At 38.6% G+C, this 72,089-nt stretch overlaps 1 protein-coding gene across 3 annotated transcripts; it reads left to right on the top strand.

Moving 5' to 3' along the window:
• Positions 1–26,104: 26,104 nt before the first annotated feature.
• On the top strand, positions 26,105–58,902 carry EIF3E (eukaryotic translation initiation factor 3 subunit E). Of its 3 annotated transcripts, XR_013956227.1 has the most exons (15): positions 26,105–26,251; positions 27,717–27,831; positions 30,036–30,086; positions 30,982–31,099; positions 34,924–34,966; positions 35,427–35,531; positions 37,246–37,371; positions 38,809–38,933; positions 40,024–40,150; positions 42,608–42,709; positions 43,698–43,807; positions 46,528–46,630; positions 46,875–47,009; positions 48,090–48,203; positions 58,817–58,902. XR_013956227.1 is itself a non-coding variant. In XM_080610402.1 (14 exons), the coding sequence occupies exons 1-14, from the start codon at positions 26,162–26,164 to the stop codon at positions 48,126–48,128; spliced, it is 1,389 nt and encodes a 462-aa protein (XP_080466528.1). In that variant the 5' UTR covers positions 26,105–26,161; the 3' UTR covers positions 48,129–52,740. The 3 variants fall into 3 exon arrangements, 2 of the variants coding, with proteins under 2 accessions (XP_080466528.1, XP_080466529.1); XM_080610402.1 differs by lacking the exon at positions 58,817–58,902 and having other exon boundaries at positions 48,090–52,740; XM_080610403.1 differs by lacking the exons at positions 30,036–30,086; positions 58,817–58,902 and having other exon boundaries at positions 48,090–52,740.
• Positions 58,903–72,089: the final 13,187 nt, after the last annotated feature.

The raw sequence follows: 72,089 nt of genomic DNA, 5'->3' as shown, positions 1-72,089 counted from the left end.
GCAGAAGCACAGCCCTGAGCTAGTCCCATGGCACTGGAAATGCTTCTCCCAAGAGAGGATGTGAGCATGGCTGGCACATAGTGGAGACTGGTCCATGAAGCAGTGGGAAGATTTAGACCCGAGACAGAATTCCTCCTTAAACTAGTAAGCCCTGTCCTCATCACACTCGATATATCTGGACATAAATCCTTCAGCCATCTTTCAGAAAACTGGAAAATGACTTTTCAGAGCAACTGCATTTCAGATATTAACTTTAGAGTCTGGCTTTTCTGTTTTATTCTTCTCTAGTCAACTAAACAAAGAGATGCAGAAGAACCAACGAGAGAAATATGAGAAGCTGAAAAAGACAAGTGCTGTTATGATTGTACAATGGGCTGCTGCTACTTACAAAAATTTGTGTATTCAGATTCAATATTTTCCATACAAAGATCATCACTTCATATTAATGCTGAAGCTGTATGGAGGATAGGGCCCCTCTTCCAATAAAGAATTTGCAGATACAAGGGCAAGTACAATCCCTGCCCTGAGGAGCTTGGAAATAATATCCTGCTTGTATAAGTTGAAATAGAAATGTGTTTATTTTTACTACAGTCAGTGCTTGACATGCAATAACTAAACCAAAACTATTATTTCAAAACGATTTAGAATAATATTTTAATTATCCCAATGTTTATATTATTGAAAAAGCAGGAACATTTAGCTATTAATAATGACAGTCTCAAATACTTCTATTTTTTATTTGGAAGATCCAGAGACTGGTATAATGATACACATTTGAAAGCAGTTGGGCAGAGGAGCTCTTCCATTACAGGATTTGGCCTAAAAGAGTGTAAACAAATAGCATCTCTTCAGAGCAATTTATACCTATCAGCCTCCAGAAATCTATATTGTTGAGGAGGATCTTTGGGAGTTTTATGAGGCCAAGTCAGAAAAAAATAGAAGTTATTTACAATACCAGAACAGAAACAGTAACCACATTAAAGAGCATGTCATACTTTATTCACGTTATGCAGTAATACAGAATATAAAAACTAGAATCATAGAATCGTAGAATTACAGAATCATAGCATGGTTTGGGTTGGAAAAGACCTTAAGATCATCAAGTTCCAACCCCCCTGACATGAGCAGGGACACCTCACGCTAGACCATGTCACTTAAGGCTCTGTCCAACCTGGCCTTGAACACTGCCAGGGATGGAGCATTCACAACTTCTTTGGGCAGCCTGTCCACTGAGGCCTTTACAGGATCACCCATTCCATGGCGGAGCTCCATCACAGTTTGAAAGAGCAAAAATAAAAAGAGGAAAAGATCCAGAAGAGAAAGGAGTACAGAAAGGAGAAGAAAACACTGCTTTAATCTGCACCACATGTACAACACAACTGAACTACAAGCTCCAGGGAGTCATAATTCTGAATGTCCTGACTTTTGTGTGTTTAAAATCTCAACTGTAGCATTACAACATGGTGGGTTGTTTTTTTTTACATTTAATTTAATTTTTTTCTTTGGGGAAAAAGAAAGTATGCTTTAGCATACAGTCAAAGAGACGGACAGTCAAATAAATATCATCCACACATTTATTTGCATGATTAAGCCATCAGCCAGTCAAGTAAATGGAATGGAGTTCATTTATTTGAATAACTTCCAAGGTATTTTGGGGCACATAAATAAAATGGGGACAGCAAGCAATGGCCCTTTATTTTCTCATTGTTTATAACAGTGCAACTCTAGAGTAATTCCTCTGAAATAAACATAAAATCAATACAAGAACAAACTGATACACATCTGAAAACCTCTCTGCTTTCCCCATCCTCATCCATACACATAAAAGCTGATGATTTTAATTCTTTGTGAAAGGCAACATACATTACAAGTATTTGTCCAGACAAAGTTCAGTGCTGTAGTGGCTAACCAGGTATCTAACACAAGACAGTATAGTGCCTGCACGGCCTTGCAGGCATCAGGAAGCTAAACAATTTCTGAAGAGATAAAGGAGAAAGGTGGACAAGCGGTTGTACTGTTCTTACAACTTCAAGATAATTATATTCTTCAAGAGCATGTAACATCTGCATTGTGTGCTGTGGTTTCTACATCAACTAACAATCAAGAGGACAGAATTGGTAAAGCAGAACATTGGTGTGTAAGACCTGACATGCATAGTAAGCACATTTTAAGGCTTTTTTTTGCTTTTATCTTGGTGGTTTTAGAGACTTCTGAACTAACTCTATGCTGGTCACATAGACTAAATGCCCTGCCTTGGGAGCAGTGCATTAAGTGTGCTTTGGGAGCCGATATTCCAATCTAGTTTCATCCAAAGGAATCTAGCCGTATGCTCCAAAACTACCCCAGACTGAGAAGCAAAGCACAGTCAGTAGGGACAATCAGGAGTTTTGTTTCCAAGTGCACTCCTTATTTGCACTAAAATGTTAACACAGACATGCACTGTGAAGGAGAAGAAAGATGACTTAAGTTGATGAACTATGACTGCTACATATTTCTCAAAAGTAAAAGAATAAACCTTAGAAAAAGCACCCAGTTTTCACTTCTTCCACGGTGTGGACAGATTAATGCACCTACAACTGGGAAAGCTCCAGGACAGAATTGTGGAACTGCTTCCAAAGAAGTGCATATGAATTCAGACAGTACTTATAGTCCTTTATGACTCAGTGGTACGATGCTTCATCATGAGTCCTGTGCTTAGGGAGTGATGACAGAAAATGTTTTAGTATCCAGAAGCATCCAAATACCAAATGGATCTTATTTTTACCATCTGAAACAATAGTTTCATTCAACAATGAAAAATGGAGTTTTGTCTTAAATCAATAGTGAAGTACAATATTACAAATCACAAAAGTGGAAAAAGTGTGAAAATAACCCAAAGTGATGAAGCGATGCAAAGCAATGTTGTAAAAAAGGTTATATCAAGCTAAGGAAAATGTTAACTTTCTTGTGCTGTCTTAGGCCATGCAGTGTTTTCCTTATGGGTAGGCTCACAATCAAGGCCATGAAAACAGCAAAGGTTGTAACTTCCAGATCTGGTGAAGTCTGGTGATTTATAGTGGAAACACTACTCCACATGACTGCCCCAGGAGCTGGGTATTCTGCTTCATATCATCCAATACCCCAGTATGACATCATACCTTCCAGCAGATGAACTACATCGTATGGGGACCTCATGCACATGTCTACACTGTGCTTAGCTCCTTGGAACTCTGAGATAGTAGTCACCTGGCTACCTTATTCTGCAGCTTTCCTTTGGAGAAAAATCAGCTGGAGCCCTTCAAATCAAAACATGAGGGCAGCTCTGTGGATAGTTGATTAGCAACTGTTCCCAAAAGACAGGATGGGCTAATCTGCACTCTGGGTCCTGCTTAGTGTAGTCCTACAACACCACTGCAAATAACCACACATTCCTTTCTGTCGTACCCCAGAGCCTGGAGCACATACCTTAAGATTCATGTAATGAAACCACTACTCAAGCAGACTGAAGTACAACCCAGACATTATCGGAAAAATACATAAAAAATAACAACTTGCAGGGCCACCATGTGAGGCTCACAAAAGTTGAATGCTATGGATGTGACCAGTCTGTTTCAGAGTACAGTATCCCTGAAAAACATGGATGTGACCATCACTCACCAGATGGTCCCCGAGCCAGGCATCGTGGTGGACAGCAGACACATTTCACAGCATAAATGTACTAAAAGCATCTTAGTTTCTTTACAGGAAAATCCTTGATACAAGAGAAGTTATGTGACAGAGCTAGGTGGATTAAGCTTGGATCAGAAGTCTCAGTGAAGGAAAGTGAAGGCTATCTAATGGTTACGTCAATAGGCACAGCAGTGCAAAGGAGACAGAAGAGCCACTTCCAGATAAGCTAGCCAGCTTCCTAGAGAACCAATATATGCCTGTCAATGGACTGCTTAGGTAGGCCTTGAATCCAAGCTACTGTAGAGAGAACTCCTGCAGTGGTCTCATATATAGAGGTCTCCTGTGTAGAGGAACATCAGCCATACAATCATGTGCCAAGGTCTAGTAAGCTAAGCTACATATCACGGCAATGATTCTGGTGCCAGGTAGCTATAAATTGTCATCTGTAGCACCATGATACCAGCCTGGAAGCCTGTGAATACAGGGTAAAGAATACTGAGGGTACAATTCTGGAAGCCTGTGAATACAGGGTGAAGAATACCCCTTCCCACAGTAGATGGAAAGTGTGCATCCATCAGGTTTACTGACACCTTTTGGCTGACAGTGTGTTAGATGTTTCAACTACAACAGAACAAATGGTTTAATAAAGAGATTTATTCAAATATTCATGTCTGTATTCCCACTGAGGACTGAGATTAAACCCATTATCAAGTTTAATCCTGAATTGAGTGGGACATCTGCCTGAGTAATGATGGACTCCAAGCTACATTACCATGCACTTTCACAGATAACAACAGCAGCTGCTGTGAAAACAAGACCATTATTTGGCAAGAAATGAAATTAAACCACATTGAAAATATTTAAAGCAACATATATTACCGTAATAACAAACCTTAATCACTCTATTGTGGTATCAGGAGGGATTTTGTTAACTCCCTCTGTAACAAATTTTATCAGTCCTACAATAAAAATTTTAATGATCTAAAATGAAAATTAACCAAACCATAACTTCTCCAGATTATTCACAGCTACTCACCAAATATGATCTGCTATTTACCCCTGAACATATAGAGCTTAACATATAGATTGCTACTTTGAAAGTGTCTGAAATTCAGCATACATCTATTCTAGTGCAGCTTTAAAAACCCCTTTGTACCTTCTTCATTCTTCAGTTGCCAAGAAGAGGCAAGGGAGGAACAAATGCAAAGAGAACAAGAAAACTGTTTTTGCAGAAACTTTAAAAAACAACATTGTTGTTCACTACAAAATCAAGGCTTGAGCTAGCCAGTACTTACACTTGTTTAACTTCACTAGTGTGAACTTGCAATCAGTTATGCAGATTCCCTGTGGCAAGCTGTGACTGAGCTTTACTCAGCAGACACTGATGCGAGTCTCTCTTTTAGTATCAATTTTCATGAAATCTGTAAGACCTTAATAGTTCTGAGACCTCTAATCCTCACTGAAATTTGGTTGAAATTGGCTACTAGGTTCAGAAATTACTAGAGGACTGTCAGACAAGCAGATGGATGGATGGATGAACAGAAGAGCAGTATAATCAAGTAATTTGTCTTTCCTTATAAGAATGGCTTAAAAGAAAAAGAGATTGAAAGTAGGCTGTGAATCAAGGAAAAAGTTCCTACTGATGTTCCTGATTACCAAGTCTTCCAAAGAAAGTGGTGGAAATGTCATCCCTTAAAACCTTTCAAACCTCACTTGACAAAGCATCTGTGAATATATAATAAATTACCCTGCAGGCAAGGCATTTTGTAGTGAATAATTAGGTATTTTCAGGAGAATTGGTAGATGATATACAGAGATGGTTCCTTGTTATCTCTTCATGGGAGCAAATATGCATACTTAATCAACAGAAGTTTATAAAGATATAAAACAGTTTCTAAATTAAAATCTCTTTCATTAAGTCTTCTTAAGATATGAAAAAAATGTGTCCTGGTTTCAGCTGGGATAGAGCTATTTTTCTCCCTAGTAGCTGCTGCAGTGCTGTGTTTTGGCTTTAGTCTGAGAACAATGCTGATAACACACTGATGCTTCGGTCATTGCTCAGTAGCACTCACCTCAATCAAGGACTTCTCAGTGTCTCCTGCTCTGCCAGTGAGGAAGGGCAAAAGAAGCTGGGCAGGAGCAGAGACAGGACACCCAACCCAAACTAACCAAAGAGGTATTCCATGCCACAACACGTCATGCCCAGTATATAAATTGGGGAGGAGTCACCCTGAAGGGACTGATTGCTGCTCAGGTTGGGCTGGGTATTGGTTAGCAGGTGGTGAGCAACTGTATTGTGTATCACTGGTGTTTTCTGAGCTTTCATTTCTTTTTGTGTTGTTTCCTATTATTATCAGTATTGTTATCCTTGGTATTATTTCTATTATCATTATATTTTACTTAATTTCAATTATTAAACTGTTCTTAATCTAAACCTGTGGGCTTTACATTCTTTCGATTCTCCTCTCCATCCTGCTTGGGGAGGGGGAAAAAGGGAATTAGTGAGCAGCTGCGTGGTACTGAGTTACCAGCTAGGTTTAAACCATCACAAAATATCAAAATGAAAACCCTTAAGGTTCAAAGAGGATACCGTAGGTGTTAGACCAAAAATTTGTCACTGCTGGGCTCTATATCAAACTATCATTTCAGAGAAGTACAATGAAAATAATTGAGTTTACTTAACATTTGTATCCAAATCACTCATCCTCAAAGTCAACCTGAGTGCCTGTTTGTATGTCCTTTGTCACCAATCATTCTAAAGAAAACCAGTCTTACCTATCTCCTCAAAGCTCATATGGCCAGTTTTATTGAAAAGAATGGACACTGGCAGTTAACAAAAATCTCTTTACCTGTACAGCTATCTGCCAGTGTTCATCATGTCTACATTTACAAAAATATACCCTTTCCTCAGTCTCTCTGTCAGCACTGAGCAAACAAATTTCCTTATGAAGAACCAAGTTCCAATCAGTTCCCCCTCAGCATCTTTATTGTTAAGCAACACCTTTGTAGAAATTCTTCATCTAACATTTGGAGTTGTGTTTCATTTCATTTCACAGAGCTAACTACAGCAGTCTTCAACTGCTCCGAGCCCCACAGCATGCACGGACATATGGTGATGAGATTTGGTAATGTAAATGCAACATTCATTACAGGGTCACTGGCTGGGAGGTGGTGTTAAGATTCTGGGATCACAAAAGCCAGAAATATGACCACATAGTTTATTGCAAAAAGACTCAGAAACATTCACTGGTATGTAAGCCCACAGAGCCGTAATACATACGGGTTATATTATACAAATATTACTTTTCTTTTATAAAAATGGCAAAAAATTCTTGAATGCCATATCCATACATCAGTTCTGATTTTCACTGGTTTATTTTTATATTCAGCTTTTTATTACCAGCAAGGTCAAAGAGAGAAAGCAGGGAATAATACAGCACACACAAAAGGAAATCCCAGCTGACAGCTCACTGGTAAGCAAGAGAGAACATTCTCACTTTTAGGAAACTGTTAGATGGCTGTACAATGCTGTGGGGTTTCTGTGTGCTCACCTTAGCAGTAAGGACAGCTACTACTGCTTTCTGTAAGCTAATGGAGTAGCTGAAAGATCAAGTTTAAAATTGTAAAATTGCTCTTAAATTCTTATCTAAGTTAGCAGATTAAAAAAGTTTATAATTTTTAATGTGAACATCCAATCAAGGTCCTACAGAGGTCACTGAGCACTGCACATTTTCAGCATCTTTAAAAGGAATTGGAAACTTGTAAGTCACGTATATGCCCACAAGCATAAGTCCAATCCTTCTCAAGTCAATGGTAACCTGCCTTCAAACCTTGCCATTCATTGCTCACAGTCAAGATTTTACCAGCAGATTTTAAAACAGGCTTCACAGGTTACTGGAACCATATTCTCCTGGGTTGAGTGAGCCCTCAACTCCAAAAGTTGGTTCAATTTCAAAGCTTGACAGAAAGCTGCATGAAAACACAGACCTGTCATTGGGAAGAGGACAGAAGAGCTCTACACAAGCAACTCCATCCCCCCATACAGGCATACTTCTCCCATGTCTGTTTGCATGGGCCAGGCATCAGGGCCAATGTGCTTTTGCACAGACTGCAAGTAATTTCCTTCTCTCCTGGCAGCACCTCGTAAGAGCCAGCAACTGATGAGTGGACGACAGAAGGAATCCTGCTTGTGAACCATGCCAGACTTCTGACAGTGTTTAACTACCCATGTAAAGAAAAGTTTAGGGGATATGGAGACTTAGTTACAGTAAATTGTAATGAATCTTCCCATCCACGTTGCCTACGGGGCCTTTAAGAAAAACTTGCTTTTCAGTGCAGCTGATAAGAATTCACCACTTTCCAGTTTCATTATGTACATTTGGCAAACTGTTTAATGGGACTTGCAGCCTAAGGCCCCAGAGAACCACAAGGTTTTGCCAACTTTTCTCTTAGGGACAACTTGGAGCATCACCACAGATTTTTCTCTTTCTGATCACAGTATTGCACAGATGTACTGACACCAGGAACTTTCAAAATAATAATTATCTGCAGCCTAAAGCCACGGGGGACACGGGGATGGCAGCAGAATAACTGGAAAGATTAATGATGCCTCTCTGGAAAAATACAATGAAAAATGAATTGTAGATTAAAACAAAAGAGAAAATGAGGTGATTTTACTTGCAAAGTGAATTGAAAGCTGCCATTTCCTATCCTTCATTTCACCTATCCTTCATGTTCTCTTTTAGTTACCCAGTAATAGTTAAAACAATTCTTACCTGCATTCTCTGCACTTCAGTGAATTAAATCCCTCAACTTAATATTTATTTACAGAAGTTCTACCATTCTGTGTCATGAATAATTCTAAATCTAAGCTGCTAAGAACTAGTTCCTTCAGGCAAAATTCTTACTGCTGTCCAGAAAGATCTGAAGGACTAGTGAATGGGGACAAGAAGTCATTTGACTTTCTGTCCTACTGAAACAATTACCAGATTTTTCTACTCCAGGCTCAATGGTAACATTAGAAAAAGCATGTCCAAAAATCTCTCTTTTGAGAGAAGTTAGACTTAAGGTCAAACGCAGGATGTTGTAGCACATTAAAGTGGGTTTCATAGCCAGCTACTAATTCTCAAGTTCAGGTCCAAGGCCTTGTTGGAACTCAGTCATTCACCCTGGAGAAAACTCAGGGAAGACTACAGCAACCTTCCAGTACCTAAAGGGGGCCTACAAGAAATCTGAAGAAGGACTTTCTATAACAGCAAATAGTGATAGGACAAGGGAGAACGTCTTTAAACTGAAAGAAGGTAGATTTAGATCATATATTAGGAAGAAATACTTCATTGTGAGGGTGGTGAGACACTGGAACAGGTTGCCCAGAGAAGACGTGGATGCCCCATCCCTGGAAGTGTTCAAGGACAGGTTGAAAGGGGCTTGGAGCAACCTGCTCTAGTGGAAGATGTCCTTTCCCGTGGCAGGGGGTTGGAAGCAGATGATCTTTAAGGTCCTTCCAAACATAAACCATTCTATGATTCTATGATTTGGTGTACTTTCACTAGTAAAAGCCACCATGGTGATAGTGCCAACAACCTTGATAATGGTTAAGGTGATTAGAGCATTTAAACTCATAAAGGATGGACAAGATGTAGTGATACATTTACTGTAGTGATAGGAAAAGGGGTAATGGGTTAAAACTTCAGCAGGGGAAGTTTAGATTGGATATTGGATATTCCAACCCTAACTATTCTATGATTCTGTAAGGAAGAAGTTCTTTACTGTAAGGGTGGTGAGGCACTGGAATGGGTTGCCCAAAGAAGTTGTGAATGCTCCATCCCTGGCAGTGTTCAAGGCCCGGTTGGACAGAGCCTTGGGTGGCAATGTTTAGTGTGAGGTGTCCCTGCCCATGGCAGGGGGGTTGGAACTGGGTGATCTTAAGGTCCTTTCCAACCCTGACTATTCTATGATTCTATGATTCTAAGATGCTCAAACACTGCAATGCTTGACAGAGTGTTAGATTACTGCTTTACCTCAGAGTTCTGAAAGGCTTTCTGAAATACTGGTAAGTGCTCCCTATATAAATATTTCTGCTTTTCTACAAGCAGCGCCAATCAAATACAATATGAAAAATTCTTGCAAAAGTATAGCACAGAATTATACACCTGGCACTATCAGAGCTGCTTACAGATATATGCAGTTGGCACAAAAAATATGAGTAAAAGCATATTTCACGTATGATTTTGTGTGTGTGTGCTTTCTTCTCTCAACCTATGACACAATTCCCTTTTTAACATGACTTGAAATACATCAGGAACATTTCAATCCTTAATTAGCATACCCTGAAGTTAGTTACTCCCCATTTGCAACACTGTTACAAAGATCTGCAGGAACAGGGGGACTTCTCTTCGTATAATTTTCTTTGTCAATTTGTCAAACTATCACATTTAATTGATGGATTTAATTGTGCATTAATCAGTCGTGTTCACACTTGTTCAGTGAATAGTTTTATTAAAATTTATGAACCAGCTAATGTTTCAGTTATATCCTGATCCAGAGCCTATAACTGTCTCTCTTTCAAGCTAAGTGTAACTAATGTAAATAAGAAAATATACCATGCTATGAGCAGGGAAATCTGAAATAGAAACACATCGAATTATATTCCAAGCTAATTTGAAGTCTATGATTAAAATCTGGAAAAGTGAATTTTATTTTAGTGAACTATGTTATCGATTATAAGGCAGCATACTGAATCATCCTTTACATCCAAGCCTTCAGTTTTAGGAGTTCCCCAAGCAGTATATAATCACACTTCTCTTAGCAAAGCTTTAAAGTACACTGAATTATGAAGGGTCAGGATACCTAGTAATATGCATGCAAATATGAAGACACTTTGTAAGATAGCCTATTGGTGTTTTGTAGTTTGCAAAATAAGGTGTATTGTAAACTCTGGAACCCTACTATCTGCAAAATGTTCTGCTTTGGGCTGTTTCATACCAGCTTCTGTTATCAACAGGCAGCCAGTCACCTTATTGGGTTTTCTATGGAAAACAGACAGTCCTTCCATTTATGTCAACATTGCACAAATGAGCTTGAACATTTTCACTGAGGGATATCATTAAATTTTGTACCTATATATACAGTTGAATGTTTCAAAAATCTACCTCCTGTTATCCTCAGGCAAGGTAGAGCAACACACAGATAAAAAGAAAACTTCTAAAAACAGCAATAGCTAGAGACAGCTTTTATTTGAGCTCTGAGTACACAGCTATTGAAGATATTCTCAGTATTTGCAGTAACAGCTGTGATTCCTATACATATTTTGCCAATGGGAGGACAAGCATTTTCCTTCAAGTAACTACTCGTGCTTCCAAGGGGCTGCATACAGCAACATACATATCCTTTTAAGGGAGCAGAAAACACCATCTCTGCTACAATTTTGACCTAAACCCAAAAGAGCAAGGCCCTTAGGATTGTGATTGCAAGCAACACTACTCACACCTTTCCCCTCAGTTGTGCACTAGATCTTTATTTCATCACTATGGGAAAAGAAGTATGAACAAGTTCACTTTTGCTTTTGTATTTCTCATGATTTCAACAGTTCCTGAAGTCTGATACATAGAAAGGTCTTGTTACAGACTGATTATAGGCTGGTTGCCAGAAAGATCAAATAAGGTATTTTAAGCTTCATCAACCATATGGATGTGCCTTGTCTTTTTAGAGGGCGTATTTTTCCCCTGAGGATTTCCAGCATTTTAAAGTTCTACTATATTAAGCAGAATTTCTAATAATTTCAGATAAATTTAGGATGACTGTGAGACTGAGCAAGAAACTGACAGTAACTGTCCAAAACTGCCAAGTTCTTTGATGTTAGTTTTCTTTAACCTGTGTGATATCTTCAACTGTAGATACATTATTAATATGCAATTATTTTTAAAACAGTTTAAGGTTGGTTGCAGACTTACTTAGCTGCAATTGAACATTTCTTGAAGAAGCTGGTTTTGTCTTTGTGTCTCATGGCTGAAGAGTAACACCAACAGCCCCCTCCTGCCCCTCAACACACACACTGTGTTTTGCAACTCTATCTTCAAGTTTTCCATTTCTAGTTCTATTTGTTTTCTGCTGGACAAGAGATGTAACGCTCTACATCTTGCGGCTAGATACATATCTGATGGACTGGCTAACCTGAAAGTGTTGATCTACTTGGCTGTCAGGAAATCCAGATGAAAATCAAATCTCTCATCCTCTGGCAGATAACAAACAGGCTCAGGGCCCGTCTTCAGTCCCTGAAGTACTGCAGAAGATTTTCCCTTTTAGGATCTCTACTTTTAAAGTTGACAGAAATGACCTACAGGTTACAAAAGGACTAACAGAGGTACCTGTGACATGACTGCAGAAGCCTTACTTCCTCAGTGAACTGGGTCAAAAACCAATCTGCACCTCTCAAGCTACTACATGTGAAGCAATGGCTGTTGAATGCAAAGAGTAACTATTCATCTGAGCAGTTAAGCTAAGGTTTTACCAGATCATGCTTATAGGAGGCAAAAGGAGGTGGCTCTAAGTTTTTTAACAATCCACTTATCCTCATCTAACTACCTCACAAATTCCCTCTTTCAAATCCTCTGAAGCCAGTGAAGCCAACTGCACAAAGCTCCATAATGGGATGTCAGTTCAAAGCTCTGGCAAGGAATAACCTTATACACTTGAAAAATCCTCCTTCAAGGCCTCCTTATCCATATCTGAAGGAAGATTGTGATGAATAGAACAAGACGTTTATCCCCTGTTCAGTGTTACTGAAATGTATAGATCATGAATTTCTCCTAAAATAGAAAATTGTCCTGAAAATGTTCTAAATTTTAGGTAAAAAAATTTAAAGTTAAAAAATTATAATAATGCATACCACATAATGAAAAATAGCCCTTAAAATAAAGCCCCCAAAGCCTCTAGAGAAAAATATGTCATGTATGATGACATTCACCACATGTAATACTTAGAACGTGTGAGCTTAGGTATGTCAAAAAGTGGGAGCAGAAGATATTAGTGCTACAGAATTTAGACAATTATCTCCCAATAATCAGCAACAGAAAGAGCAGTTTCTTGTAAAACCAGTGCTGTGCTTGTTTGTGTGCTATGTTCAGATATGTGCACAGTAACCATGAGTGCCACAAAGAAATGTTAGCAAAAACTTGCAGTTTCTATTATTTCACAGCAACTTCAGAGCACACAAAGAGCACAGGGTCAGTCCCACTGTCTTTGTGTTCTTTAGCAACGTCATCATTAACAATATCATCAAAGGAGATGCTGGCCTACTCAACTTCCTTTCAGTCCCTGAAACATCTTTCTATGACTTCCAAAAGAGCTGGGCACAGTTTTATATGAATTATATTCCCTTTTAGACTGATTTGCATTTTATGCCCAAGTTGAATACTACCAAAACCCCTAAGAGACACAAAATTTCCTAGAACCTACCTTCTACCCTGCCTTTATTCAACAAAAACAATCCAGAGTAGTGGTGTACAAATGTAATAAACTAGTTTTTGGCAAGTTTTGCCCATCAGTTAAATGTTTATTAATCTTTTTCTAAGTAAAACAAGTATGCTCAATCAAAACTGAAGCTTGGAAGCACTGCTAGGAAGGCTAGGTACTAAAAGGTTTACTACAGAAACACCACCAAAAAAACAGAATTCCTATCAAGTGGGAGAGAGCAAATGTCCCATTAATTTCCACAGTTAATATGGACAGGTCAAAACAAACACTGTAGCATGTAAGTAATAACTGCTGATTTATTGCACATTGCAAGCTCTTCTTGGAGGAACACAGAGAACAAAATATGCAAGCCAGTTGTATTTTTACTGACATATCAGCAAGACATAGGGATAACTCACGAGGGCCTATGGAGTGTAGCCTCATCCGATGAGCAATACGTGATGCAGCACATGCACTTCAGGAATGGCTGTACATGTGCATAGCCTTCCCCATCCGCCTACTGCTGCATATGGCATCAAGACAAAACAGAGGGTGTTGGCAGAGGCAGAAGTTAGAGAGGAAACCACAGCCTCTCTAAAGAGCAGAGATAGCAACCCCTAGAAACAAGTGCATAGGCACAGGCCATCCACAGCAGCAAATCTATGGTACAGAGCACACATACATCCAGCAGATGCAAACCTCCTCCCACACAACTGCGAAACCTTCCAAATCCTTCCCACACTTGTTCTTCTGTTTTGCTTAGGGAGCTCATCCTTCTCTTAGCAGACAAAACTTAAGCCTATTGCTCTACTTACATATGATCACAAAGTAGTTTACTGTTAAGAGTAACACCTGAATGCATACACCCCTAGATTAATTACAAGATGAAAACTGAGCATCATTTGCTCTCAATTATGTAACTGCACTCCAAGTATCTTTAACCTACATGGTGACAGCTATGACAATTATATTTTATTTAAAATATATGCCATTGCCTTTAGATTTAGATGTGCTCACAGTATTTGAAATGTCATGTAAGCATATTGTTGCTGTAGTCATGCAGTGATGCCTGACCAAATTTCCTTAAAATGTGATGCATACAGTGAGAAGACTTCCCCCCTTTTCCAGGGATATATCAAATATCTTGGGAACATACTGCCCCAAGCAATAGTTCTTTTTGATATCCATATACAACCATATGTCCCAGAGTTTTCACTATCCTCTGGATTTGTTCCCGGAATAATTTCAGGAAATTTCTGGGCCTTTCTGTGTAAGTAAGCTTTCCTAAAATACTCTTTGGGGATAGACTCTAGAAGCAGATGGATCACAAACATTAGAGCCCAGCAGGAAACAGATTATTAGCAAAGTCAGTATTTACACACTTGTACTTCCTTAGGACTTTTCCTCATGTTAAAAAGTGATGAGTTATTGCTGAAAAACTAACATCATCTATTTTGGTCTTCTGAACAGTCTCTTAGTTATATCTGTGGCACCCAACTGTATTTGCCCGATATCTGCATCCTGCTTACCTTCATGATGCTACATGAATTTGTGCTAGTGATACAATGCTCTGCCTAATTTGACTAAATAAAGAATTAAATTTCACATCACGTTCTTGTCAGGTGAGAACACCCAACTGATTCTTCAAAAAACAACATTGTCTCTTGTCCTTTTTTGAAAGAACAGCCCTTAGAGATGTAGTGAGTGGGCTACTCCAGAAAATAAAGTGGCAAAAGACAGAGAAGTCATTGAAGAATCTCAAAGCCTATTAATTCCAGTTCCCTCGGGAACACGTTTTGCTTGACATTACAAAAGATAGATAGGTGTGAATTATACTCTACTAGAGGTGAATATGGAAGCATATTAAAAAGCACTACCATGTCCACTGGATTTCCCAGATCCTGGCCTCTGAATTAAGTTTTCTTCTATCTCACATGTAATGTTTATCAAAACTTTTCAACACTGAAAAGGATGAAATATAGTCACAGGAAAACAAACTGGACAATATTTGGGGAATAGGTCTTTGATTCTTAAATATTTCTAAAAGGCTGTAACAAAAAGTGATTTTTAAGAGCATTTCATATTAAAAGAAAATATTATTTTACTCAAGTGGACTTAAACTTATGCTGTAACTACCATAATTTCATGTTTACATCTGATGTAACTATGGATCAAAATTTACATGGAAACATTTGCTTGAACATAACTGCACTTGCAAGCATTCTCTCCCACTAATATTTAAACTTCTACCTCAAAGTATTCCAAGACAAACCACTGATGTATAGCTAGACAACTTGGCAGGCAGGTAAAGCAGCATTTCAACAATTCTTCAACTTATTGTTGTCTCAGCACAAAAAAGCCCATACTCACTTTATGAAAAATATTACAACATCTCTAGGGTGTATGAAACAAATTGCTTTTAATGCAGCAGCTTTGGCTCATATTAAAAGCATGTGGAGATTAATTTTTCTCTTTTTGAAGGTAAAATGAGTTAACTTTGCCAACAGAAGAAAAGTTCTGATGCTCTTAAGCACTCCACAAGAACATCCAGACCCCAAAGTTATGTGTCAATGTAGACATTTGTGTGAAACACTACACACCTAATATTTAAACTTTATGTAACAACCTTTCAGGTATAAGCAGGAATTTTAATTTCTAATTTCATTCTACATAAGTGCTTTTCATAAACGAACATTATTTTCAGGATACAATCATCCACTTTGATCTGGTATAAGAAGCAAAATGTCAATAAATAAATGCATTTTTTTACTGTTTTGCAAATGAATATTGAATAGAATACTGCCACCTTTTGGCTATGATCTGGACTTAAAAATGAGACTTCTGTAAAACTTCTATAAACATTGGATGTATAACAATTACTTTAAAGACTTTGTTATGTGAACAGGCTAATGTTATACTTATTGTGGTTGATGTAAGAATAAAACTTTTTATATTTAACTGCATAGCATTATCCTATTATTTCTTGATAATGAGCAAGCACTTATGCAAGGGCTTTTGTCTTTAGCAGAAAAGACACAGGCATAGCTTAGACAGGAAGCTAATGGAATTACTACTTTACAATCATGGCAATTCCTCTATTGCCTAGAGAAAAATAATACTGCTTTTGTGCAACTCATACATTTGACTTCATAAATATTGATTCACTAACTGATTCCCAGAACATTCTTCCTGGAGAATTGTTGAGTCTAATATTAACATATAAGCATTTTAAAACACAGGTGAAAGGCACTAAGTCTTTCAGCAACCTCTAAAAGAAGGGCTCTAAAGTCTCTTACTGTGAACAAATGATGCCACCAGAAAAAGCAGTGCAGAAGAGCACAGGGCCTGGGATTTGGGGTTAATCCCTAGCAAGTGTTTCAAGTCACTGCTAAGAGATTCTCCTAACTGTGAGCTAATCAGGTTTCAATTTAATTAATTTATGCTAAATAAATTAAAAAAGAGGGTTCAATTCATCTTTGGGGAGGAGTTTGCTGACTAAAAAGTTCAGGAAAACAAGCACTCCATTTTTTGTTTCAGTATTTGTTTTATGAATTGGAGTGACTGGCTACCGAGCTATGTGGAAGGACCATCACTTACCTAAGGGTTACTTTAAACCAGACCCTATAAACCTACAAGTTTACTATGAATTCAACTGTCTAAACTCTCCGTTTTTGCTTTTTTAGAATATAGCTAGTAACTTGTTGAAAAAGACAAAGAAAACCCTAAATCCCCTAATTTAAAAGAAGAAAGGGTCTTCAACAACTCACTGTGAAACGCTAATGCCGTAGTTAAGTGGAACATGATTTTCAATTGTAAGCATTTTCATTACAATCATACTTTAAAGAACACATTAAAAAGCAATAACCACAAACCACAGTACTGCAAAGGCAGAGTTCTTGTATCAGCCTTTTTCCTAATATTGCAAATATTTTATACAGAAATTTTATTAAGCCACATCAGAGTTAAGCAGGGAGAATTCACTAGACTGGAAGCTTAAGTTCCATTCACAAGTATAACCATTTGAAATATATACTGGCAAGAATATATTGGAATTCCAGGACATCATTCGCATTTAGAGAAGAACGAAGAGCAGGATACACAATTCATATATTTTTAGCCACCAAAACACTAGTTTCCTCTTTCAAAACAATCCTACTTAAAATACCTGCATTTTTCTGCATTTTTACATATAGACCATCCTAGTTTTCTGATTAAAACTGGGCGGGCTCAGCTTGAAACTATTTATACAGAAAAATAATCCTTCATAATTAAGGAGGTCTATATACAATTTCACTTTAGACACTTTCTTCTCCATCTATCCTATTCAAAACTATTTTTACCAGAATAATCCGAAATGGACAACTGGCCATATTTACAAACTATCTGTACTTTGGAAACAAAATTTTAAGCAGTGTTTAACTTTGACAAATAACCTTCACTAACCTTTACAAATTTGCCTGTGGGGATAAAATGACAAATGACATTCACAGTGGGGCTTATTAGACTCCTAGGATATTGCTTTAATATGGTCATTCAGGAAATACTATTTCAGATTGTATCAGCACTTCCATTTTTCAGGGTCTAATATCTCATCTTGAAAAAATAACAAACAAAAAAACCCCAAAACACCCACATACACATTCCCTATGGGATGAAACTTAACACACAACATCATGAACAAACATTGTTTCAACAACTTAAAACATATCACAGTTTCATAACATTCTGTGCCTGTATGTAGCTTATGGTGCCTGTATTTTTGGAATAACAATACTGTAAAAGATTAGCACAGGCAACTGAAATGCTTTCAGTATTTTGGGAGGGGAAAGGAAAATTGGACTTAAAATGATTTAGTATAGTAAAGAAAATGGTGTGCTGCTGCAGGGAACAACATTACCTATTACACTAATGCCCTGGTCTCGATCCTGTATCTGCCTCTGACCTTCTAAAATTCACTGAAATCAATTGATCCTTCCCACTGTCTGCAATCGGTTTGGATAAAACTTCCTAAGATTATATATTGCCACAGCAGACTTCTCTACGAGGAAATGATACCAGACATTTAGACATACTAGTCTTCTTAGGCAAGAAAGGAATAATTATTGAGATCTAAGACATTATATTCCGTTGACTGAAAACACTAATACAAATTGTGTAGATCAATATCGTATTATGCGTACACCAGTGAGAAAAGAAAGTCAGCTTTCTCTATACTTTCCTGGCTGAGGCTGCATTTAGAACAGGGATTCTGAAGCAGTTTGTACCAGAAGAGCCAATAGCAGCATCTTAGTCAGTAGCTAATCTCCCTCTATTGTCAAACAGAGAAGCCCATATGCAGAGTGAATTTGATACTTTGACAGGAGGGCCTGTCAGCATTCCTCTTTCCACTGCCATGTTCATTACAGCATCTGCTAAAAACCTTAAGTGGTGGACTCAGTAGATGGCTGTTAATAACAAGTTTGTATCTTTACTTTAGCTACTCCTTCATTCTCCTCACTGCAGGCTGCATCTTCCCTTTTTTATCCATTTAACTTCCTTGTTACAAAATCTTTCAGGATGCTCTTAAAACTAAATTTGTCAAGAGTTCAAACTGTCCAGGCCATACAGTACAACTGATTAACTGTGAGAACGGATGAGCCTGAAAACATGAGAAGAGTTGGCTCTCAGAACACTCAGCGCAGAGCTGGTAACAAATCTATAAAGGGTGTCTCAGGGAAAAAATAAATCAAACCCAAATCAGACTTTGCCTGCTCACTGCTGCCTATATCCTACACCCTTCAGGAGTGTAAAAGAGTACCTCCTACCCACGTGCTCTGCTTCGAATGCATTGAGTTCAGCTCACATTTTGTAGGGCAGCAGTCTCTCTACTGTTACAACTTCCTGCCTCTTTGGATGTGTCCAGATGGCTCTGCAAGCTCTGTGGTGTCCCTTGGGCCAAGCCTCCCAAATATCCAAACCCTGCCTGTACACCTGGATTCCATACCACAGGAAAAATGTGCTCTTTAATATGGAAAAAAGATTACAAGGTCCATAGGAGGTACAGAACTCTTCATAAACATGCAGATTATGTTTTCTTTTCTGTCCATAAGCTTCTTACTGTATTTTTTCTGCCTTACCTATTTGTAATACTTCAACACAGTCCTGTTATATGACTTGTTCCAACGTATGTTTCAGCTGTTGTTTCTCTTACCATTTTTCATCCCTATTTGGATCTGCTGTACCATCTCCCACACTGAACCCCACAAAAAATGTCCTTAGCTTATTTCTTGGAGCTGCCTTTGTGTATTTTATTATGTTCATATGATCTTTTAGTAATATTCTTGCACAACTTTATCTCATGTATCAATCACTCATTCTACATATTGTCCCACAATTATCACAATGAATGTAGGCTACTGCAGCTGTGGAAGAACAATGCCTTCAAATACAGCTCTCAAACAAAAGAAGAGAAATGAACATCTTCACCACAACCCCCACCCCCGTGAGAAATTCTGCTTTCCACTGTCTTAGACTCATTACCGACTCGAGGCCCCTACAACAATTAAGTACTGGGAGAGACCACAGTGAGGTCAGATCTTTTCCTCTTTCCATGGTCCTGCCACCAATCTATTGTGCTAGCTCTGAGTAAGTCTTTATCATCTCCCTGCTTCAATTTTCCTCCTCAACAAATGCGCCTACAATGTTATCCCTCCTGGAGAAGTTAATTTGAGATGAGTACAGGGAACACTAAGACTGGAATGTTTTTCTTGTAGTTAGCATGGTGACTCAGTCCACTTCCCATGGACAAAGCCCGAGAACAGCGATGGCTTCTTTTTGTATTTTCATGCATCTTTGGTGCACTACTGTTGTAGGGAAAAAGGAGTTCAAACACTAGCAGGCAGGTGATAACTGGGTTACACCTGTGTGAATGTCTGAAACTGAACTTTTGAACTCTCAGGAAGACTGCTGCTTCCTACAGGCAACCAGTATGGTCTAGCTATGAAGTTTGATAATACTGTGACTTGAAGAGTGGCACATCCCAAATCCTCCAATTAACTCAGGGACAGAACCCCCAATTAAGAGGCTGATCACGCATTGTGTTTCTACACATAGACTACTTGAGAAAATGGGAAGCTAGGGGCCTCAAAGAATGGTTCCCTGAAAAAATTATGTGGTTTTTGAGACAAGAAAGGGGCCTGGAAAGAAGGCAGTGAAAATCCCAGCTGAAGAAACGATCCCAGAGATCAAGGGGTCTGTATGTTAATGACTGGCAGGGGGTGCTCAGGGACCTTGGTGTGTAACGCTTGAGGCAAGCAGCAGCACACCATAATTCAGCATCCAGCATTCTGGGACCACCAGTGACCTCCCTGCTGGGAAGGGAAGCCAAGACCTACTGACCATAATTCTGCAGGGGAGCAAGTACATGTGAGATAATTTAGTAGGGTAAAAGCTCTAATCCAGTTGGTTCTCGAATAAACCCAAGTACCCAGACCCACTGTGGGCTGTTGGTTACTCTGCCTGCCCCATGAACACTACAAGGTAATCCTGCAGCCTGTAACAGTCCCATCCTTTCTGAACAAATGCCATCTGTTTGACACTGATGCACAAGGCCATGAAATGTATGAAACCAATTTGAATACAGCTTTCTTGCACAGTTTGCCATGGTGACTGTGACCACTACAATGTCCTCCTGAAGACAGGTATAATAAAGGCATTCAAAGGTGAAATATCCTGCCTATATTTATATAACTCCAGATTGCCCTTACATCTACACTAAATACCCCAGAGGGCACCCCCAGCAAAGGCATCTGGCACTACCTGCAAACATTCACCACCACCCTTTTCCAAACTATTCCGTTTGCTACATTTGCTTAAAGTTTGCAACCTTTACACTGGAGTCCTTGTGAAACAAATATCCTATTTTCTACTCATTAAAAGATTTTAAAAACATTTTAAAATACTAAAATTTGGAGGTAAACATCTTAAGGTAGAGCAGTTTCTAGCCCTGTCTCCTGAACAATGAAGAGAGGAGCAAATTTTTAAAGCCACAGCCAGAAAATACATCTGAGACAGAAAAACCCCCACCAAGACCAAAATGCCCACATAACAGGAACAAAGGTCATGAAATTCATGGCTAAAACCAGGTTTGTATCAAATTCAGATGTTTTTCAAATGATAGCTTCAAAAAGCCTGGTGATGCAAATATCTGTATCACCTTCAACTCAGATTCTCATGTACAATCATTCCACAAATATTTAATTTTCATAACTGAGCTTAAACTGATGCAGCAGTCAAGAACAGAGAAAGAATATACAATAGGAGCTGCTTGCTGTTCATCAGCACGTAGAGTTGTGTATGCAAACTTATAAAATAATATTCTCTGCAAATCATTGTACACCAATTATACTGGAACTTTTTCATAGTAACCTATTATGTTTCCCTAAATACTTCCTGGGGATATAACATTTAAAAATATTTCCCACTAGGAAAATCTTCCTTTCCCCCCCCCTCCATTTTATTTCCCTTTTTTTTTTTTTTTTTAATAAATCAAAGGAGCAACAACTTCAAGTTTCTTAGCATATGCTTTATTATATCCTTTAACACATAATGCTATTTTGAAAAATAACTTTAGAACATTATTATTTTGAAAAGCCTCATTTGTTTCTCTGATCTCCAGATCAAGTATACTTGAACTCCAACATTTTTTCTCCAAACCGTTCTCCTGCAAACAACTTGGGAGTGGAAAGCAAAGCTGGTTTCTCTCATGCTCATCCATTATCACCAATAACAGATTTGAGATTAAATTATGCCCTTCCTCACTGATTCCAATGCTTTGGGATAAAAAGATTTACTTATAATTTCCTTTACCTTGTTTTGTATATTTAAAGTATACTATGTCATACTTACAGAGCCAAATTCATTTATTCTGCAGCAATCCAACTAAGATCACTGAAGTCTTCTGTAATTCCCAGATCTAGTTCTGCCTCCTAACAGACCTTTCAAATTTCTCTTGAAAGCATAGAATTGGACAAGCTGGTAACACTGAAAATGCATTTGTTATTTTCAAATCAAATTATACTTTTTCCTAACTTGCATTGTTACCTGGACGAACAAAATCAAAATTGTACCACAGGATGGAAAGATAAAAGACTATTTGTGTGTAAAAGGCTTTCCCTCCATTCCTTTGACATGCTGTATTCTCTCTATAAAGCAAAGCAGTAGACTAGGAACAAGCTCAAACCTCAAGTCATATGGTTTTCCCTGTAATTATACTTTTAACCCTAGTATGTATCAGTATATTATGATATATCATGTATCCTTTAAGAGGATCTTAGCCAACAGACACATCTATATAAATAAGATTCAACTTTTAAGCCTTTACTCTGACAAGTACCCTACATTTGGAACCTATGAGAAAGGGAATGTTTTTCCCCACAAGTGGAATGGTCACATAATATCCCTTTTCCTTATTAAATAATTATCTCATTGCTTCCTCTGTTCTTCCATCACCTTTGTGGAAGGGGAGGAAGTATTTTATTTACTTGTTTTACAAACATCTACTTTGGTTGAAACCTTGAGAGAGAATGTATTAAAACTAACTTCTACGCAAATGTTTGCTTCTCTATTCAAGTTATTGCTGAAGCTTTCAACACAGAGTTCCATAAATTTGTTTGGGTTTTTTAATATGAGAAGTATTTCCAAAAATACAAAAAACGTCACACTGAAAGCTGAGGATAGAACCTAACACCATTTCTTAGTAAAGTGTAACCTGGTAAGCATTGCTGCTTTCAGCTTTTTAATATAGTCATCCTTTCAAGTCATGAAAACCTGCTTATACAAGTTCCACTAGTACAGATGCAGAGTAGCTCCACTAACTTAATTATCATGCTGTGAGACAAATTCTTTACTAATATCCTTGCACCAGAAAAAGGGTATCAAATAAGGTTTTAAAGTGCTACTTCCATTTTGGACCCTTACGTCTCCTCCTTTCTTTTCCTCCAAATACTTTAAATAATTTAGCACATCAACATGGCAATCTTTTATTTTATAATGATTTAGCTAAATTATGAGATACACTTCGTGTAAATTTGACTGCTACCAGAAATAGCTGACAGCAGTGAATTCTAGATGTCACATTTTTGATTTTAACAGGTGTAAAAATATTTACAGAATGCAGGAATTACATTTTTTTTCAGATATAAAAAAGCTAAAAAAAGAAAAAAAGACATGTAATTTCAGAATTATTAATACATACAAAATGAAAAAAAATAAACAAGTTTCATAAGATGTGAACTGTGTCTTCTGTGTCAAGGTTGTGGAAGAAGTTAATATGTTCCTTTTCCCTTTGATAATGTGAGACAGAAAAATATTTTAGTATGATTTCCTAGTGATAATTTAGTTCTAACAATCCAAAGAATGTTGGATCCCACTGCTGTGTTAACAGTAAGATGAATGGCAACCAATTATGTAAATCAATACTTTAGACAAAATTTCCTCCCATTTAAGAATTACAAAATCAAAAGACCAGAGCAAGAAACATTCCTGATGATTTTCTGAAGATATTTTTTTAGGTAATTCCCCCCAAATGGCTTTTATTTCATGAACCAAACTAGCAATCTTTAAGAATCTTATATACAGTGGACTGAAATTCCATAAGGGAAGCACTCGACTAGGTTGAAGCACTTCAGTTTCAAGTCCAGTCTATGTCAAAAATTTGCCTTAGAGGTTACTACGCCTTGTAATTCCCCAGTCAGGTGTTTGTGCAAGAGGTCACAATAAACTGCAATTTCCAGTTAATCAGTTAAGACTAGCTCACACTGTTTTGCCATGGAAGCTTAGATATATTTGAGTAAAATTTTTACCAAGGGAGTTATAGCTATTTCACTAAATGATACAGCTAAAGCAGTTAGACAAGCTTGTCTTTTCCCACAACAGTAGTCCTCAGAGTATATTCCACTTTGGGACAGCTCCTCTTGGTACAATGTTGTTGTAAGAGTCTTTCTGCTAAAAGGCTCTCTCCAGCTAGTTCTTTACACCTTTTCACTTATTACTGGACTTGTTTCTTGCAGATAGTCACTCACCAAACAAAACTGAGTACTGCACAGTGCCTTGAATTTTTTAGCCTTTTGTACTGCTACTGACAACTCCGTAGCCTAACTGCATAAGGGTAACAACCAACAGCAAGTCTGAACAGGCCCTGGTGAAACCCACATAGTTATTATGGGAAAAGTATTAGAGAGAGGCAGCTTTTATCATTGGAGATGATGTATACCATCTGCAATATGTAGGTATCATATAGGTACCATTAAAACAAAGTAATATCTACAGTTACTATGGAAAATGTAAGTTTGTCAAGCAGATAAAAAGATATTCTCTTCCACAGCTGATATTCTGAGAAGTGTTACTAATACAAAACTTCATACACCACAGATTCATATTAAAGAGTTAATAACTCAGGGTCACATGAAAAATTGACTTCATTCATCCTGCATACTTCCTTTTTTTTTTCCTTATGGGACACCTTCTACCATTGTAATCACTGAGCTGCTCTGAAAACTCACCTCCAAAAACCAGCCTGTCATGTCATGAATGGCTTAGTAGATGTACCATGTCCTTATTTCTCATTTCCCATTTACATTTAAAACAAACCAGCCAACTCTAAAACTAATCTGTACTAACTAACAACTATACTAACTCACTATTCAGCCTCTGCAGCTGCCATACACATAATCTATGATTCACTAAGCAAATTATTTATGCCTCTGCTTGGGGATGGAAAACTTTCCTTGTGACAAAGGCTGATGTCATGCTTTCTGTGAAGAGATGAGACTTGACTCACTAAAATCAACTGTATGTTCTGACAAAAATCAACAGAAAACTTACACAGTATAAAATCAAAAAGTACCTTTTAGATGCATCAGTGTTCTGGTGAGTTAACATCACGGTGAATCACAGAATTGTTTAGGTTTGAAAAGGCCTTTTTAAAATGATGCAGGTCGGACAGAGCCTTGAACAACCTGGTCTAGCGTCAGGTGTCTCTACTCATGGCAGGAGGATTGTAAGTAGATGATCTTAAGGTCCTTTCCAACCCAAACCATTCTAAGATTCTACTAAGTCCAACTGTTACCCTTGCACTGCCAAGGCCACCACTAAACCATGTCCCTAAGCACCACATCTACACACCTTTTAAATACCTCCACAGAGAGTGACTTCACCACTTGTGGGCAGCGTGCTCCAATGCTTCCTTACTCTGGCTACAAGAAATATTCAAGTCATCATCCATATTACTGATGCCCCTAATTCTGTTCCTAATCTCAACTTTACATTTCCACCCTTGCTTGGATTTCACTGTGTAAGTCATTGACAACTAGCTCTCCACCCTCCTTATTGCCTCTGATCTATCATGCCCTCACCACAAAGAGCTCAAAAAAACGACCAACACAAACCAAGACTTTAAATATTTCACTTGGTGCCAAAAACATTTTAGGTCCTTTTCCAGCTCCTCTGTATCAAATTAAATTAAGCCGAGTTCCCACACCAAGCACAAAGTGGTTGGACTCGCACTTCAAAGCTACTCTGTAACACTTTTGGAGAAATTCACCACTTCAGACATCGAACTCTATTCAGCTGATACCACAAGAAACAAATTACCTCTACTGAGTACTTGTTAACGCGCTGTACTAACTCCTTCACCCAGCCCGAGGCGGAAGCAAGCCCCACCCCCACCACACCGCGCACCCGGACAGGCCCTATAACCGCCTCAAGCAGAAACCAGGCCAGGACCCAGCTCAGCCGTTTCCTCCGCAAAACAAAGTCCCAGCTCCCTGCCGAAGTCCCGTCCGCACCCCTCCGCCAGCCGGGCCGGGCCGCGCCACGCTGTCAACCCCTACAGCCGCACTCAGCCCCAGTCACATCACTGCTCAGGCGCACTCCACCGCACCCCCTCCGGACTGGACCGAGGGGAGCAGAATGCGCATGCACAGGAGCCGCGCAGGCGCACAGCCCATAAGAGCCTCTGCCACCTCCCGCATCCTCGCGCGCCGCTGGGCCCCGCCTCTCCCTTTTCCTCCTGGTCGCCAAGATGGCGGAGTACGACTTGACCACCAAGATCGCGCACTTCTTGGACCGGCACCTGGTCTTCCCGCTGCTGGAGTTTCTCTCCGTCAAGGAGGTAAGTGGCTTTCCCAGACTGCGTAGAGCCGGCCCCGCAGCAAGGGGAGCGGGAAAGCGGCAGGTGCTGCCCCCAGCTGCCGGTGTGGGCCTGGGCGCTCCGCGGCCGTCTCCGTTTTCAGGCCGTGCACGGCCTGAACCCTGCCTGTGAGGCGTCTTGGAGCTGGCTGCTGAAGGGAGGAGTTCAGGGCTTCCGCATTGCGTGGGGCGAGGTGTGTGGGCCTTCTCCGTGAGGGATGAGAGGAGGCTTGAGGAGGGAAACTTCTTCCCCTTCCTCGCATTTGATGTAGCTTCTTTTCCTTCTTCATCTTCGGGGTGAGAAAAGCGAATGTTCCCTTTCACAGCCGCGGTTTGTGTTCTGCATGCTTCCCGACAGCGTGAGACAGCCCCCGTTAGCCCTGAGCCTCGCCTGCGACCCTTGTCACCGTGCTGCCTCTTAGCCGTGGAGCTGCAGGACGGTGCGCGGGGTTGCATCAGTATAGACAGTGTTGATAAGTAGTTTTGGTTCTAAACCGTTGTCATTACGAATTTGTTAAGCCAAGCGCAAGTCTCTTCTAGTGTGTCCCAACTTCATCTTTTTATATATATAATTTTAGTTATAATGCTGCAGAGGGCATGGTAATGCGGGAGATTTACACTGATGAGAGCTTAATCTAAAGTATCTGAAGTGTTTATCTGATCCATTTTAAAATGGGAATAAAATGTGTAAAATTACGTAAGCTTTGAATTTAAAGTAAGTCTAGACTTTAGAAATGAACCAATTAAGCATGTATGCATTGGGACAACTTGACTGCATGACCGTTTCCATGTGTAGTGTATGGACTTTGAATGATGTCTGTCATCTCAGGGGCATTTTTAATATTTTGGCTCCAGTTAAATAGAGTTGGTTTTACAAATCTCACGCAACATGCTGGTGAGAGCTGAACTCAACTTTTGTAGGTTCTGTATCTTAAAAATTTATGAATGTGATGTGCTGAATTATAGTACAACCTTCATGCAAATGTAATTTGGAGGTGTACTCTAGTTTAGGCCTCTGCCTACATCTTCAAGACCTAACAGCAGTTTACAGCTCATGGCTACATTATGGGGAAGGAAATTTGGAAAGCAATTTGACCAGCCAGTTAAACAAGCTAAATTAAACTTGCTCTTATGCTATAGACCTAATGACATATTTTAGATTAGTCTGTGCTATAGTTAATAGTTTGATCTTGAGTATCTCTTAAGGTTTTCACTTCAAATTATTTGTATTCGCTACTTGTACTGATATCTTGCCAACGTCAGAATTATGGAGAGGCTGTTTAGTAAGCACGCTAAATGACAGACCTGTGAGATCTTGCAAAGCTGTGAAATTTGATGTTGAGAATTATTTAATTGGAACAAAAAATAATCCATAAACTTGCCATAAGCATAATATGAACTGGAAGTTATTTAATAATATTCAAAGAAATCTGTTAATCCTATTTCAGATCTACAATGAAAAAGAGCTACTCCAAGGAAAGCTGGATCTCCTTAGTGATACCAACATGGTCGATTTTGCTATGGATGTGTACAAAAATCTTTATTCTGATGAAATTCCACATGGTAAGCTGTTCATTTAGAAGTAAAATCTGTTTTACAGCCATTCTGTCTAAAATAAATATTTAGTGGTAACTTGCTTGTTGCACTGCAAAAATGTAGTGCAATACAAAAAACCACATTTAACTTTGGCCTTAGTGAAAAGAAGTGCAATACTGAAACAAGTGGAATCCCCTAAGCCCATGTTTGGATTTGTTGGTTTAATAGGAACTTAGTATTTGAGATATGTCTGAAGTATTTGAATTTTAATTTCAAGCACTTTAAAGGTGTAGCCTAAGAGAGTCACACTTTGCTTTCATCTGCCAAGTTAAACATCATTGCACAATGATTTGGAGTTACTAGACTTTTTTCTTTAATGCATCCAGTATACTAAGGCTGGATTTCCATTGTGAGTAATTCTATTAATCAGTCTGTCCATGACTGATTTCTAGACTTTGTGGTGATACAGATGTTTTTGAAAACACATTTTCCTTACATTATGTATAAACTACTGTTTCTGTATTCATGATATTTACAATTATAGTGAATACAGAAGTTAAATCTCTTACTGTCTTCTACATGGTTTTGGAGACTTTCTTGTTAATTACTTAAATTTCTGTTTTCCTGAGGAGTGTTTGGGGAGGAGGGGAGAAACTTGAATAACTCGCTTTCACTAAGTTCTATACTTCATGTTTGGCTTTGGGATTTTCTTGGTATTATTTATTTTGTTCTGTTATTTTGCTTTTTTTGTTGGTTTGTTTTTTTGTTTGTTTGGGTTTTTTGGAGGGGTGGGTGGGAAGTCTTTTGTTCATTTGTGTTTTTCCTACTGATTTTTTGTTGGTTGTTTTTTTGTTTCTTGGTTTGTTGGTTTTTTTTCCTCTTCCTAACCCTAGTCTTTCAATACAAACTTTATTCCTAATTCTGTCTTTTTTCTTTTTTTTTTTTTTTATTTTTCCATTTTATGGAATTCCTCTCCTTTTTTGAAATCAGTGGGACTACAGTCTGTCTTGCCTGCAGCTTAGGAGGAAGAGATTTAGTTGCTTTTGCATAGTCAAGTACAACATGCAACAGTTGTTCTGCCTCTGGGTCTTACTCTTTTCAGGCACTTGAAACTGGAGAGTTGGCAGGTTGTCTCTTTGGAAATGCATGAAAAGGACCGATAGATTTATGGACATTGGATTCAACGTGTGACCAAATCTTTGATATGCTACAATTAGATGTTGTCTGTGGGTGTCTAATGGTGCGTGGGGCTGATAACAAATAATAAGAATCAGAGGTTTTCACTTTTTTAATTTAAAACAGTTGTAATGATAGCTTCACCCTTAGATTTACTTACCAGTTCTACTGATCAAAAAAAGTCAGACCATTTCATGGCTGTAAAAATCTCAAAGCTGAATAGGTTTTCTATTTTCTTTCCTTTTTTCAGCCATTCTAAACTGTTGAAGAATGTTACTGTTACCAGTAGTAAAACGTTAAAATAGTAAACAGCACAAAAAATAGTCCTAACACACTTTCACAAAGTAACTCGTCTAATATCTTTACTGTTCTGATTACAGCCACTTAAGCATGTTGCTAAGTGTGTTTCATAAGGCCATGGCTGCAAATAAGTTGAATGAATTTGGTGACTGGAGGAGCTCTGCCTTCATACAGTCAAAGAATTTCTTCATTTGTAATGTTTTTGTTTTGATGCTAGCTTCAAATATCTCTTAAGATTTTACATCAGATTGGCAAAATTTTTTTCATATGATGACTTTCTGTTTAATCTGTAGCTCTTATTTAACAGTGTAAAATTAACATAAGCAGCGATAGTACTTTCACATGCAGTCAGTTGTTCTGAGTGCTTGCTTGTACAGCTTTGTATGAGAAGATCTTGACTTGCTTTCATATCTTTCTGACATGTATTCATGCATCAACACCAGAATGTGTGTACAGACAGTTGTTTCTGACTTGCGGAACTGCTGGCTTCATTAGAATTTTACAGTTTTTTGTTTTTTTTTTTTTTTTTTTTTTTTTTTTTTGAAGACCTCACTGGTTTAAGTACTCAAAGCTAAGTTCATTTATGCTATTATATTTAGAAATGTCCCTGTACAATTTATAGTTGCTTTTGTTTTGTTTTCCTTGAGAACAACTTACAATTATACAGCCAGGAGATGTCACAGGAAAACATTTTTTGTACTCTTAAATGAGTGTATTTTCTGTCATTTGTTTACCCTTCCTCTTATAATTTCAAGATTCATCTGAAGTTGGAGATAATTTCTCCATATTGGAACACTTCATATCAGGCAAGTAATTCTGAAATTTAGGTTGGGTTACCATTATGGTGTTAGTCACTTTGGACTCTCTTTTTCAAATACATATATGTAGTCAAATCACGAAAGAGATGTCTAATAGGTTCACTCACACTGAGTGTCCTGGTGTACGGATCACTTTCAGTTTCCTGCATACTATTCTCTTCTGGGATATGGTCTTGGCTTCTCTGATCCCGTATGTTTCTTGACTCATATAGCCAGTCGGGCTACTGTTTGTGTCTTTTTAGGGGTTTGGTTTGGGTTTTTTTAGGCATATATGGTTTTCTGAGCTTTATTTAAGTGTTCATTTTTATTGCTCTGGTAGCAGCTGGTGAGGAATTTTGGGTCTATAAGACAATCACCATAAAGCCGTTAGTTCTATTTCCTCACCTTTTTTCATAACAGGTTTAATGTTCTAATTGTAATTTTGCAGGTTGAGCTGCTTTTAATTTTTCCTGTCAGTTGTCATTAAAGTTTTATAAAAATGTTCTTTCAGAACCTGTTCAGTTAAAGGAAAATTAACATTACTTATATCATAGCACTGTCTACTTCTTTCCAACTTTATTTGGAATAAATGAACTTACTTAAAAGGTTGTTTCTGCCATAGCAGAAGCCTGAAAATAGCTTGTCTAATACAGACTGTTGCAGCTATACCTGCTCTTCAGTGGCTTGATTAGAACTCTGCGCAGGAAGAAAGAAACCAAATGTTATCAGCTTTTCTTAAGTTACTGAATTGTTAGATACCTCTGGTTTTGTGACTTGACTAAGAGGACAATTGAGATTGGAATTGGGATTATGTGTTCAAATGTGCTGACAGCACCATGTACTTACAGGTTGGTGTCTATAAAAACTTAAGCATGACACAAATCTTTTTTGTTTGTGTGTTTAGCTTTGCGTGAGAAGAGAACAACTGTTGTTGCACAGCTGAAGCAGCTTCAAGCTGAAACTGAACCTATTGTCAAGATGTTTGAGGACCCAGAGACTACAAGGCAAATGCAGTCCACCAGGTAATTTCTATGTTATTTATCAGGATGGCTTCTTGGTACCTCTTAGGTGTTGATGATAGGAATGCTCTATGTGTAGCAACTGAAAAAAAAAAAAAAAAAAAGGATGTTTTTATTTCCAGACAAATTTAAGTAGTGCTTGTGGTCAGGTAATTGAAATTGCTGGACACGATTTAATTTTTTTCAGTACTTTAACCTGTTGTGCATAAGGCATCTCTGTTAATGTTCATGACTTAACTCCAGATGAGTGACAGTCATTCAGTGCAGTCAAATTATAGCCAGGATTGGTTTGGAGGAGGTTGAAGGTGTCTTTTGTTTGTTGTTTTGAGGGGAAACGTGGGCTGAAACACTTCAGATGTTCGTTTTCTGTGAGACCATCTGCCCCCTCTCTCTTCTCTACCTTCCACGAAGGGTTATGGTGTGCCCTTAGTGTGGGAGGCCCAGTGGATAAGCAGTCTTTCAGCCTCATAGCATAACTCTTCAGGAGTCCTATCCTTCCCTTTCCTAGCCGCCCAAACTGCCTAACTTGTTGGTGTGAGATAGTGCTGATACTTATCTTCAAGACTTACCCAATTTCTCTTTACTTGCTTATGGGAGCAATTAAAGTAGATTGAGTTTGGCTGCACCTTATATCTGTGGACTATAAAAGTTTTCTTATGGTTAAGTCTGAATTTGACCCTATGGGAAAGAGCTCAACTGTAGTCTTTGAGGAAGTAGACTTCAGAAGAGGGATGGGTAGGTGTTTAGTGTAGATTACAACTTGTCTTTACATAGGAAGCGTTGTTACTACTGTTGTCAGTGTGTCTAACCAACTATGGAAAAGTAATTAGATCCCTTCCTCAGCCTTACGTATTTTAAGTTTTCCAAGTAGAGCATAATACATTAGGTAGAGCACTTTGACGTGTATTTGAAGGTGAAACCTATACTTGGATTTATTGTTGGCAAGCTTTATGCATCTACTGATACAGAAGGCTAACATTGCTTTGAATTTTTTTTAGAAGAGTATTGAATGCATAAACTCCTCCTTCTAGCCTGCAGAAATCTTGACAAGGTGTACCTTTGTTTGGAAACAACCTCTCTGAAGAAAATGGGTCCCTGAAGGGGGAGGAACTTGATTAGACTTTGCTCCTTGTTTCAAGTGCAGATGAGCATCCTTTTTTCCTTTCCCATCTTTGCCCAACTTGCTCATAAACCTAATCCACCCTTTTGGCCTACATTTTCTCCACTGTTGTGGTTTAACCCCAGTCAGCAGCTAAGTACTATGCAACCGTTCACTCACTCACTTCCCCTCTGTGTCCCTCCACCCCTCTGCACATTGCTTTCAGAACTTGTTATAGTCTAATTTAGAACTCAGTACAGAAATGGCAAGGTGCAATGTATTGTGTCTTGATGCACACATGAAACAAGATGTCAGTAGAAATCATGAAATCTGTTGGCTTTCTAGCACTTCAGAAAAAGCTTCTATTTTCTGTTTTGATATCACCAGAGCGTACTTAAGCTTCTGTTGTAGGAAAGCACTGTTAAATTCAGGATCAGATCTCTGTATCTGATTTCAGCTTGGATATTTATGTCAGATAACTGTATGAGGAGAAGGAATTATATTTGCTTATGACTTGAGTGGTTTTGCGAAGCCAGGAGCTGGTCAACAGCTTTTGGAAATAGAGCTTTGAAAGCGAAAGGCCCAGTTGCCGTTATCAACCACCTTGAAGCTGCTGACTGGGACTATTTTAATTAAAAAAAAAAAAAAAAAAAAAAAAAAGAAAAGATTACTTGATGCTATCACAACTCTACTACTCCTCATATGCAGCAAGTTTTGTATTGGAACTGGTAAATTTTTGTTTATAAAATATCTGAAAACTTAGCAGTTCGGAAACAATTTATTTTAGTTACTGAGTCAATAAAAGTTCTTGTCCAGATTGTTGAGGTTGTACAGTAATGGGGAGAATTAGGCTGAAAGGCATCAATCTGTCTAGACCCTGAGGAGCATGCTTTAGATAGTAGAAAGCAACTCTTGATTCTTTGGCTGTTGTAAATTTTTGCTGGTGATTTGGAATCTCTATCAAATTTGGAGCTGCATATTATCAGGGTTTTAGATCACAGCCTTTGCTCCATAACAGTGCTGTTTGGAACATCAAAGTCTGGGAAATGGTAGAAGATGATGTGTAAAGGAGACTTTGCAAGTGGAAGTTCTTTCAAGAGTAAGCCAAAAATATTTCACTTTCTTTTTCATATGCAGCTGTTGGAGGACATTCACTCTAAAATTACAGAGGAATAGTCAGTATTCCTCATGCTTGAAGTATGTTCCACTGGAAGAAACCCATGAGATTATTTCATTATTTCCACAAGTTTTACTGGAGATTGTCATTCTTGGCTACTTTGGCAATGTGCCATTTCCTTGTAGAATTTTATATCATGAGTTCTAATTAAACAAGCTCACAGCTTTGCAGTCAGTTGATCTCAGAGTAAATGAGGAAATTTTCCAATGCACAGACTTTTACTTGTTTTGTGGGTCATTTTCTTTAGGGTTTTGTGTGGTGTTTGTTTTTTTTGTTTGTTTTTGTTTTTTTTGTTTTACCGCTTTTTTTAGGGGGAGGGGAGGAAGGGAGGGGCAGAGTATATGGTTAGTTGGTGGGGGTTTGGGTTGTTTTTTTGTTTTGTTGGTTGTTTTTTTTTTTTTTTCTCAAAGAGCAACTTCTAGCTTCATGTTCACCTTTTCAGTTAAATCTTGGTTACATGTTCTATCAAATACAGTAGTTTCACTAATTGATTGAAGTGTGAATGTACAGAAGAGGTGAAGGAGGGGGAGCTGCAGGTGTAGAAGTGTGCCTGCGGAGTGGGGGTCTGGAGAAAATTAAAAATGACATGAATTCTTTCTGTATTGGAGAAAGGCAGTCCATACAATCGAAGTGCCAGATTGAAAATACTTGGCTTTCATTTATTAATATGAATTCAGCTATGGTGCTTGTTGCCAGATGACTGCAGCAGAGTTTGAATGGAATTCTTATTGCATTGAAAAGCTGGTGTGCTAAAATTTCACTCTAAGAGCTGATCAAGATTCATTGCAGAAACTGGATAAGAAAATATTCACTAAGTTAACTATTGCTTAAAAATGTCCATCTAAAGTCCTGTGGTCATTAATGTGAGACTTACCCGTGGTAGCTAATGTCATGCTTGCCTACTGGAGGGTTGAACTTCCCTTTGGTCTAGGTAATACTGCTTGTCCTTCTGTTATCTATGTTGACTAAAAAAGAGACTTCAGAAATGTGATCATGTATAAATTAGATGTTTGGAACTTACCAAGTATAATTTTTTTGGTAGTTTTGCATTCTGCAGGCATATGCAGTGGTAGAAGTATTCTTGCTAACTCCTATGCCCAGTGCTAACACCGGGATAAGTTTCTCATTCTATTTTATTTGAGTTTTTGCACTTTTTTTCCTGTCTCCTGTTAAGTTCAGACTGCTTGCCTAAAGAAACTGCTCTGGAATTAGAAGCTCTTTTAAGTCAGAAGTTAACTTACATGCTGAAAGCTCATTATGCCATCAAAGTTAAACCAACCTCTCGCCCTTTTTTAATTCCAGTTATTGTTGCAGGTGGCATTCTTTATTTAAAATTACAGTAATTTTAAGATTTTGAAACTTTTTCATGACACTTTAAGAGTAATTGGCCTGCTGTTTCTGCAGTTGCTTTTGCACAAGTGGAGGAGTACCATTTAAATTTATATTCTCTTTGGATATTTTCTAAGGGCTGAAGGTTGCGTTGTGTTGTGTAGTGTGTTGCATGGTGACAGTTTGTTTTGCAAAAACAGTGGTTTTGTTTTTTCATTATAGGGATGGTCGGATGCTGTTTGACTATTTAGCTGAGAAGCATGGTGTAAGTGTGTTAATTCTTTTATCTGTTTGAATTTGGCTAAATGTCTCCACCCAACCTCCCTCACAACCAGCAGCATTGAGCAATTACGGACTAACATTTTGCCCTGTCTCATGTCAATCTTGTAAATAGGCAGAATTCCTAATGCTAACATATTTTACTTGAATGCCTTTGAGCTTTTAATTTTTACACAAATGAAGCTGTAACTTAATGTTAGCTGCATGCTTGTAACTAAGATATGCTTTACTTTGTAATGCAGAATTTCACAGTTTTTCCATTATTGGTATAATCTTTCATTTGGTGTCATTGATTAAAAGTATAATAGTTTACTATTTTATTTCCTGTGCACAGCATCTTTCTAAGAACCTAAAGACTTCAAAGGTTAACTTACTATTAAAATTGGGTTGCAGCAGTATGTTTCTTTTCTTCTTAGTGAATAAAAGCTCTCTGTGTTCCTTTTCAGTTTAGGCAGGAGTACCTAGATACACTCTACAGGTATGCAAAATTCCAATATGAATGTGGTAATTACTCGGGAGCTGCAGAATATCTCTACTTCTTCAGAGTTCTGGTAAGTTTGGGGTGTTAGTTGGCTTGGGGAAGAAGGGGAAGTTGTGATTTATTTGTTTTAATGAAATACTTAGACCAGTAAGTGTCTATGTTAATAATTAAAATTTAATACTTTTGTCCTTTTTTTGAGACAACTACTGTGCGCCACAGAAAAGTTTAAACTACTTGTTAATAATCATCACTAACTATTGCCCACCAAATCTGTTATTTTCATGCTGAATTTAAAACTTAATTTTTAGGTCTTGTGGTAACATATAAATATGAAATACTTTCCTCACTGCAAATGTATTGGTGGTAATGAACTATCACCTTATCATCTGAGCTCTCATCTATCTTGTTTTGAATTTTGTGATAGAATTAAGAATATAAGTCATTAGCCTAGGAGATACAAACAGCTTAAATGAGAATTGTAGAACTAGATTATAGTCTCTGAAGCAATGCTTTTCATGGTGTTGTAATTCATACAATTTGTGGTGGGAATGAATTTTCAGAATGAAGATTTGGTGTCTTGTAAGAATCTCAACACAGTAAATTTATTATTGGTGATCAGTGAATGTGCCATTTTACTAACAAATGGAGGTTTAAGGTAACTGCTTGAAAATCCAGGTACTGTAGCTAGAGCAGCTGCAGTATCTGAAGGAAGTTACTGTGAATAGCTAACTTTTATTAGTAATTACATGATTTGGAACCAGCAGAGTGTGTGTGAACCTTCTCAACTAAAAGTATTGGCCAAATTGGTACTTTTTGTACCTGGAAAATAATGGCTTTTGAACTGTAAATTTTGCAGTCATGGGTATGTGGTGCAATTACTGAAGATACATAGTGGCTTGTATGTTGAGGTTTGTTTCTTGCTAATTTATAGTCCCATTAAAAATATCCTTAACTTTCTGAAATACTGCTAGAGTAAATAATAATTTCTGTAATTGACTATAGTTAAAGAAGAAAAACTAGGAAATATCTATTTTAATCAAAGTGGGGTTTAAAGTAGCAACAAAGTGAATTCTTACGCAAAATTTTGATTATAAAGCTCAGTGTTATAGGTACATTCTGTATGCTGAGAGAGAAAATGAGTCATGTATGTAGGTTTGTGAGCAGCTGTCTTTAATTCTTCATTCTTAATTCTGGGCTTACCATTATGCTTTTATATGTCAAATAGCTAATTTCATAAAGCTTGGTATAAGACTTTCATTACTAATTCTGATGGAAGAAGATTTGTTTAAAGTTCTGTGTGATGAAATGTAGCCTATGAAAGAACTATTGTAACTGATCTGAGAACAGAATTTGACACTGTGAGTAGCCTAGTCTAATTCATTCCTGTATAAAACTTAACATTGCTTGACCTTAGGAGTACCCTTCCAGGAAACATATTCACTACTGCAAAGTCACAAATTTACTGGACATTTCTTTAAGAAATATGATTCTTGGCATGCGTTAGCAGAAAGAGCATTGAGTACTAGCTTTTTTTTAAGGTGGTTACCTACTGCAATGAGTTCCTTAGGAGACTGCTTTGTTAGAACCTTGTTTTAGTACTTCAGAAGCACTTAAATTGGCAAGATAGGATGCTGCAAGTCTTATAAATTAAAAATACTGCCAGAAATATTTTTCTTTTTAAAAAGTAAATAATAATTTAGAAAAATTACTGAGAGTATGATTTTTTTTTTTTTTTTTTTTTTTTTTTTTTTTTTTTTTTTTTTTTTTCCTGCTGCTGCAAATAGGTTCCGGCAACAGACAGAAATGCTTTGAGTTCTCTGTGGGGAAAACTGGCATCTGAAATTCTGATGCAGAATTGGGATGCAGCCATGGAAGATCTCACAAGACTGAAGGAGACAATAGATAATAATGTAAGTAAAATCTTGGTCATGTTATTAAGGTAAGAGGTTAGAGATGTTAGCATTCAAGTTTTATTATGTATTGCTTGCAGTTTTATTTCAGAGTAGTTTACCAGCTTTTCACTACATATTTTCTTAATAATGGTGGGAGAGTCGAGGTCTACTTGTAAAGAACTAGTGAAGCTTCCTTTTCAAATTATTTGCTTCCCTCTTGTCACATTTGAAAATGTATCTGGGAACTCTTAAAGTGTTTCCAATGACCAGAAAACCTATCCTCAAAGATGAGCTTGAGGGCAAGGTATCATTGTGTGAAATATCTGCTAACTTTCAGATAGTTGTACTGTTAACTTTCCGAAATGAATAAAATGCATGTAACTAAACTTCACCCTTTTCACGTGAAACCACACTTTTGACACAAAGTGCAAGACAGCTTGGTTTTGGAAATAATTTTCAACCAGTTCAGCTTTCTTGTCAGCTCCTGAGTTCAGTGTGCACTAAAAACATAAAGGGAAAGAGTGGGACTGCAGTACTAATTCAGATTGATTAAGGACCTTTCAGTGTTTCCTCTCTACTCATGAGGCTTCAATGGCCATATATGAAATATGGAAGTCTTATTCTCCTGAACTGGAATCTTGAAAAGGTGTTTGGTGGTTGATTGTTTTTTGTGACTGGATTTTGTCTGTTGTTGTTCTCCCCAGGATTGTTCTTTGTAGCAGATAACTAATGTTAATAGTTTTTTGTTTTTCTCTAATTTTCTCTCTTTATGAAACTAGACTATTAAATTTGACTTGCTCATTAGTATCCAAGATTTTTTTAGGATAAAATCATAGTAGTTACTTGTCATGGTGTTTAGAATGATTGCTGTGTGAGTTCATTCTCAAAATGTTGCTTTGCAATCTGTTTGAAGTGCTGCTGAAATCTGGAGCTAATACAGATACTTAGTGCTGATTCCTTATATGTCATTATCAGCTGGCTTAAATGAACATAGTTACATTCTTGGCTGAAAGTGATTAGAGTGTTTCATCATTGTCTGAGAGCGTACAGCAAAAAGGAAGTAAAACTGAGAAGCTGGAGAAGCCAAGTAGTTCTTCAGATCACATCTGAAGAGGGAATGCAAGAAACAATTCAGGATTAGAAAGCGAAGGAGTAAATTAAGTTAGTGTGGTGGTCTTAAGGAGAACTAAAATCTATGCTGTTGCCATTAACAGAATACAAATTTGGCAAACAATTTAGAATATAATAGTTTAAAATTTATCTTTGTTATAATAATCAGCAGATTTAACAAATGACAGGTTAAAAAGCTAGAGGTCAAATTCAGCCTGACAGTGCTAACAGCCAAAAGGAGTTAGGGAAAATCACAAACTTTTGAACATTAACAGGTTTCCATGCATTAGTATTCATGCAAACTGTGTTCTGTTTGACTTAAACCAATGTTATTTTTTCTTTTAGTCTGTCAGTTCCCCGCTGCAGTCTCTTCAGCAAAGAACATGGCTCATTCACTGGTCTTTGTTTGTGTTTTTTAATCATCCTAAAGGAAGAGACAATATCATTGACCTTTTCCTCTATCAACCACAGTAAGTTGTGCTGTGTTCCGGTCTTTAAAATGAAGGCAGATGATGAATATGCAAGCTTGTCAAAGATTTTTAGCCTGAAGCTGTTTCAGAAGTTCTAATGGTAGTAACAATTAGAATATTTTTTTCCAAGCCTTTCTTTTTCCATGCTTGTCTTCTGATTTTATTTTGGGTTTTTTGATGTGTGTTTATAATCAGCTTTTCTTCATGGTTATACTCCTGCTTCAAGGGGAAGCAGCGGAAGTAGGAAGTTACTCTTTATTCTGGTGCTTTGAGGGGATGGAATAAAGGATTTTGGTAGACTACCAACCTCATCACATCTTTTAAGACTCTAGGGGAAGGTATTGTTCTATTTTGCTTTTACAAAACCTTTTTAAGAAGGCAACTTGAGAAAAATCTGAAAATAAAAATTAAGATTGAAATGCTATAGCCATTTGTGAGATGACTGACTTGTATGTATATCTTCAAGTCAAGAACAGCTGAACACTGAGAAGTCAAACTACAAGTAGTACCTAGTTGGAGGTGACATATTACAATGGGAATAATAATAAATAAAAAAAAGGAAGTTGAATTTTTTGCATGATGATTGCAGTGGGATGGTAATTTGTGGTGAGCTTTTTTTGCTTCCTTTTTGTTTCATAGTGTATGTGTTGGTATGGGTGGTTTTTAATTTCTCACTTCTAATTATGGGCTAATTCATTGGACAACTGAACAGGAAAGTTGCAGGCTCAGATGATAATTCAGAAAAGGACTTCCTGTGGTTCTGTGTGCTTGTCCAAACCCCTCTTGTGAAACTGGTGTAGCTGACAGCCAAGGCCAGCGTTGACCTGAACATGGCATATCAACCATTTTCTGCAATACTAGCCCCTTCTTTCCCTAGTGCACTGCTGCCTTCTCTGCCCCTTGCTTTCTTCCCTCCTCCCTGTGCTCCAGAAAGATTGACAAAAATAAATTGTTCTTCTGTATTTGAATAAGTGGTCAGTCATAAGCCCTGGTATTGAATTGCATGAAAGGTGTCTAAGATATTTATCATGAATATTGTTTTGATGCAAAATTGTGTTATCTGAGCTTGATCTATATTTTATCTTTCTAGGTATCTCAATGCAATTCAGACGATGTGCCCACATATTCTCAGATATTTGACTACTGCAGTCATAACAAATAAGGATGTTCGAAAACGTAGACAAGTGCTGAAAGATCTAGTCAAGGTTATTCAGCAGGTAACGACTGAAATCCATTAATTTTTTCATGATTTTTACTGAAATTTCTTAAAAGGTTCTTCTAATAATATGCCTGGTTTAGGACTTCTGTATTTTTTTTCTTTCATTGAACAGTTTTTCACTGTGAAGTAAAATGCATGTTAATCTGTGGGAGGACAGGATGATTATTTTTCCTCCTTTGATGTCAACAAGTAATAAGTGCTCTTGGTTTTGCTTTCTCTCTATGTTTAAATGCAGAAAATTCAGTGCAGTGTGTGAAATGCCTTTGGATCTGATTCCTGTGTTTCAGCCATTCCTCCAAGTAATTTGATGAATAAGGGATCTTGTTGGGTCTTGCTTGCATTTCAAAACCACTGAAGTGTATTGTTTTGTGTTTATTTGCATTTTCTTAAAAATGATTGTCAGTTATGTGAGGATGTAGACGTAAACAAGAGCAATAAAAGAATGGTACTTGATAGCAGTGGAGCTTATGGCAAAAGGTTTTTACTCTAAACAGGTGTAATTATAACAATATAGTGAATAATAAACTATGGTATATGAGTGATAGTGAAGTTATTACAGGGTAGCAATCAATTATATCCACTTCAAGCATTGATGTTGAAGTACCTATACAAAGCACAATCAATGCAAAGGTCAACTTTTAAGCGTATCTTAATCTGGTTCTAAGCATTAGTGTTCACAAAAGTAGCATAAAAAACTGTAAAGTAGTTGAAGTGTTAAGACTCATCTTCTGTCTTAAAACCCAATTTTAGCATTGAAGTTCTAATATTTGAAGTAAAATTTCACAACTTCTTTTGCTTCTGTTTTATCTTCTACTATTGGTATGAATAAAAAAAATCGCTAGGATTTTCCTTTTGAAAATATCAACTTTGTTGGATTTGATGTTGAAAATCTGATAAGAGGTTTATTTTTTAGTACTGTTCTAGTCTGTATGGTTCATTACATTAAATCATGAAATGCAGAGGTTTTATACATTTTAATGTAGACTAGATGGTATAACTAGTGACTTTCCTACATAAGAAAAACAAAGCATCAAATTAAGTGATTTATCAAATGTCATAGGGTAGGGTAATTATTCGCAATTAGAGATTGGTAATACTGGCAAAACCTTTGCAGATATTTAGCCAACAGGTAATAAGCAGTGTGTTCATCTCTGTTAATTTTAGAAGGTGATTGATCCAAGGCTGTTGTACATAGTGGATGTTAATTATGTGATTAACAAGGACAGTTGTGATGTGAAGACCCCTATACCTATAAAACTGAATTCTAAACCTAGATAAGACTGTAAATACAGTTCTTTGAGGAAGAAAAAACAACTTTGATTGAGATAAATCTATTAGTAACTACTTTAATTTGCTGATCTTATTGTATACTGAAGATATTGACAGATACTGAGTTAACCTGTCTTAAAATGTACATTAAAAATGTTTGAGAGGATGTTTAATTACATCTTAATTTACCCAGATGTATATAGATCTGCCTGGTAGTTGAAAGTTGAGTAATTTTTTTAATGCCAAAATAAGTTCAAGTATTTTGTATATAGAAAGTAGCATTATTTGATAGCTACGTTGTCTGTTTGAATCAAACAATCCTTCAATTTGAAATATGAAGCATCTTGTCTTGGACTACTGTTTGAAACCAGATTTTAGGAAGAGTGTCAGCCTGTTCTTCCATATTTTAAGAAATTTGGAGGTTTGAGCTAGAACTAGCTCTAGTCTGTAACATTTTTCAAACCCGAAGACTGCAGCATTAAAAGCTGAATGTGAAACTACACTTCTGGTGGTTTATCCAGGCTGTTGTGGGTGGGGGAGAGTGCAGTTATGCTGCTTTTAAAAGAGGAATTGGGAAGTTTAACTTAGTTATTATTCTTCAAGGTAGTTAATGGGAGACATTGAGGTGCTGGAGTGGGACCAGGGAAGGACGATGTAGCTGGTGCAGGGCCTTGGAGCACAAGTGTGATGCGGGACTGCTGAGGGACCTGGGGAGTTTAGTCTGGAGAAGAGAAGGCTCACTGGGGACCTTATCACTCCCTCCAACTGCCTGACGGGGGGATGGAGCCAGGAGGGGGCTGGTCTCTGCTCCCAAGGAACAAGGGACAGGACAAGAGGAAACAGCCTCAAGGTGCACCAGGGGAGGTTTGGATGGAGATGAGGAATAATTCCTTCCCCAGAGGGTGCTCAGGCATTGGAACAGGCTGCCCAGGGCAGTGCTGGAGTTGCTGTCCCTGGAAGCATTCACACACCGCGTAGATGAGGCCCTCAGTGCCGTGGGTTAGGGGTGGCCTTGGCAGTGCTGGAGTAAGGGTTGGACTTGATGATCTTAGAGGTCTTTTCCAACCTGGCTGATTCTATGATAATGGACTTGTTTCTAGTATTAAATTGTGGTTGAAGAATATAAGGAATACTTGAGTTATCTTGTGGCTTTGATTCCTAATATTATTCCTAATTTTTTTTACAGGAGTCCTACACCTACAGGGACCCTATCACAGAGTTTGTGGAATGCTTGTATGTCAATTTTGATTTTGATGGTGCACAGAAGAAGCTGAGAGAGTGCGAAACAGTAAGGATTATAACGTTCATAAGACTGTCTTTCCTTTAAGTAAAGATCTCTCATATTCATAATGGCCAGCTAATTTTGTTAGGAGTGGTGTTTGATTCCATTGCCAATATTTTCTGATGAGCTTTAATACACGAGTATGTGGAATTTGGTTTGCTGGGAGGGGGATTTTTGGCAACTCATTTTGTAAACACTTAAACAAGACTTACGGGTAAGGATATAGCTTTAAAATTATATTTTAGTAGTTCTAGAAGTAGTGATAGGTAATCATGCATTTGGCCGAGCTTCAGCTTTTCCATTAGTGCTTTAGAAATGCTCGAAGAAAAGCTTGGATTTTCCTTTTGTAGTGAAAGATACTGCATCCTGGAATCGTAATGGTGGAAAGTAATGGAAGTAACATTAAGATAGCTAGGTACATGTTCTTGGAAGACTCGTAGTAAATACACTGTGAACAGTAGAAGATATCTAACACTTGGGTTGACTCGTGTGAAAGTCAGTATTCCCAATAGCTGACCGTTAGTACTATTTCTTACAGCCTCTGGTTTGGCTTTTCTTTCATTAGTATTAGTTGCCTAAGTGGAAATCAGGTGGTTTGTAATAGTCTTCACTACATAGGGTTGCTGGTCCTGTAATCTAAACTTTGTAGGCACACTTGCACTGCTAAGGAAGCTGGTTTGCATGGTAAGGAGAATACTAATCAAATTGCAAAGTGGAGTGGGAGAAGAATCCTACAGTATGAGCAGGGTGCTAAATTTTGTGTTGCGGGGGCCTTTGTTCTCTTCTTGAGTCAGATCTCAGTAATCATGTTAGCATGCAATTTTAGTTTAGCAAGCTGCAGAACAATGAAAACCTCTAAATCTGTAGCTTTTCCTTCACATCTTAGAATATACCAAGAACTGTGCTTAGATTAACTGTTTACTGATACTGATGGTACAACTAAATTGCTACTTCCATGTTTGTCCTCAGTGTTCCCTTTCTCCTTACACTGCAGGTGCTTGTGAATGATTTCTTCTTAGTGGCATGCCTTGAGGACTTCATTGAGAATGCCCGTCTCTTTATATTTGAAACTTTTTGTCGCATCCATCAATGTATCAGCATTGGGTAAGATCACTTTTTAATTCGACAGTTCAGAAAAATCAGTCTTGGATGACAGTGTGACAGACAGTGTAAACTTCAGTACTAGACTACTGAGTCATTAGATAAAATCACAAATTAAAGTCTAATTGGGTAGTTGCCTTTCTAGTTTTATAGCTCTAGTGTGATATACATAAATTACAACAGTCAGATTTCAAAGTTGAATTCTTGTACTTAACTTTAGTGTTCACTTTATAAGGAGGCTAATACTTTAGCTAAAATCACTGAGTATTACACGCTTAGGAATAAGGGGTCTTTGAATAAGTATTTGGAAGAACAAATGCAAATATAGTTCTTCCTGATCATTTCTTGCTATTTCGTATAAATGATTTATTTATTTTTTTTAGTACTGTGAGTCTTGTTCATATTTAAGTACAAGTTTTAAATGAAATTAGATGCTTAAGCTTTTTTAACTAAAGACTAGATGTCTTCCTGAGAAGTCTGCTTCTCTGATCTGGCTCCAGTCAATTAGCAAAGAGTGTGGATGATGTATCCTAAGTATGTTTCCAGCCTGTCAAAAAATACTGATAAAGTGTGTGTAACATGCTAGTGATTTATTACAAAAGAAATAGCAAGCTCTGTTTAACAAATCCAGGTTTATGGTAGATGGTTGTCATTTATTTAGTATTCGCTTATTTTACAGTTTGTATTTTTTGTGCTGTATGTGGTATTTCAACTTCAAATAGGATAGAAAATGTTGTAGTTGGCTCTCCTTGTTCTATGTGATTCATAAATACAGACAGCAGTGTCATAAGTATTCATAAATATAAGTGTCATAAATATAAGTATTATAGTGTTCTCTGTGGTGAATGATGGACTTTGAGTTGAGACAGACACATCTCAGATTGACATGGATATTCTTACCATGTATCACTTCAGGTAATTACAGTGAGATTCCTTTCAGTAAGTCATTGCTTTTCACATAATGGACATAAGCACATAAGCGTTAAGTTTCGCCAAGCTTTAACAATCGTTAGATGTGGATTATTAAGTGGGGTGCTTAAGTATTTCTTAGTGCATTTCAGACTTGGTTTTGAAGAAATTAGCCAGTGAGAATGCTTTTATTTAAATGACTGAGGCATGGTTCTTGCATTTCTTTGTCCACAAGTGATTTTCACTGCTATTCTTGGAGTTGAAAACTAGTTGGTTGTACCACAGTGTTTGATAAGTACTGTTTAACTATTCAGAACAAATTTGAAAACAATTAGTGGGAAATCTGCTATTCTTTATGTTCAGTGCAAAATAGATGGCTCATTTAATTACTTTTTTTACTACTTACATCTGTTAAGCAGTTGGCACTTTCAGAGAATGTAGTTGATTTTATCAGTTGTAATGTAAAACTTATACATCCCAAATCATTCTGCAGTTAGTTTACTGGTTGAAATACCATGTTTAACAGAGAGTAATAGATGAAAATAATTCAGAATGTGTTTTGGTTAGTTTGATATGCCTGGATTTAATTGAAGACCTGAATACGTTTCATTCTTCTATTTTTTTGTTGTGCAGTACAAGATAGGCTTGCTCATATACAAAGGCATGTGGAATTTGGTAAACTTGTCCTTTAGGCAAAGGAAAACTTAAATCGTAACCCAAATAAGTGAATCCCCTTTTAAGACATGGGGACAGAAATAATCTCAAGAACTGGTTTTGAAAGTACCCTTTGAAATCACCTGTAACTTCAAATGAGAGACCAATATTCTTGAAACATTAATAAAATCATTGCATTATTATTTGGTAATTTCTATTGCATTAGAGTGGGGATCTTTATAAGCAATGGTCAACTAGAGTGCAACTTTTCGTGCCTCCATTCCTTAGTGCTAATGGTGTTAATGTATATTTGTAAACCTGAATGTGTCATTACTCAGCATAGCCAGAAGGCTTTTTGGTCGTGTCTGTAGCACTTACCTCATGTTTGTTACCTTAGTCAGAAAGCTGATGGAAGAATGAGTGTTACAAATGTCCTGTATGAGCCAACTGCCAGCAGGAAGCTAAAGGAGTTGGCTGCAAAGCCACAGGAAATGCCATCAGAAGGAATTACTCCTGGACAAGAGTGTTCCTTTCTCTGTGCTTCCCCACTTTCTCTCCTTACACTATGCTCAAGCTTCTCGCGGTTTTATCTGTCACATTTTCTATACTAAACTCTGTCTCATGGTTCTGTCTCCTGAAGCTTCAATGTGAAGCTTATTGATAAACACTTTCCTGGACTAATTGGTCTAAACTTTCTTGACTGCTGGCTGGATTTAAGTAAGAAGAAAATCAGTTCAATTGTTCTTGTTACAATGGTGATTGCTAGCTTGTGGTTAAATTACTTAATTGACATCTTTCCAAAGAATGTTCATGTAGGCATGGTTTAATAGGAATATAGAAAAATAGTGCAGGTTAAAATTTTAAGTACAAGATGATGTAGTTCAGAGTAAGTAAATACTTAAGGATGTGAATTCGTTATTCACACTGCCCCGGTGTAAAGCAGTGGGGGTGGGAGATGGGGCAGGAGTGCATGTATGTAAGCTTTAAAGTCATTTCAGATGAATGACAGTGTGCATCCCAGATTTGTGGTATTTATTGAATACAAGTCTCGGGCTGTGTCAAATTTTGTGTTAGTTTAACTTGTATTTCACAGTCCCTAGCAGTGTTCACCAACATCAGGGGGACTCTATTTCACAAGCTGATAAATCTATTATCTTTAGTATGTTGGCAGATAAACTAAATATGACTCCTGAAGAAGCAGAAAGATGGATTGTCAATCTAATTCGAAATGCACGACTAGATGCCAAATTGGATTCAAAGCTGGTAAGACTGTACACATGGATCCAAGTGAATTTGTTGAGTTTTTCATTAAATTTCTTTTACTGTATTCAAGAACAGAGAGTTCTGATTTCTGCCACTTGTTTTTCTTTGCCCATAAAGTGTAAAGTGACTCATGTATTCTGTTTTGATCCTCTGTGTGAGATTGTGAAAGCTTTGAAAGCATAGCATGCTATTAAAGGCTTAGCATTCTGAGTGATTGTTTAATTGTTCTATCTTTGTGGTTTAGGGCCATGTAGTCATGGGCAACAATGCAGTCTCACCTTACCAACAAGTGATTGAAAAGACCAAAAGCCTGTCTTTCCGTAGTCAAATGTTGGCTATGAACATTGAGAAGAAATTGAATCAGAGTGGTAGATCTGAGGTTGGTATAAGTTATGTTTTTCTGAATTCCTGAAATCTTTTTTTTGTGAGATAACTGAAGTATAATTCTTACCCTGTTTTTTAATTCATCGAATGTACCTATTTCTAGTTCTGGCACTAGGAATCAAATTGGAAAACTTTTTTTTCCTTATGGTGAGTGTTAGGCAGTGATTCTTGTTCTTGCCTGTCTCTTAATCACTAAGTATTCCTTTTATTGTTGCATAAATAAGTGTATTTCTGTCATCTTTTGATTCTCTACTTCCTTTAAATGGTTTCCTTCACTACCTGAAAAGGGCTAATTTTGAAGGCTGTTATTTGTGAAAGTAGTTAATACTACTTTTTTTCAAGTGGGTTGTATTTAAATGTCTGTAGGTGTATATATAAGACTTAAGACTGGAACATGAAGGAGGAGTTGTGCAAAACCCTAACTGTTAAACCCATTTCATGAAATATTAGAGAATGTAATTAGGTCAGCCAGAGGTTTAAGTAGAACTAGTGAAAGTGAAGAAGTTGGCAAGATCATCTGGTTTTTGCCTCTGTCTGCTTTAAAACATAGGCAGCTTTGTTGTAAAGAAGAACAACAGTGTAAGGTGGATAACTCTGAGGTCTACTAAGGACCCAGCCATGTGTACTCAAAACCACCCAAAAAACAAACCACACATTAAAAGAACTTGGAAAGTATTAAAAGTTTTATTGGGCTTCCTTATTGCTTGTCTGAAATATTGATGGAAGTTGGACAGGGAATGGTGCATTAGTTTATTCCATTGAAGGGAAGTCATGTGAAACTTACGTGGTATTATTGTATTCAAAAAAATATATCTGACAATTTTATGTGTTTCTCTTAGACTCATTTAGAATTTTTCCTTTTTGAAACTACCAGCTTAGAGGCTGTACAACTTAATTGCAGCATGTATTTCTGCTGTATTGACATTTACTTTAAACTTGTAGGGTATTTTTCCCTAATTAACAATATTGCCACTTCATAGCTATGTATCAATATTTTTTATGATTTCTCATAAATTTCAATAGCCAATAGATAATACAGTAATTTCTTTTTTACTAATATTTATTTATTTTTTAGGCACCCAACTGGGCTACTCAAGACTCTGGCTTCTATTGAAATACTCCTGCAGAGGGGGGCAAATCAGTTTTCACTTCAATAAAAAGCACATGAGTATGTAACTTTTTTGAGAAGGTAATCATGTGTTCATCTAACATTGCTTGAATAAAATTGGCCAATTTTAACAGTCTCTGTATCTCTCTAACTTAAATAGATAATTATGTTGTATAGGGGCTTTTTAGAATAATGGTGTTCTGAAGCATTTAGGATCACAGTCTGCAAAATTTAGAATATTGGTTCTGTTAGATTTGTCCTGAAGGATGCAGTTGCTGTCAGAGCTGTTTGAATTTGGAAGTGTAAAATTATAGTTACTATTGCAGTTTTTGCATTTGAAAAAATGAAAAGTGGATGGTACAAACAAATGGATTCCCACTGAATGTTTGGCCAAACAGGAATCTTTCTGCACTTCCAGCTTTTTGTTCGTTTGTCACAGAAGAAGCTTGGTGGAACGAAAGCGTGTATAGCCTACACCTTTTATGAAACCCAACTTAACCTACACACAGAATAATTTGGGTAGACCTGTGTGTTCATGCTTCAGGTTTTTTTTTTTTTTTTTCCTTGTCCTAAATCTCCTTTTTAATCTTGCCCAGTGTTCGAAACATTCTGGAGTAGAGCTTTTTGATTCAAGGAGGGGAAGAGCCTTTCAAAAGGTGTTAACTAATGAGCTGTGTATGGTTTAAAGCTTACATTTTGAAATCTTGAAGTTCTTGAGATTAATGATGCAAACATGAAGCAACAAAACCCTGTGGTGTTCAGCTGTTGTAATCTGAAGGATTTCTTAAGTTTCTGGGTTTTTCAGGTAGCGTTTCACACTTCCCTCTGTTTTCCTTAGCACGTTTGCACTGCAGAATGTATCATAGCACCTCTAAGAAAATTCAAGATCCTTTTCAGGGTTCTGTGTAGTGACTGATGAGTGAGGTGAATGTGAATATTGGAAAGAAACAGACACTTATCTCTTTATACAGTTTTGCGTTTAAGGTTGAAGGGAAAAATTAATGACTTGCCTTCACCTTATTTCATCCATGTACCTTTTTCCTTCTTTGCTCTCAAAGTTCTGGAATTCATCTACATGTGGAAAGTTGCTGTAACTTGCCAACCCTCCTGCTTACTGTCTGCAGTTACACTTCTGGCTGGGTAACAGTCACAGGAACTGATTTGTCCATCAGGCTGGCAGGTTTATTTCTTCAGAAGCGATTCTCAAGACAGACTAGTATCTTCACTCTTCCCTGCCTAATCCTGTACTATACCAGTCTAGGAGGAGAGCAGGCTGCATGCTGGAGGGCAGGGTTGCAATTCAGGGGAAGTGCAGCAGGGTGGAGGAGTCGGATGATGGGAACATCTTGAAGTTCAGCAAAGCCAAGTGTCAAGTCCTGCATCTGGGGTGGAATAACCTCATGTAGCAGTGCAGGCAGGGGTACTGAACTGAACAGAAAGCCGCTTTCCAGAAAAGGGCTTGGGGACATGGTGGACAGTAAGGTGAACACAAGCAGCAAGTGGCCCTGTGGACAGAGACATGACCATAGCAGAGCCATAGTGTCCTTTCTGGGCTTCATTAGCAAGGCTAAGACGAGATGTTATTGTTGCTTTTGGTCCCTTCAGAGGGAGGATTCACTGCAAGACTGGTCTTGAAGGTACATGAAACAGGATGAGTGTCACTGGACACAAATAGGGTAATTCCAGTTAGATTTAATGGGTTAAAAAAGATTATTTGGGGGTTTTACTATGGAGAAGATCAAGCACTGAAACCAGAGATGTTACGGAATCTCAGCCCTTGGAGATGGTCAAGTGAATTACCTCACCATCTTGATAGACTTAGACCTGCTTTGAGTAGGGAGTTGGATTCAGTTGACCTCCAGATGTCTTTACAGTCTAAATGATTTTATGACTTAATATCTTCTATTAATATGCATACTAGTAACTTCTTTTAGAAAACTAATAACTTATTTTAAAACATACTTTAATACAGCAGAATATTATCACAAGAACTGATCTAGCTGTAATAAGCATTTTTTATTGTGCTTAGTTACATCTTTTGCCTTATGACAGTCAAAGCAGTTGTGGTAGGTAGCAGGGGGAGTTTAAGAAGTGGTGAAAATAAGCAGCTAAAGGTAGATTTCTGCTGGACTATATACACCAATGCAGAAAGCTGGTCTGGAGCACAAGGATTCACTTTATGAATAGGATTGGTTCTTATGATGAGGATGAAGAGTCTGAATTGGGGCTGAAGGTAGCAAGTTGCCTTTTGACAGCAACATTTCCTAAGGCTAAGCATGCTCTTTATGCCAAGTTTCTTATTGCTCCTCAAGTTTTCTTTTGAGAGATTGACTAAATTGCAAGATGTAGTTTCATTCTATATTGTTACAGCCCCAAAACACTCACTTTAGAACAATCCAGATTGTGTAATAGCCATGTTCCCTGTTTGATAACACAATCACAAAAGTGCTGTTGTGTAATAATTAAAGAATTTTTAAATAAGATAGAATTGGAATGTTTTTTGTAAACAGCAGGCTCATGGCCCACATGCAGCTTTCCTTTTGACAGGAAGAATTTACTTAAATAAACTGAGTTTTAAAATTGTTTTATCTCAGGAGGACAAAACTGTTGTCATAGCTTTTACTGGGCTTTTTTTCTGGCCGTCCAGCAGGTGTGCATTTATACAAAAGTACCTGCAGATTGTAGCACTGCTTCAAATCTTGGTGGATACTGAATGAAACATCAGTTACATGAACAGTTTTGAAGCTTAAGAATTTTTTTCATGTGTAAACCTTAAAGGAAAGCTTCAGTTTAAAATTATGAAAGTACCTGCTGTAAATGTATTGTGCATCAACATACTTTGTCATCCCCACACTTGTACAGTAGCTTGTTGGTGCAGGAATTCATCTTAAGGAGTCCCCCATGAAAGGGGTCAGTCCAGGTCACAAATCAAACCTATATTCACATGCAGTAAATTATAATGACTTTGGAGGGTTGGGTGGTGGTCCCTTTAAGGAAACTGAAAGGGTGAAGTTTCTTCAACTTTTTGAAGATATAAAACTAATGCTTTTATGGGATGATTTTTATATTTTGGAGGGAGTGGGATGCGAGGAGTGTTTCAATTTTATACTAGCATTTAAGTCCTGGTGCAGTGATTGCTGACACCACTGATGCAGTCAGTCAGTCACTGCATGCAGTCAGGTGAGCTTCAGAACAGGAGTTCAAAATGAGAATTTGTATCACTTCCCACAAGAGATAATTGCCAGTCAGTTCACTAAAATAGATGTCGTAAAAGTCATCCAAAATTCAGAGCAAGCCATAATCACCGGTGATATTTCAGGTACCTGTAAGGATGTTGTAAGTAACATTTCCAATTTTCTGCTATTCTGATTTAATGTGAAAGGGTTTTTTTAAACAAATTATTATTACTTTTTTTTATTACTTCTGTCAGTCACCTGACATTGTCTCTGCCTAGGAAAAGTGGAGAATTCATGTCAGTCTTTGAAATAAAAACCAAAGCATAAAGATAGTTATGTGTTGGAGAGGAGTGTTCTAGAAGTCTATCTGCTGTTATGCGGTCACGGTAATGTTGCTAAAATCATTCTCTTAAATGGCACGGATTTCACCTTGGTTTGATAGTGAAAGAGGAGGGCTTCATTCAGGGTGTCCTGTTGGCTGTGAAGGGCTCTAGTTCAGGTGAATCTTGGTGAAGTAAACCTACTGGGTGCTTCCAGTGACCTAGTAGGAATTTAGTTTTTTTCTGTGTGCCTGCCCTGCTACTCAGAGAGGAAAGCTTTGCTGAACCGAAGTCACTGTAATAGCGCTCTGCGCTGCTGCTTCTCTGTATATCTAAATGTAGATTAGCCGTATTTAGGCATACGGCTTCTCCGTATGTCTAAATACGCGCTCAGCAGAGCTTGTCACATAGGTATTGATAACATGCTGTCTTCTTCACAGAGAGAGTCAGGAGGTCACAAAATAACTGAGGTATAACTGAATTACACAGGGACTGAGCAAAAGATGGTAGAAAACATGTTCTCAGCCAGAGGACACAGCTGGCCAGAGCAGGGGTTTGCAATAGGTTGGCAGTAGATGAGACTTCAAGCATGACAATTGCAAATTCTGTCATAACTTTCCATTGACTAAGCTTCAGCAATCTCATTAGTAGCAATATTTTATAAACATCCAAGGATAGTTATTCTCTTTAAATGACATGAAGATAAGGTCCACTTTGTGCCTCTTGTTTTGGCTTGGCTTTTACAAAAATATTTGTAGTAACTGCTAAAAGAAGCCCTTGGAAAGGGGAGAGGAAAACCAGTATAAGATTTCCCTCCCCTTCCCTTCTTTGGGAAGAAAAGCAGAAGAGGGGGAAATCCTGTATTTCCCCCTACTGCAAGGAATCTTTTCAGACCAAGTTTGATTTTTATTTTTTTCTTCCAGTGAATTCATTGCGCAGTTTCAATGTTACATTGCTAAGTTTTCCTTCGTGTGTAGAAAATAACGATTGTCTTTTTCACAAGTGTAGCCCATAAAGCTATGAGTCTCATGGAGTTAAAATGCTTCATTTCTGATCTTACTTAGAGAAGATGTGTTGTCTTGTTTGTAATTTTTGAATAAAATTTTTAATGGTTTCAGTAAATGCCTTCTCGGTTCTCATTGTAGAAATGCCATCAGAAATGAAATCTGAACACCCATTCAAGGATTTTTAATTAAAAGAGAAGGGTGGTGGTATGAGGAACAGTTCTGCTGCTGGTAATGGGTTCCTTTTATGGCATGTACAAGTGGAAGAACAGTGTGAGGAACTCCTAATCTTCCCTGCAATTAGCTGATGATTAATTATGTAACCTTTAATATCCAAGAGAAAAACAAAATCAGGTGCCTGTGAGCTGTATATTAAAATAAAGATTTAAACAAAATCCCACCAGCAGCTTGGAAAGACACATGATTCTCTACTCCAAGTCCTCACTAGGTTTTATGGCCTAAGACTGTGCTGCCAACAGAAAGCGCTGGCTGCTGAAAGGATGATGAGTCAAGAGCAGGAATAAGTGACTGAAGGAGGTCAGCGGAAAGCACTAAGAACACAGCATTGCTGAGACGTGGACCTGGCTTTCCTTGATCCTTTTGTACCTGTTGGCAGAGAATGTGGTGTATGTACTATCTTCACTGTAAACAAACAAGATGGTAACAGATACCTACCTCCTTACAGGTAAATAATGCAAGAAAGACTTCATGTGACAGTATGGCTGCATGGTTAGTACCAAGGACAGAGTGCCAGTGCACTGTGCAGGAGCTGTGCATAAGCTCCTGCAGCTGGAGCCATTAATTCTGTATCCTTAGAAAGGATGACAGCTGCCAGCAGCAGCAGGGTTGTGAAAATCATTCATTACCATGACTGTCCAGCCAGCTGACAGGCTGAAAACAAACGTCCTTCTTTACTTGTATAATGCAGTCCTGATTAAACTATAATTTAAAGATGTGAAAATGCAAAACTGCAAGCCTCCAAATGAATGTTTTCATTTTGTATGAGAATCAGCAATGCTTTGCAAAGAGCAGAACTGTCATTGCTGTATAGCTATCCAAAGATTCATTAAGTTGTTAAAGTAGAGGATAGCTATGGTTTCTCAGCAGCCTCAGCTAAGGAGTAAGACACATCTCGGCCACTCCACACGCATCTTTTAAGTACTATATTTGTTTCTTGCTCAGTGCATCTTCAGTGGTAGGAGGACATTCAGTCCCTACTTCCCCTTGTAAAAGAGTAGGCTACATGTTAGCAGCCTAGACCAGGCACAGCACACGTCACCCATTCATGCTGCACTGATGGTATGAACTGAATTTCTCCATCCATTGTGTCCCAAAGTATCTTCTCTGTGAAGGTTTGCACTCACACGTGCATTATGGCCACTGGACAAATTTGCACTTTAGTATCAGGTGAAATCATAATGCGGTGTAAATATATTCCTTAGCGTAAGGAGTTTGAAAACATGCATGAATTAGCTGATCATGATGTTGGAGCTTGTCTTTCTGGAGGATCCAACCCTGAATACACTAAGGATTTACTGAGTAAGCCACAAAGAGAATTCTTAACACAAACAACATGAAAGTTTAAGCTTGTTTCAGTATGTTGAGCTTGTTCCAGTGAACATCCAATGTACGTGGAAGAATTCGTCATAAATACTGAATTCTCGTGAGAGCCTTCACACACTGCAATAGAAGTGCAGAAAGGTGCTGGCTGTGCTGCTCAGCTACAGCTGCCTTGGCGGAAATGGCCATGGCCTGGAAGCTGTACTAAGTGAGCTTTTAAGAAGTGAGAACATGCAGATTATATTGCTCTAACAAGGACCCTGGGTAAGGTATGTGGAAGCAACTATTTAAGAGACGGATCCTTTTATATCCATGTTGAGAACACTTAATTTTTGTGCTTCAGTAGTCAGAGGTTATGGTATTTAAGGGAAAATAATGTGCCATGCCAAAAAGGCACTTATTGAGAGTGTCACAAGGTGTCAACCTTGTGGTGGAATGATGAGGCTGGTTGTGGAAGGATCAAGATTCTACACATGGCTTGGACACAGCTTTCTTGTTTAAACTCAAAAAAGGAAGCGTCGTCTCTGTGTCTGCACTTAGGAATTAGAGGTTAAAGTACCTTTTTGGAGTGTTGATATGTTAATAATTAAATTATTTCAGTATGTTTTCATATCCTTGTACAATGAGGGCCATGGAAATGCAATGTGTTATTTGATAATAATTGTTCAGATGATGCTTAACTTGTTGTTTTTCCCCCTATTACTACTGCTTTAAGAGCATTCTGCCTCCCATGATGCCAGGTTGATGTGAAGGGGCAAAAAGATGATGACATTTAGACAGTAAGAGTTTATCCTACACCAAACTGCAGTTTATCCATCTGACTTAAATGAACTTTGTGTTGTATGATTTCCTTGGTGTAAAAACCCTTTAATGATTTTTTGAAAAGAACAAAGAATTCTTGTTGCAATACAGGAAATTTAGAGGTTTGAGCAGTGTATAGAGAGCAATCTGTTTGTTACTTTTTTTCCTGCAGGTTTAATTTTGACCTAACTAGGACTATTTGTTTAGAATCTATGATTCTATGATTCTATGCCTTTCTTTCTGTGTATGTGGCAAAAGCTGTAAAAAAACCCCTCTTTTCCTCTCCATTCCTTCACTTCATACCGCCTCATAAATCTCCCCAGAGGATCTGAAACTCACTCAGGGCAGTCAGCTTCCAAAGCTTTGAAAACATTTATTGGAAATTATATGAAAAGTATAGTCCAATATGCTGTATGATTTGAATACAAAGCAAGCGTTACCAAGAATGGGAAATATCAGAGAATTTCTGGGGTTCAAATTAAGTTAGAAGAAGCAAGGGCACTCATCTATTTTTTATTTCAACATAGTTAGATGTTAGTTTCTTGTACACATTCAATCAGTGTTTTCAAAGAATATACAGTTTCAGCAGAATTCCGTGCACAGATTAAAGGTACTAATAATTTGCAGTGTCCCTGCCTGGCCAAGTAGACAGAATTTGTGAGAGGTCAAACACTTCTGATTATCGAGTAGTTACTGTATGTCTGTCTATAGATTGAAGAACCCGATTTAGACAGCTGTGTTATTTCAAATCTTGGCTATGTTTTGTAAAGCGCCATAGAAGCCTTTTGCATTCAAAGGTGCTTTGTTTCAACAGTACAGTGAGGGAATACCCCTGATGTGAAAGGAGCTTTCCATTTTGACTTCACTGAGTCCTCATCCCCCCAAAGAAACTGTCCGACTGCATCATGTTATATAACTTATCTGTCAATTCTGTCAAAAAGGAGAGCTTGTGTTACTTGGAGGGACTTCATGCCAATTCCAAAATGAAAAGCAATGTACACTGCCAGTACAGCAATTGCTTGCAGACTTCCTGAATTTCTTTCTTCACTCCCACTCACCACCAAAACCAGCTCAGGAAAAAAAAGTATCCCCCAAAAGGCTTGTTAGAAGTCAGCAGAACTGCAAGTGATAAAATACTGACATTTTTTCCTGAGGGGAAGATAAAAGCAAAATTATATATTAAACATTATTAATGGGCTATCTCATGTATAAAGCCAGCCTGAGTGAACTGTTAAACGTGTAGGCACAGGGATCCATAAAAATTTATAGGTTGTGTTAGTTTAAGCCTACATATCCCAGTACCCCACCATGTTCTCTTTTATCTTCACTTGCTCTAAAGGTTGATCCCGTAGAGATGGCCTTCCTCTCTTTCAGCTCCTCTATGTGTTAACTATACTGTGAGAAAAGTAAATGGGTGACATGGTTTAGTGTGAGGTGTCCCTGCCCATGGCAGGGGGGTTGGAACTTGATGATCTTAAGGTCCTTTCCAACCATAACTATTCTATGATTCTATGATATAAAAGGATTTCTATCAGCTGGCAGGATCCACCTATTTAAATGTAAAGGATGGGAAGGAACCCTCCACTCCAGGCTTGAAAGGAATGTTCAAAGAAACAAGACATAGCAAGTAGAGGAAAAACTTCAGGAAAGTATTCAAAGACAGGGTGAAGCATGTTATGGAAGAAAGAGAAAAAAGAATCTGTTAAATAAGACGAATCCAAAGTACTAGGCAAAGTTAGGAGGAAATTAGAGCAGAAATACAAACAAAGTAAATATTCCATGCCATGAATATGGGGAAGAAGTGTTAAATTTGCTTCAATGTATGGGGCTCATCAGCCAATTATGCGATTTCTGTCAGCTGTAGTTAGTGATAATAATGGGGATGGAAGAGCTGGACGAAGTACGATGGGGAAAGAAAGAGGATAAAATAAGTACTGGTGTTTGTCTCTTAATTTTATCTGTTTTCTGTGTGTTGGCTCATTAGGAATCCTGCCTGCTGCCAAGAGAGAAACCATTTTGGGTTTGCACAGTTGCAGCCATGTGGGGGAAAAGAGACAGAGTATCCTCTCTGAAGACTTTTGTTTTCTCTCTAATGTAAGATAAGATATTTTGGGCACACCGTGCTGTTTGCATGGAAATATTACAGCTGAGGAGTTAAATGGCAGAAACAGAAATGGAATAATAAGCTTGAGGAAAATAGTCTGGTTGGCAGCTTATCGGAGGGTTTGGTTAGTAGTTATAACAATCCAAAGGCTTCTAGTACCACAAGCGTCTTTCTTTTCTTTTTGGTTTACTTGTGATGAGAGAAGAATGACAGTAAAGATCAAATTTTAGATTTCCAACATACTTATATTTTTTTCTGCTGTGTTCGGAATGGTGATTTATTAAGTGACACCGAAGCAGGCTTGTCACTGGGGGAACAGCACAGTGCAGCTCTTGCTATCTGTCGGACAAAGGCTCCAAGCTATAATTTGCATCGGAACTCTTATGCAAAATGCCACAAATAAATAACACGATGTGGGGGTGGCTGGGAGCAAGAAGCCACCACAGTCCAAACTTCCCAGAGCTAGAGGAGAAGTCTGGCTGAACAGTCCTTCATTTAAACAAGGGAGAGAATACTTCTCATTCTGGGGCAGGCTGCCAGGAACCGTAGGAATCAGTTTATTATTGCTAGATTGATCTAAAATGAGGATAAAAAAATCACAGAGCATGGTTGTTCCAAGCACTATAGGTAGCTTGTGTGTCTTGATGCTGTCAAATGGCCTGGAATATGGAACCAGAAAGCTAGCCGTTGTGTTAGTCAGGAGTTTCCAACCCCAGACCTGCTTTTCAGAGCCTTCCACAAGCCCCCTTCCAGATGCATCTGTCTAAGTGGCGGATGGAGAAGGTACAAAGTTCACTGAAGAATTAGAGCCTTAAGCCTATTCTTTACATTCACCTGATCTGCCTGTAAAAATTTTAGTAAATAGCTGTGTGTGAGCAGGGCTTGGACAATCTAAAGCATTCATGGAGCGAAATATGTACTTGAAAGAACAGAGGTGTGACCATCGCATATGAGGGTGTAGACATGCCAGCCTGAAGTTGCCTGATAAAGAAACTAGTAGCAATGAGGATGCTGCGTTACAGGACTCAGTGCAGATGAAGGATCTCAGGAAGGTCTGAGTTCACAGTGAAACCCAAACCACGTTTGAGAGTCATTCCCTTATAATCGACATTTAAGTGCTTTATTCAAAGCAAGCCAGCTATCTCTGCTGGCTTACACTTGCAGTTTCACCTGCAGCACAGATTTAATCTGTGTGCTAAAAATCCCCCAAACTATAGCAATGGTAGGATTGCCCTGTAAATATCAAGAAGTAAGGACATGCTATTGCTGGTACAGCAATATTGTCCTCACCACACTGTGCATTCCCAAAACTGTCTGGCTTTCAAGTGAACAAGTTAGCATAGCTAACTGTACTTTTACATCTGGCATCAAGTCTGTGGGAGGTTTGCTGCAATGTTTACTCAGATCATCAAGACGTAGTGTATGGTGTTCATTTTTAATTTTAGTTTTCAACCATTATTCTATTGATAAAGATAAAGATAATTGATAAAGATATTGATAAAGAAAGAAACCAACAGGTTTGTGTTAGTTAACATAGGAGGTTGTGTTAGTTTAACAGGCAGAAATGTGTAAGAAGAGCCAGTATTCAACCATCTTTCTCCAGCCGGGTGGTGGGATCACAGTAACTGGAGGATGACTTCGGTAACCGTTACACCATTTGTCACCAGTAGTGTCCCTGTGTGACCCTACAGGATGAATTAGTAATAGAAAATCCTCCTTTCATTTGCAGGTGCCTACATATGAATTTAAACCTGCGATGCCTTCCAAAGCTGCAGTCTAACCCTTGAGACTTCTGAATTCCCCATGTGGCTACATTCCCAGTGTTGTGTATGCAGGCTGAGCTTTGCAAGAGCTGACTGTGTTCTTTCACCTGGAGTCCATCCTGCATGGTGGGCTCTCTCTGAACATATTTGTGAGAGCTGGCACAGCAGGAAAACAAACAAAAACGACAGAGGGATGTCTGCTGATAGCCTGAGCCCATGCCCGAGACGTGCAGTGGCAGGGTTATGTCTCTCTGATTCCTGATTCAGAGCAAGGATTTGAACCTCAGCATCTCACCTCTCGAAAACACCAGGGTGGCTTCTCCTTCTCCTGTTTTTATACTTCCTGAATGATTTTTGGAGCAGGTCTGCCCCAGCAAGCTTGAGAGTCATTCCGTTATAATCAACATTTAAGTGCTTTGTTCAAAGCAAACCAGCTATCTCAAAGAAAAAGAAGCAGACTATTGACTGAGAAGCCAGAAACACAAACAAATATTTTCTATACCTTGTATACAAAACAGTGCAGTTTATGGGAAGGTTTTGGTTTAACCAGAACTCTCCACCAGTGTAAACAGAGTGACAAAGTGGGTTTATTTTGACTGAGGTATCAGCTACTGATATCTGAGACATATGAGATATCTGCAGTGGGAATCATTCTTAGCATAGCTATGCTAATTGCTAACCTCAGATGGCTGGCTCAAACAGTGACTTTCTTCTACTATTCGTTTGAACAATTTACACAGTATTGCAGAATTTTTCTTATATATCCACAGAGTCTCATGCTGGACATGTATGGCATATGGGCTTTAAATATATATATATATATTTACACCTAAAATATTGAATTATTTCAGCTGCTCTGGCATGTTTTATCTGTTAGGCTACTACTTGCTTTTATGGAAGCTCTCTGCTTCCAGAGTATCTTGCTGGAAGATTGAAAAGCAAATCATAGAAATCAATAAATTTCTCAGTATGTATTGCAGTGTCAAATGCAAAACTAGTTAAGACAATTTGTGATTTAATTGAACACACTGCAGCTGCCTCAGCCAAATTTCTGTCCCAGTATAAACAGACTCTACCAGGTTAGGTAGTAAAATAACATTGGTCATGTAATTTTGATATGGCCTCTGTTCTGATGGATCTTGGATTGTATGTTCACAACAGTTTATCAGCCCAATTAGATTGTCCACAATCAGGCCCAGATCTTCTGTCCTCAGGCTTCTTAAGCAGTTTCAGGCCTGTGTCCATCTCACTTGGCCTTTCTGTGCCATCTCAGAAGAGCCACCACTCATTTCTCCAGCTCAAGAGAGACGTGGATTTACTGGGGTGAGTCCGCTGAAGCGCCACAAAAATGATTCAGGGACTGGAAAGCATCTTGCATATGAGGAGAGGCTGGGAGATCTGGGACTGTTCGGCATGCAAAAAAGAGGGCTTAGGGAGATCTTATCCATGTGTAAAAACAAGGACCTAATTGGAGGGAATGAAGAAGAGGGAGCCAGTCTTCTCAGTGGTGTGCAGTAACAGGGTGAGAGGCAATGGTCACAAGTTAAAAACATTAAATTCAATATGAACACAAAACCCCCTAGTTTTTACTCTGAGGATGATGAAACACTGTCACAGGTTGTCTAGAGAGTTTTTGGACTCTCCCTCCTTGGAGATAATCAAAAGCCATCTGAATAATTAGCTCCAGGTGTCTCTGCTTGAGCAGGGCGGTTGGAGTAGATGACCTCCAGTGGTCCCTTCCAGCCGCAGCCACACCGTGATTCTGTCATAGTGCCCTTGTACATGAGACTGCTGAATGGAAACGTGCCAGTACCAAACAGTGCAAAGTGCCCACATTTAATTAAAAGTATGACATGGCCATACAGCTATGGCAGAGCTAAAGTCAGGTCCCAGAACTTGCTAGGAGTGTATTCTCCAAGATTGGCATGATATGCTGCTTCTTGCCGTGAATGGAGGTCCAAGATCTCCACTAGTACAAACCATCCACACAAGGACAATAGTTTGGAATGTCAAGTTGCTCCCAGCAACTGCAACATGAATGTGGCCAACATGTGGCACAGCAACATGATGAGCTCTGATGAAGGTCTGGAAGCAAGTTTGGTTTGATGCGTCCTCTGGAGACAGAGGAGAATCCTGCTTCTATTGTGAACATCTGAGTCATACCCTGGGCACTAACATGAATGGAAGGGGTTCTGGAGGAGTCATCTTCATTCAAAGATAGTTTGTGTTTTGCAGCTCTCAGGAGGGAAGCATAGTGTAAGAATGACATATGAGCAGAGTGAATGAGTGAGAAAACCATCAGTGGCATGGAGAAGTCTGCTTAAAGTGTTGCCATCAGTTTCATGCTTCTACTCTATTGCTATTACTACCACTGGTAAGAAAGATGATTTGCTGCCTTCCCACCTCACCCAGTAAGCAGTCACTTTACTATATCAGTGTTTCAAATGAAGCAGATACAAATACAAAGCATCTTGGTCTGGGCTTCCTTTAGCTTAGTTGATTTTCATGCTCCAGGGTGTTACACTGCAATCTGAGGGTTGCCTAAGATGCGTGTGAGCAGGTGAGTGAAGCTCAGCAAGCGCCATTGGTGAGTGTTCTCTTTTTGAACCATTTTGACCATTTTCTCATCATTGACTTGTGAAGGACATTTTTTAAAAGTCATGAAACAACAGGTAGCTCTAAGCCAGTGATGCAGAGGCCTCTGCTTCCCCCAAAAATGCCCAAAAGCTGACCATGTTTGTTCCATGGAGCTGCTCATGAAACTTGAAGGAGTCCCACTGGAGGTTACAGTTACTGCTTCCTGAGCAAAGGTATTGAGGTGTCAGTGCAGTGTCCTGCTGCTCTCCAAAGAGCCACCCTAAGGGAGATATTGTCCTCATCAGCAAAGGGTTTGGAAAAGTATGGTCACCATGTGCCCTTACCTACAGCCACTCTGTCAAAGAACAGACCAACGTTCACCATTTGCTTTTAAAAGAAGCCTGGAAAGTTCATGTCTTTCTTCTGGGGAACAGTTGGATTTCATGATCTTAAAGGTCTTTTCCAATCCAGTTGATTCCATGATTCTATGATTCTGTGCAGTAATTTACAGGCTTGACCATTCAGCCAGAGAGTGGCAGATGGGTACTCAAACCCATCTTTATCCTCTGTGTTAATTCACATTCACATTTCCTGGACAAAGCTGTGTGTTTTCCTAACTGGAAACCAGCAACAGATGCATTGCTTCCTTCACTCACAGCAACTTAATCATTATTCAAGGAGGTTGGACAGGGCTTTGAGCCCCTGGTCTAGTGGAAAATGTCCCTGCCTGTGGCAGGTGGCTCTGTAGCAGGGCGGTTAGAACTAGATGAGCTTTAAGATCCCTTCCAACGCAAATTACTCTGTGACTCTATAATTGATCATGGACAGTGTGTCATGGGATGATTGCTCCAAATGAGCTATATAGCTGTGGGATCTCAGCCTCCTGTTCTGACATGTTTTTATGGCTTGATGCATGTAACATTTTATGCAGTAACTGATGAATGTATATGTACATCTTGGGGGGGGGCAGAAACCAGGAACCCGAAATCTAAGCATGGCTCTTTCCTAGGCTGTGGGTTCCTTTCTCCTGCTTCTCTCTAATTTAACAAATCCTGATTTCCTTCCTGCATAGGGGCCCAGATGCCATAGGAATGGTATAGGTCGCCTCCTCCCCACCCTGCCTTTCAGTTCTAATTACTTAGGACACATTCAGAGATGAAAGTTTTGGTATAATTGGGCAAAAGAGGGAAAATTGTTACTGTGTGGTATGAGCATATTGTTGCTGTCTGTGTCTTTGCAAAGAAGTCACCACAGTTGGGTTTTGCAGGGAAACCATTCCCAGAGATTTTCTCAGAATGTGTCTGATAAATCACAGAGGCATGGCTAGGGAGAAAGACCGAAGTCACTGATACACATTTTGCATTTAAGGTTTGAGAATGCTTGTGTCAGCGAGGGTGTCAGCCTTCCAGATTTGCTGGTTTGCGGTAGAAGCAAAGCTTTGTTCCTCCAGGATCTTTGAAATTGGGCTAAATGGTGCCACTGAGTTCAAAGCCTGTAGATGAGAAGCAAGCTAAAAAAGGGGGGTTTTAAATTATTGTTATTTCCATTTTGGATTTAGGTGCATTGACTCAGGTGAGACTTAGTTGCAGACTAATGTTCCATTTGAAGTCTAATGTTCCATTTGACTGATCCTTAAGAAGCTGTGAATGCTCCATTCCTGGCAGTGTTCAAAGCCAGGCTGTACAGAGCCTTGGGTGACATGGTCTAGGATGAGGCATCTCTGCCGTGGCAGGGGGGTTAGAACTAGATGATCTTAAGGTCCTTTCCAACCCAAACCATTCTATGATTCTATGATTTAGACCCTAGTTTCTTTCCCATATATATATATATATGGAATAAGATACAGTATCTTATCTTTTCCTAATATTGAAAAAGCATCTTAAGTTTTGAAGGTGACCCTTTGGTGAGGACACAGCAATAGCATAAGATGAATTCACTTTTAAAAATCCCTTGCCTGAAGCTTTCCCAGCCACATCCCTCTGCATCCCTCACGCTGAGCAGATAAAATGCGGATTTTGATACTGGAACAATTGGTTACTGTGCAAGAGGCTGTTCCCCAGGACTAAACAGTGAGAAGTGGACTCAGGCCCAGTGTTATTATTAGTTCTATTCACCAAGCCAGCTATCAGTCAGAAAGTATTCAACTGCCAGCTGTGGGCCAAACCAGGACTGGGGTGAAGGAAGGTTTGGGAGTGTCATGAAGGCACTGCAGATGATCAGTAGCTGTTTTTAGACTGGGGCATGTGATATGTAATATTCCATTTGTTAATTGTCATGCTGGCTTAAACCCCAAACCTTGTATTTTCCCCAAGGAAAGAAGCTGACATTAAATAATGAAAATCATCACTGAGGTCCAACTTGAGCTGAAAATATCCATTAAAGTGATGATAAAAACTTCAGTGTTAAGCTCAGGGAAAGCAAAGTGAAATATCTGCCTTTGGCATGGCCTCACTTATTCTCCTGTTTTAAAGGGCTCAGTGGAGGAAAAAAAAGCTTCCAAACAAAAGTAGAAATTAAACGCAGACAACAACTAGATTATCATATGTTTCATTCTGCCAGTGCACAACTGAGTTCTTTAATACTTATTTAAGTCTTTCAGTCCGTAAGGAGCATGATTTACAGGTTTTTCTGCTGATCAACAGAAGATAGGCATGGTTAAAGACTACAGCTACTTACGTACTGTGGTTCATGCTTTTGGCTCCAGCAAGGGCTTCTCAGCCCTTGGGGTATTGTTGAAATGGCAGACATCACAGTTTCTCTGCCCCATTTTCTAATTTAATTTTACTCTGAAGAATGGTGACCTTAAATTTGCACTTTTTCTGCTTATGGCTTAGCTCTATCTTACTATAAGGACAGATATGAGTCAAATTTTTGTTCCAGAAGAAAGGTATGATACACCTTTCCAAAACTTGCAGTGAAGCAAAAGCTGGCATTCAGCTCCCATGGTGATTAGCAGGGTATAGAGCCCAAACAAAACAGGATTCTAATGTGGTTTATGCACTTTTTAAAATTAAAAGCTGTATTTTTTGGCTCTCAAGTTCTGAAAATATGTCCTTGGGTATATCTGTGCGGTTCTTCTGACAAAATGAGATGTAAGCTCTTTTCTTGCCCTTTCACTGGAAACCTTCATTTCTGGGCTCAGGTATTTGTCACAACAGCATGTGAAGGGCTGGCATCCTGAGTGCAATGAGGCCATAGACCCGTTTCCTATTAGTGTCACTATCTACTGATCCTTTGCTGTAGGATTATCTACGGATCCAGGCTTTCTTCTGAGTCGGGCTAAAGGAGGTCACAGTGTTTTGGAGAGAATGCTCATGTGTTGTCTTTTAATTTGCTTTCCTGAGCTTTGTTTGTTAGATATATAAGACAATGGGTAATCAATGATGTGACAGTGGAAAAGTGTAATATTCTGCAGATTATGAAAGTGTCTTGAACATATGCTTTTATATTAATGGATGCAATTTTACTTCTGAAACTCACTGTAGATTAACTACACAAGTTGTAGGATTTTATCTAGGGATTCTTAACTGTCCAAAATTCTTTTTAAACTCACTTCTTTATTATCATTTGACAGAGATACTTCTTGTATAATCCAACAAATATTGTAATTGCTTTATTGCTATATAGATAGGCTGAAGAAAGTATGTGCTTAGCCTCACAATATTTAACACTTAGCCTGTATTAACTAGTAAAGGTCTCTAAATTGTACTTGGAAGACATCTCCAAAGCCAGTTACTAAATTAGAAGGTTATTCAGAAAAGATGGTCATAAAATGAATCATAAAATGGTTTGTGCTGGAAAGGACCTTAAAGCTCATCCATTTCCAACCCCCACCACCACCACTGGCAGGGACACGTTTCACTAGACCAGATTGCTTAAAGCCCCGTCCAGCCTGGCCTTGAACACTGCAAGGGATGGGGCAGCCACAGCTTCTCTGGGCACCCTGTGCCAGTGTCTCACCACCCTCACAATGAAGAATTTCTTCCATATATCTATTCAACAGAAACAGTGGGAAAACAAGGTAGATGTCTTGAAGACACATCCTTAAAACAGATGTCTGAAAGACATCCCTTAAAAGAGACATCCTTGATCTTAAGGATGTCTTTTTAAAAAAAAAATCTTAAATATTTTCTCTATCATCTGGTTTATAGGTGGTAAAGAAACAGAGGAAGTGCAAAGTAGAACTAGAAACTAAACATATGTTTAAAACAGAATATACCATCAACGTATAATTCAATATATAAAGAGATACATACAACCAAACATATAAATATATTTAGATATAAAAGAGAGCTTATAAGAAGATGGGGTGAACAGAGAAAAACCGAGGTGCAATGGTCACAGCTTGTGAAGAGGAGAGTTCTCTCTGAATATATGGTACAAATTTTCACCATGAGGATGGACAAGCACTGGAATAGGGCACCCAGAGGGGCTGTGGAATCTCAAAACTCAGCTGGAGAAGGCCCTCAGCAATCTGACCTCACTCTGAAGTTAGCTCTGCTTTGAGCAAGAAGTTAAACAGATGATATTCCGAGGTCTCTTCCAAGCTCAGTTACCCTATGATCTTGTGCTGGTGGGTTATATGTATATCAGAGATAAAGCAGTGATTCTGTACAGCTTAGGGCACAAGATGTAAAATCTATGTATGAGGATGTAAAAAATTATGTAAAAAACAATTCACATTTCATCTTTGCATTCCACATGTCCTTGTAAAGCCATTTTTCTGAGACCATATTAGAGCAAATTTAAACTCACATATACATATTGCAAACCTCTACTCTATGGTTAGGGTGCAATGAAAAGCGCTGCAAACCAGAAAGCCTGAACTGGCCTGGTATACATTAGTTTTTCAGTAATTTTCTGATACAAGTGATAGCAAACTGAAATCACCATTCTCCAAAAGAAATGAATTATCTGCAGCTGACAAGATGGAATTTGAACTTCACCTTCAGAATGTGATATTCATAAATGAGCACACTGGCTCTTGCACACTCCAAGAGAAATATGGTGTCCATCGCTGGCAGGCAGGAACTGGTTGTCTTGTGCTGGTCCAAATGGGGAGAGGAGGATACACAGCATTTCAAGCATATCTTTCTCATTACTTTTTCTGTGTTCCTTTTTTTTTTTTCCTACAGAAAAAACTTGAAATTAAACTCAGAGAGCTACAAAAGTTATTTTAGAGATGTTGCCCCTTCTTTCCATTTGCTTCTCTGAGCTCTTAATGAAAACCTCCAGCTTTAATGAATTTTTTCTTCTCCAGGAAAAATGCTCATGGATAGTGCTGGAAGTGTTGCATGAGCAAAGCCTGCACAAGCCTGTGAAAAACTAGGAGTTGGATTGTGTTTCAGGGAAGAATGAGAGTTAGAAGGAAGACAGTCTTTCATCTCCTACTCAATATGTAAGAGAATTTAGTTAGATTTGCTTCTAGTCACAGTCTCTTAATAACTACAGTCTTCCTCCATAAGGCATTGGGTATTTTTGCTGAGACAAGACCTTTTTTAAAATTAGCCTAGTTTGAAATCTCTGTAGACAGAAGAATTCAAGATAGTGAATTCACTGGCTTACACAGATGATAACTTTTAAAGAACATTGTAGCTTAACATTAAAACCAGACTGATTACTTCAATCATTTTATTTCTTCAAACTATAGAGGATTTTATGAGAGTTTGAGGGGTTTTCTGTGCACTGTGGATGTTGCAGGGATACCAGGTGGCTAGGTAGTGTTTGAAGGGAAGATACATGAGTGCCTAAAAGGTGCATGGGACAATCTGTTTTGGGAGCTCATGGTTTTTATAGGATTGCCAAATCATCCAGGTTGGCAGGGACCTGGGGAAGGCCCCCGTGCAACCTCTTGCTAAAAGCAGGATCAGAAGAGTTCAGACCAGGCTGCTCAAGATCTTGTCCAAGGAAGGCAAGTCCACAACTTGGACCAGTGATTATTCATCCTCACAAGGAAAATTACTGTCTTCTATAGCCAGTGCGAACTTTTCTCGTATTTCAGTTCATGACCACTGTCTCCCATTCTTCTGCCCAGAACTTCCATAGGGATCTTGGCTCCACCTGCTCTGTAACCTCCTCATAGGTATGGGAAGGAGCTGTTAGGCCTCCTCAAATCCCCTTGTCCTGGTTTTTGCTAGGATAGAGTTAATTCTTTCCTTACTAGCTGGTACAATGCTGTGTTTTGGCTTCAGCCTGAGAACAATGCTGATAACAGACTGATGTTTTAGTTGTTGCTCAGTAGCACTTACCCTGATCAAGGACTGTTCAGTCTCTCATGCTTTGCCACTGAGGAGGGGTACAAGAAGCCAGAAAGGAGCAGAGACAGGACACCTGACCCAAACTAGACAAAGGGGTATTCCATGCCACAGCACCTCATGCCCAGTATATAAATCAGGGAGAGTCACCCAGAAGGGGCTGATCACTGCTCGGGTGGGGCTGGGTATTGATCAGTGGTTAGTGAACACTTGTACTGTGCATCACTTGGGGGTGTTTATTTATTTTTTTCCTCTATGTATTTCCTATTATCATTATATTTTAATTTATTTCAATTATTAAACTGTTCTTATCTCAACCTGTGGGTTTTTTACCTTTTTTTCCAATTCTTTTCCGCATCCCACTGCAGATGGGGGGGAAGCGAGCAAGTGGCTGTGTGGTACTTGGTTACTGTCTGAGGTTAAACTACAACACTCCCCTTCCTCAGGGTGAAAAAAGCCCAGGTCCCTCAGCCTTCCCTCACATGGTTAGTACTCCAACCACCAAACATGGTGGCTCTTCATTGGTCTTGCTCCAGTTTTGGGAGACCCCAAACTGGGCACAATGTTCCATTATTGTTATTTATTATTTTAGATCAGTTTTCAAAGAATTAATGAATAACATGTATTTAAACAATTTAAAGGAGGTAAAGATTATCTTGGAAATAAAGAGTTGGAAGCTGGATTGTATATAAATTTATTTCTTTTTTAAGTTTAGATGTAAAACTTGTCAGGATCACTCATTTCTTCCACTGAAAATAAAGATACATCTCTTCTACTGCAGTGTAAAGACTTACATATTATTGCTGAAACTGGCCTTTGGAAAGATCATGACTTCAGTGTAAAGGAGATGAGTTGCCAGCTACAGAATAAGGAGAAATCTCTTTTAAAATAAACTTTGATATTGTTTATTTTCAGATCTTTCTCTGCTATGTGATGAAGTTAGGATACTTACAGATCACATCATATGAAGCCCAATAAAGAATGGAAAGGTTCAATTACTTTATATTGCAAAAGCGGCAGTGCTTTGGCTTTAATACAGCCAAAGTGTAGAAGGTAAGGTCTTTTACAGTCAGTGAAATCTCTGTGGAGCACAACACATAAAACTGAATTTTCAATGAAGAGAACGCTAGTTCTATAAAATACAATTTTTGAACAGTGTAATGAATCATCTCAGCACTGCTCAAGTACATTAATTTGGTTGCTGAGACCTTAGAATAAACTATGTAAAATACACCTCTTCTGAGCTATCCCCACAGCTAAAGCTGTTGCCCAGACTCTCATCATCTGGTATTTCAATCATTGCCACATCATCCTCTTGGGCCTTGACTAATGCTTTCTATGACCATGTTCAATGAACACACTACTGCTCAAGCAGTTTTCCCAGTTCCTCACTTTGTCAAAGTCCCCCCTAGAATGCACGCAGTGTTCATTAGTGCCCCAGTGCTGCATGACGGTACACGTGCTGTGCCATGCCTCCAGTGAATTCCTCTCTGTTGATTTCAGGGGGGCTACAAGCACAGGGGCCTACCACATCCTATGGAACCCATCCCAGTGCTTTTTCCTTGTCTGCTCACACCCGCTCACTCTTTCCCTTTTGACCGTAAACATATTCTGGGCTCTGCAGACTCTGATTTGGCTTCTGAGCCACTGGCACCATTCTTCCCAAGATTTTGATGGACTGTTTCTTAATTATATCTCAAAATTACTTTAATTCTTCTTGATTTATTGACCATCCTAAATAGCTGCCTATGTGCTCGAATTCTTTTTCTACATTAGTTCTTGTTCTCTTCAGCGTTTGTTTCCTCTTATCATTCCTTCAGAAGCTCACCCAAAAGGGATGCCTGGTGATCCTCAACCACTTTCCAGCTGCCTGACAGGGGCTGACTGGTACTTCAATGTTCTCTTTTATCTCCTCCTTCTACCCTCTACCTCTGGGTAGTCTTCTCTGAAAACACAAGTTCAGATATTATTTCTGTAATGGCAACTAATCATCTGAGACCTACCTGCAGATTTAAGAACCAAACTACAGCTAATCTATATCTAGAAAGAAGATTCTTTCCATGCAACCTATTTTAAACCATGAAATTTCCATCCACTGTATTGCCAAAACTGTGATCCAGATTCTTACTGCCAAATATCTTGCTTTTTGCAACATTATATTCTGTGAATTTAAATCCAGTTTAGCTTTCTGTCTGTCTAGCTTTGTGTTCTTAGCCATTAACTTTGATTGCAATACCTTTTTCTTGCATACTTCCACTGATTCTTCCTCATAATAGGAAGCATAAACTGCTTGTCTTCTCTTTGAAAGCACTTCTTGCCTATCATACTTCATGCAGTACTGAGAGTTCACCTCCAATCGCCATTTGATCCAGGATGCAGGTGTCCACCACTCAAACTCTGGATCTTTCATACAAGTGCTTTCATACTGTCTCCTTAGCAGTCCACCATGCCTAGAGAGATCTCTTGATAAATACTTTTAAAATAAATAAATAATGATATTGCTTTAAAGTTGTCATAGCTGTGTTTCCTACCTAAGTGTTGAAAATGCCACTGCAGCTCAGATGCCTGCCTGTTATAGACCAACAGTGTCTCACTGTCTGCAGATGTTCCATGCCTGCTGTCCCTTGATGTAAATCACATGAAGCAGTCCCAAGGAAGTAGCTATGTCCTGTACTTACATGGCATGATAAGATGCTAGCCCATGGCTAGTCGTGCCAGGTATAATATGGGCTGCTATGGGTGGTCTAGCCTGGATGCTGAAATCCCAGCAGCTCCTGAGGTATTGACTGCAGGCTTCCTCCACAGAGCTGGCTTCTACATGGGCTACTGCTTTCCCCATTGCACATAAGAAAATCTGAGCGCTGAGGCTTACTCCTGCTCTTAGAATCTAAGACTTTCACTTGGAGATACATTCCTCGTATTTACTTTTCCAGGTCTTGGAGCCCAGGTGGGAGAAGTGTGACAGGCTTCCTCAAGAAATGGGGAAATGTCTGAGACCTGTTTCCCCTGAAACCCAGCACTACAATGTTGATGGACTTACGACAACATCAGTGTCAGCAGGGTACCTTTCTGAAAGTCCATTTATATTTCTATGCATTTCAGACACATCCAGAAACGGAGTTGTGTTCATGGGGAGGTCTTGATATCACTGTTTGTACACAAAGGACTCTAAGACACATGTCCAGGTAACTGTTGTAGACCTGAAAACAGTAAAGGAGATAACTTTCTGGAGTACTCACAAAGGTGTGGTTAACTCCTCTGACTTCCCCTTCTTCCTGTAATCTGATGTCTCTCTCCCTTGCACTGCAGCCTGGGGGGATCTCTAGGGTGGCTGTATGCTTCTTATTTCTGCATCAGAACATTGTAACCATGTGCTCTAAAGATACTGCCAGTGTAAAAAGTGTCAGTCGCAGGTGCCTGTGGCACACAACCTATCACGTGAAGTTAGAATGGATATGGGGAGTACCCATCTTGAAGAAGTCTGGTTGCCAGTAAACATCCTCCACTAAAATAAATTATGGCTTCTGCTACAATAAGATATATTGTAAAGTTTCACTATGTAAGTAGATGGGGGAAGTAAAGACCACAAACCACATTTAGACACGCCTTCATTTTTGCTTTCTATCCCATAGCATCCACTCCAAATCCACTCAGAGACCACTGACACTGAGCTAGACTGACCTTGGCTGACCTAGTTCTTAGGTCTTATTTGACAGGTCACATCTCTGAAATTCTTAGGTTATGACAACACTGAGAGGTACAGGTGCTCTGTATGGCTCAGTGGGATCTTGTACACTGTAACCCCATAATGACAGTTATAATTAATAAAGACTTGACATCAGAAGATGCTGTAATGTGACTTTACAAAATGTTTACATTTCATACTAGCGATTAAACCTATACATCACTACTATTGTACAGTAAGTAAGTGTAAAACAGGGCAGCCCAGGGGTTATTTATAGTGGTGTATGAGAACTTTGGAAACTCAGGACTAAGTTTTGATGCTGTCTCATACATCTTTTTGATTTCTGGGGAGTTATTTAGCTTCTTTATAACTCAGTCTTCTGTCTGGAAACTCAGGGTACTGATGCTTCTGTGCTTCAGAGGGATATTATAGTAATAAATATAATAAAAATTTCAGGGGTCTCAGGATGGGATGGTAAGCACCATACAGTCAGACTTCATTTATCTGTGGTCAGATTGTCTGGGCCACGGACTAAAAGTCAGCTGGGGTCTAACATGATTTATTAGCTTGGGCACAGTGCCATGTGAACACAGTTACTCTCCTTCTAGGGCCAGCTCTGTTCTGGAAAGCATACATCTGCTTTGGTGAGAACCTAGCTGGCTCCGTCCTGAGGCAGCTCAGGTACTTTGGCACCACATGCCCACAACCAGAATTGTTGGTGGG

The sequence above is a fragment of the Psittacula echo genome (assembly GCF_963264785.1).
Source record: "Psittacula echo genome assembly, chromosome: 2".
NCBI lineage: Eukaryota > Metazoa > Chordata > Aves > Psittaciformes > Psittacidae > Psittacula > Psittacula echo.
This window is presented reverse-complemented; position numbering and strand designations above follow the sequence as displayed.

Bases quoted from the DNA above. Each gene is read 5' to 3' on its own strand.
- EIF3E (XM_080610402.1), top strand. From the start codon at position 26,162: ATGGCGGAGTACGACTTGACCACCAAGATCGCGCACTTCTTGGACCGG. The intron at 40,151-42,607 runs GTAACGACTGAA...TTTTTTTTACAG, and splicing joins TAGTCAAGGTTATTCAGCAG to GAGTCCTACACCTACAGGGA. The intron at 47,010-48,089 runs GTTGGTATAAGT...TTTATTTTTTAG, and splicing joins ATCAGAGTGGTAGATCTGAG to GCACCCAACTGGGCTACTCA.